At 45.7% G+C, this 72,089-nt stretch overlaps 1 protein-coding gene across 1 annotated transcript; it reads left to right on the top strand.

Annotated features, from left to right (window-relative positions):
• The first annotated feature begins 23,569 nt into the window (after window positions 1–23,569).
• LOC147984482 (uncharacterized) lies at window positions 23,570–47,132 on the top strand. Its single transcript, XM_087541119.1, has 2 exons — window positions 23,570–24,458; window positions 46,609–47,132. The coding sequence occupies exons 1-2, from the start codon at window positions 23,570–23,572 to the stop codon at window positions 47,130–47,132; spliced, it is 1,413 nt and encodes a 470-aa protein (XP_087397245.1).
• Window positions 47,133–72,089: the final 24,957 nt, after the last annotated feature.

Genomic DNA, 72,089 nt, shown 5'->3' on the forward strand with positions numbered 1-72,089 from the left:
GACATTGGTAGATGATTTGAAGGAAACCTTTGATAATCTCCAGGTTTATAAAATGATGCTTAACCCAGCCAAGTGTGTTTTTGGTGTACCAGCAGGCAAGCTCTTGGGTTTTTTGGTGTCTAACAGAGGCATTGAAGCTAATCCGGAGAATATCAAATCCATCACTTCGCTGGCTAAGCCGGCGTGTGTCAATGATGTGCAACGTCTGGCGGGTCGTATTGTGGCTTTAAGCCGGTTGATAAGTGGGTTAGGAGAGAAGGCCATCCCTCTGTATCAGATGATGAAAAAGACAGATAATTTTGTCTGGAGTGATGCCGCTAATGCAGCGTTTGAGGACTTAAAGAAACAGCTGGCTGAGCCGCCTGTGCTTGCTGCCCCTGTTGATAAGGAGCCTTTGTTGTTATATGTGGTTGCTAATAGCCGGGCTGTCACTGTAGCCATTGTGGTAGAAAGGAAGGAGTTAGGCAAGGAATATCCGGTTCAAATGTCGGTTTACTATATCAGTGAGGTGCTTATTGAGTCCAAGCAGAGATATCCGCACTGGCAGAAACTTGTATATGGGGTATTCTTGGCTAGCCGGAAGCTTAAACACTATTTTCTGGGTGATCCCATCACTGTGGTTAGCTCTGCTCCTTTGGGAGATATCATCCAAAACAGGGAAGCAACTAGCCGGGTTGCTAAGTGGGCTATTGAGCTTGGACCTCACGGGTTAAAATATGTGCCTCGCACGGCCATCAAGTCTCAGGCGCTGGTGGATTTCATCAATGATTGGACAAAGCTGCAGATGCCTGAGGAAGAGCCAGATAACACGTATTGGACTATTCACTTTGATGGGTCTAGGTAGTTGGAGGGCTCGGGGGCTGGAGTTGTGCTTGCTTCCCCTCGAGGTGATAAATTTTCTTATGTTCTCCGTTTGATGTTTCCTTGCACTAACAGTGTAGCTGAGTATGAGGCCTTGCTCAACGGTCTTCGGATGGCTAAGGAGATGAACTTAAGCCGGGTTAGGTGCTTCGGTGACTCAGACTTGGTGGCTCGGCAAGTCTCTGGTACTTGGGATTCTAAGGATCCACTCATGGCGGCTTATCGGCGAGAGGTGGACGTTATTGCTGGTCACTTCAAGGGTTATCAAGTTGAGCACGTTGATCAGAGGAAAAATGAAGCGGCGGATGCTTTAAGCCAGTTGGGTTCTCAACGTAAGCCGGTGCCGCCTAATATTTTTCTTGATGTTTTGCATATCCCGTCGGTCAAGTTACCTACAGAGGAGGATTTGGCTATCCATGACCCGGAGGCTCAGTTGGTGGCGGCTCTTCATGTAATTCCGGATTGGACAGTTCCTTATTTGTCTTATATGACCCGGGGTGAGTTACCTGAGGATGAAACCTTAGCCAGACAGATAACCCGGCGATCTAAGTCAATGACAATTGTTAATGGAGAGTTACATCATCACAGTGTCACAGGAGCATTTCAACATTGTGTTTCTCCAGAGGAGGGCTGTGAAATCCTGCGTGAGATTAATGAAGGAGACTGTGGTCATCATGCCGGTTCAAAATCTCTCTTGGGCTAAAGCTTTTCGTCATGGATTTTCTTGGCTAACAGCTCATGCTGATGCGGAGGACCTGGTCAGAAGGTGTGGTGGATGTCAGAAATTTTCACGACGAGCTCATGTGCCGGCTCAAGAATTGAGGATGATTCCAATTACTTGGCTATTTGCAGTTTGGGGGCTTGATATGGTTGGACCTTTCAAAAGATCCAAGGATAAGAAGACCCACCTTTTGGTGGCGGTTGACAAGTTCACTAAGTGGGTAGAGGCAGAGCCAGTCAGTAAGTGTGATGCACCAACGACGGTTCAATTCATGAAGAAGGTGATCTTTCGTTTTGGCTTTCCACACAGCATCATAACAGACAATGGCACTAATTTCTCTAAAGGTGCTATGGAATAATTTTGTCAACGTGAGTACATATGGCTTGATGTGTCGTCAATGGCTCACCCTCAATCTAATGGTCAAGCTGAGAGAGCCAATCAAGAGATCTTGAAAGGCATCAAGCCCCGGCTTATGGTTCCCCTGCAAAGAATGCCGGGTTGTTGGGTGGAGGAGTTACCTTCCGTGTTATGGAGCATCAATACCACCCCTAATAGATCTAAGGGATACACGCCTTTCTTCATGGTTTACGGAGCAGAGGCGGTTCTCCCTAGTGACATCCGTCATGACTCACCTCGTGTGGCGGCTTATGTTGAAGTTGACAATGAAAAAGCACGTCAGGAAGCACTTGACCTGTTGAATGAAGAGCGTGACATCGCGGCGGCTCGTTCAGCGATTTACCAGCAAGATCTGCGCCGTTACCACAGCCGCCGGGTTAAAAACAGAACACTCCAAGAAGGCGATCTGGTGCTCTGGCTTATCCAGGATCAGACTGATATGCAGAAGTTATCCCCACCTTGGGAAGGACCCTTTGTGGTCCGCAAGAATCTGAACAATGGGTCATATTACCTTATCGATGTTCGAGACCACAAGGACTCACGCACATCGAAGGAAGAGACCCGCCGACCGTGAAATATTGCTCATCTTCGGCCTTACTACACTTAAGCCACTGGCTCTTCCAATGTACATACTTTGACAATGTATATATTATGATCAATATAATAAAGCCGACATCCCTGTTAAAGTAGGGCATGTCTCGTTGTTTCTCTTTAAATAATGAGTTTTTGGTCACATGGGGGCTTCTGCTTTATACAACAAAGTTATTATTACCCTTGGATCCGGCTTATAGGCCACAAAAAAAACATGGGGGCCTGCTACCTAGGTTAAAAGGACCAAGAGAGTCTGTTGCAAAAGGACAACTCAAACATAGGTTCCCCTTGAGCACAGCTCAAAATATTGCTTGGGGGCTCTTTTGTTCTAAAGAACAAGAGTTGCTATAAACCTTGTAATAGGCTTAAAAGCCAGGCTTGGAAGCCAGGTGTATTCACCTAAAACCCCGGGTTATCCTGCCTTTTTAAGTAAGCCACTTCGCCCAAGTAATCCTGGAAAGACCCGTCGAACGTTTGACAAGTCAATCTTACGCAGACCCTGAACTTGTCAAAGTTAAAACGATGATTGGTTAATGTGAGGTCCATCTTATAAGGTTTGTAAAACTGTTTAACTCAGTGGCCTCGCAGCCCATGAAAAGCCTCATTTTGGGCCTGGCAGCCCATGAAAAGCCTCACTTCTCGTTTGTTTTCATTCAACGGATTCTTTCTTTTTGAGGTTTATTTGATAAGACTTATAAAGTTTGATTGTGAATCGCCGGTGTTTATTAACCCAACCTAGCTTTTGACTATAATTCGCTAGTATGGGATAACATCTGGTGTTTATTAACCCGGCCTGGTTTTTGACTATAAGTCGCCAGTATGAAATAAAGATAATATCCGATGTTTATTAACCCGGCCCGGCTTTGTTCATAAGCCGACAATCTCTGATAATTACCAATGTACGAAATCTTGGGTTATCGCCCTTATTGCACTGGCTTGGTAAACCAACAAGTGTGATCAAATATCACAGGTATGACATATTTTAATCATATATGATTATCATTCAGTTCAGGCTTGGTTATAAATTATGATAGTTTCTATTGGGGCATTATAATCCGTCCAGCGGTAAACCGCCATGACACTTTTCATCTGTTGTATGCAGGAACAGACTCAAAATTGATAATATCATAAAGCATATATGGTATATTTTCGCATAGCGGACAAATAGTATCATGAACAGCAAAATATGCACAATGGCATAGCAGAATAAAATTTTGAAGCTAGCCTATTACAAGGCGCTTGGTGCCCAAAAGGATGATTGTTTCTAAGTCTCGCAATCAGCAGATGATAAACCGGCCCTGGTTCATGAATCTTGGCATGGCTGACTCGACGGTTGCAATTTATCCCTTGCTGGTTCGTCTTCCTCCTCCACCGTCTGGAAGTGGGGTTTGGACCAGTCAAAGCCATAGAAGGCAATGAATTCCGCTTCGTCGTCAATCAGATCAGACGGATCAATATCGGGGGTGAAAGTGTGCTTACGAATGGGTGGAATTAAATCCATCACTTTATATGAAGGCGTCGACATCTTTTGGTTATCTACATCGTAACCCGGCTGGTACTTGGTGAGGTTGGTATCTTCGGCAATGATTGTTGCATGTGGGCGAATCTCTTTGACACAAGCAGCAAAGTCTTGTTGGTGAAAAGAAGTTCCATCTTCCTTGAGACTAGGATACCTGCTAGCTACATCTGCCGGGTCTAGTTCCGGTACCCAAGCTTTGGCATGACTTAAGGCTGTTACAGCTCCGGCTCTAGCACAAGACCATTTGATTTCTTGAAATTTGGTGGGTAAGATGGACAGCTTCTTCCAGACATCACTTAACAGATTTGGTCCTTGATTCGTTGAAGAAATAGTAGCAAGGGTCCGCTGAGCTCCAGTGTACAATTGCTCAACCAAAGTATAAACCGCCTTGAGTTTCACCAATGTGTCTCAGCTAAGGTTGCTGCTCCTGGGACCTGAAAGAAAAAAAGTGCAAAGATTGGTTAAGTGGCGACTTACAGTATGATGACAAATACTTACTCTGGATAAGTAACAAGGGGACTTACCAAAGATTGCAGAAATCATCTGAGACACACGGTTCTTTATACCAATGAGTTCAATGGTAACTTCTTCCAGAGCCGCTTCTGCTTTCTCAGCATGCTCAATCAGTGTAGTCTTTTCCGTAGCCCAAGCCTCTTTGTCCGCAGTAAAACCGATCTTCAATTTTTCGGCTTCAGACACACTAAACTGAAATTTTGATTCGGCCTTTTTGGTCTCAGATTCCTGAGCCGCCAGCCGGGTCTTGGCCTCGGACAATTGAGTTTCCAGTTCTATGGTCGTAGCCTGCATACAGCATAAGTTCGTTAAGTTTTATGGCGGATTACAAAATACAAGTCCCAAGTACTTTGCAAGCAATAACACTTGGCACTTGGGGGCTAATGTCTGTCAACGCAATTTTTCAAAGGAATCGGCTCTTTCTAAAAGTCCCAATTGCTTTGCAAGCAATAACACTTGGCACTTGGGGGCTAATGCATATTGCTTGTTTTCTTGCTAAGGATGAGCTGGGTGTGCTATTGACAGTCCCAGCCGACTCATGAGGGATATGCAGTTAAGTTCTATTCTTTTACAGAATGATTAATAGGACCGGCTCATTCATGTTGATTAAGCCGGCCCTTGGGGACTACAAATGCAAAGTTATGCTATCATCAGCATCCGGTTTAAGTTTGCAAATGAGACTCGGAGGGAGTCTAGGGCAGAAGCTCATCAATATTTTAAGTCTACAGATTATTCAAGTTTATCATAGTCAGAAGACTTGGGGGCTGGCAGGATATAGATATAAGCCGGATGACGTACCTCATACTTCTAGTGCATTTGCTTAACCATTTCAATCTCCAAGTCATGGCCGGAATGCACTTGATTGACATAGCCAGATAAAACTTCACTAATACTCAGGTGAGCATAGTGGGAGACATCAAACCTCACTTTCTGCCTTTCCATGACTTCTTGTTTGGTAGAGTGTCTCGCTAGTACAGTTGGATTCCCCAGTTCAACGAATCTGGTGCCAGTGATTAAAACGTCATCACCATGAGTCTCTGGCGGGTTAGCTGAGCTTGAAAGTTCAATACTAGACGGATCAATAGCGGTTTCGTCAACAGACGGCTCGGGTATTTCAGGTTGAGTATTGGGAGCAAGATTTTCTGGCTGGTCAGGATGTTCTGGTACAACGGTTGTTTGGTCCGGTTCAGTAGCTTTCGGACCCTCGGCCGGCTTTGACACCTTCATTTTATTGTTGGTCTTTGCTTGACCGCCAAAAAGAGTTTGGACACAATCAGCATAATGATAAAGATATAAGGGTACAGAAGAAAGATATTTATTATTACCCAGGGGCAGTCTTGAAAGCCGGTAGTTGAGTCTATGATGGATCGCCAGATGAGGAACGGGAAATCTCCTGCAAAGATGGAATCAAAATTGAGTGATTAATGAAAGTAATTCGCTGGTAAATACGAGAGTTAAGGTTAAAAAGAACCTCATTTTGGCGTTTCCGAGGAGTGTTTGGTAAACCGGAGGATAAATCTTCATCTCCGCCGGTCCGGGTCTGGCGGCGGCTCTCATGTTGTTGTTGTTTTAAGAGAAAATGAGGATCTAAATAAGCCAAGGAGTGCGAAAACCTTACTTTCCGGGTTACTCGCCGAAGTTTCTGCCTTGGTAAAGGTTCTGAGTCAGAGGAAATAGTAGTTACCTCTTCTTCGACTGTTTGCCTGGCTCCAGTGTCATCCTGGTAATAGTCAGTGTCAATAAGGTTGTTAAAAACAAGCCAAGAGAATCAAGGGCTACCTCCGACTCAGAGGCGTCATCCAGCTTCACCAATTCAGAGGCGCTTGGTTTCTTTCTAGACCTTCTGCTGGTCTTTTTGGCAGCTCTCGCAGCAACTTTAGCATTTTTGGTGGCCTCATGGTCATATTTGGCCTTCCAAAGTCAGATTTAGCCTGTGGAAGGATAACATATTTTGAGTTCATGTAATGTTTAAGTGCCGAAGGAAAAGAAATCAAAAGATTTACCTCTGGCATCGGGTTAAGCTTGCAGAAAGGATTCAAACCCACTTTGCTGCAGTCTTCATATTTGCTATTTACAAGCGTGGTTGCCATCTCAATGATGCCTTCTTCAGTCAGTCGAAGAGAGCTATGGCATAAGGGATCATCTGGTCCTTCGGTATATGTACACATCAAGCCGGATCAGCGGCTTAAGGGTATGATCTGCCATGCGACCCAGCAGCGGATTAAGTCGACTCCAATTAAGTCGTTTCCTAGCAAGGCTTGAACTTTTCTGATTGTAGGGACAAGTTTCTTGCGTTCGGCGGCAGTAAGTTTATCAGGGAGTTGGTACTTTGAGTCAAGACACTCAGGCCGATAACCCAACAACGGATTTCCATCAGACGGCGAGATATCTTTGCAGTAGAACCATGTCTGGTTCCAGTCTTTGGGATGGCTTGGCAGAGCTACTTGAGGGAATATGGCATCTCGTCTACCTTGAATTGAAATCCCGCCAAGATCCAAGCTGGGTCCATTTGTGAACTCGTTCTGCCGGTTCAAGTAGAAATACTCTCAGAAAAGGTCAACACTAGGTTCTTCTTGAAGGTATACCTCACAAAAGACTTGGAAGTTACAGATGTTTGATATGGAATTGGGTCCAATGTCTTGCGGATGGAGTTTGAAGAAGTGCAAGATATCTCTGAAGAATTTAGAGCCGGGTGGCGAGAAGCCCCGGTTCATATGATCAGTAAAAACGATAACTTCACTGTCCTTAGATTGAGGTTTCTCTTCGCCCGGGTCAGGAACACGGTAATGCATCACACTCTTATCTGGCAAATATCCAACGGTGACAAAATCCTTCAAGGTGCTCTTAGTGACTATGGAGGGAACCCAGTTGCAGGTCGTGATTGTTTTGGGCGGCATGGTGAAAGGACAACCTAAAAGACAAGAAAGAATTTGCCGGCTCAGGATGATTGATAAAATTGCAAGTTAACAAGTACAGTGCATGTTCAGAATGGTGGCTTAAGCAAGGGCTAATGATATATGAAGTAACAATAAACCGGCAGAATAAGTCGCCATGACTAAAGACATTCAAGATCTACCAAGGCTATAATTTGCTAAGTGTTAGGACAAACAGATTCCACGGGTTGAGGCTACAAATTCAGATCTACTGCTGTTCAGAAAAGAAAATAAACTCGAAACCTACAGAGGCGACAGTGGAAAGGTAGAGGTGCCCTAGAAGAGATCTGTTGCGATGAGGATATATTCTAGTATCAGAAACAGGTGCTAAAACTACAACCACACAAAGAGGCATGTGGTTCTTGAATCTAGTCCATGGATTAAAAGAAAGGGAAAGAAGGGCGGCGAAGAACATCGACGAACACCGAAGAAACATAATGGCAGATCTATGGTGAAAGAAGGAATGGCTTACTGATGCTGTCGGGGCAGCGGAGTGGCATCGCGGTTCTCTGATCTGATCAGGGTGATGCAGCGGCCAGAGTTGAGGTCGAGGACGAAGGTTGACGGCGGCGGAGCTCGTCCGAGTCGATGCGTCGTGAGGAGGAAGAAGGCGAGAGGGAAAAGGAGAAGAATGGAAGGTGACTCCGTGGCCCTATTTATAGGCCTAGAAGTACAAACGACAGGCACGGGAATCGAGGAACAATAAAATGGATATGTGTTGGCACAGGCGCCTCGATTTTCGGAGAATGAGTACAGAAAAAGATTTATTAAGATTTGGATTCTATATAACATTAATTGTAGGTGACGTCATGTTGGATTATCGCAACTTTCGGACGCGACGTCATGGCGGGTTACAATGCTTAACAATAAGAGGAGGAAGGATTTTTTCTAAGTGTTGAAGATTGACATGAACAAGTTCAAATCAACCTAGGGCCTAATGTTGGGGCTATAACTATTAGGTATGACCCGCCCAGGAGGGGCCGGGTCATCCCTGTGACGATTCATCTCAATGAAGCCCAAGAGCATATGGCAGTTCATAGATAAGCTTGATAGAGGGCCCAAACCCGAAGGCGGCTTAAAGCCCACAGATATAAACCGCCATGTATGTAGACTTGTTTTGTAAGTTAGGAAAGAAAGGTCACCGAGCCGCATACGTTGTATAAGCCGGCTGGGACTCTGTAGGCCGCAGGGCGTCAACCCGTGTATATAAGGGGAAAACCCAGCGGTGGCTTAGGGCAAGAAACAACAGATCGAGAGCCGGGTCAAGCGTATTCGCTCCCTGCTCATCGAAACCCTAGCAATACCACCTACAACTGGACTAGGCTTTTACCTTCACCGTAAGGGGCCGAACCAGTATAAACTCCTCATGTCCTTTTGTCCTAATTAACCCCTTTAAGCTAACCTCATCGCGATGGTTCCATGACTAAGTCCTCACACTAGGACATCTGCCGTGACAATTCCACGACAACTAGTTTCAAGAAAAAGGGCAAAGGGAAGAAGGGGAACTTCAAGAAGAATAGCAAGCAAGTTGATGCTCAAGGGAAGAAGCCCAAGTCTGGACCTAAGCCTGAAACTGGTGCTTCTGCTGCAAAGGGACTGGTCACTGGAAGCGGTACTGCCCCAAGTATTTGGCGGATAAGAAGGATGGCAAAGTGAAAGGTATATTTGATATACATGTTATTGATGTGTACCTTACTAATGCTTGTAGTAGCACTTGGGTATTTGATACTGGTTCTGTTGCTCATATTAGCAACTTGAAACAGGGGCTACGGATTAAACAAAGATTGGCTAAGGATGAGGTGATGATGCGCGTCGGCAATGGTTCCAAGGTCGATGTGATTGCCATCGGCACGCTACCTCTACATCTACCTTCGGGATTAGTTTTAGACCTGAGTAATTGTTATTTGGTGCCAACATTGAGCATGAACATTATATCTGGATCTTGTTTGATGCGAGACGGTTATTCATTTAAATCAGAGAATAATGGTTGTTCTATTTATATGAGTAATATCTTTTATGGTCATGCAGCCTTGATGAGTGGTCTATTTTTGTTGAATCTCGATAGTAGTGATACACATATTCATAATATTGAAGCCAAAAGATGCAAAGTTGATAATGATAGTGCAACTTATTTGTGGCACTGTCGTTTAGGTCATATTGGTGTAAAGCGCATGAAGAAACTCCATGCTGATGGGCTTTTGGAATCACTTCATTATGAATCATTTGATGCTTGCAAACCATGCCTCATGGGCAAGATGATTAAGACTCCATTCTCCGGAACAATGGAGCGAGCCACTGACTTACTGGAAATAATACATACTGATGCATGCGGTCCGATGAGTGTTGAGGCTCGCGGCGGGTATCGTTATTTTCTGACCTTCACAGATGATTTGAGCAGATATGGGTATATCTACTTAATGAAACATAAGTCTGAAACATTTGAAAAGTTCAAATAATTTCAGAGTGAAGTGGAAAATAATCGTAACAAGAAAATAAAGTTTCTACGATCTGATCATGGAGGTGAATATTTGAGTTACGAGTTTGGTATTCATTTGAAACAATGTGGAATAGTTTTGCAACCCAAACCACCTAGAACACCACAGTGTAATGGTGTGTCCGAATGTTGTAACCGTACTTTATTAGATATGGTGCGATCTATGATGTCTCTCACCGATTTACCACTATTGTTTTGGGGTTATGCTTTAGAGACGGCTGCATACACGTTAAATAGGGCACCATCTAAATCCGTTGAGACTACACCATATGAACTGTGGTTTGGCCAGAAACCTAAGCTGTTATTTCTTAAAGTTTGGGGCTGCGATGCTTATGTGAAAAAGCTTCAACCTGATAAGCTCGAACCCAAATCGAAGAAATGCGTCTTCATAGGATACCCAAAGGAAACTGTTGGGTACACCTTCTATCACAGATCCGAAGGTAAGATATTTGTTGCTAAGAATGGATCCTTTCTAGAGAAGGAGTTCTCTTGAAAGAAGTGTGGGGAGGAAAGTGGAACTAGATGAGGTAATTGTACCTTCTCCCGAATCGGAAAGTAGTTCATCACAAAAATCAGTTCCAGTGATTCCTACACCAATTAGTGAGGAAGCTAATGATGATGATCATGAAACTTAAGATCAAGTTACTAACGAACCTCGTATGTCAACTAGAGTATGGTCCGCACCAAAGTGGTACGGTAATCCTGTTCTGGATGTCATGTTACTAGACCATGACGAACCTACGAACTATGAGGAAGCGATGATGAGCCCAGATTCCGCCAAATGGCTTGAGGCCATGAAATCTGAGATGTGATCCATGTATGAGAACAAAGTGTGGACTTTGGTTGACTTGCCCGAGGATTGGCAAGCCATAGAGAATAAATGGATCTTCAAGAAGAAGACTGACGCTGACGGTAATGTTATTGTCTACAAAGCTCGACTTGTTGCGAAAAGTTTTTGACAAGTTCAGGGAGTTCACTACGATGAGACCTTCCCACCCGTAGCGATGCTTAAGTCTGCCCGAATCATGGTGGCAATTGCCACATTTTATGATTATGAAATTTGGCAAATGGATGTCAAAACTGCATTCCTTAATGGATTTCTTAAAGAAGAGTTGTATATAATGCAACCAGAAGGTTTTGTCGATCCTAAAGGTGCTAACAACGTGTGCAAGCTCCAGCGATCCATTTATGGACTGGTGCAAGCCTCTCGGAGTTGGAATATACGCTTTGATAGTGTGATCAAAGCAAATGGTTTTATACAAACTTTTGGAGAACCCTATATTTACAAGAAAGTGAGTGGGAGCTCTGTGGCATTTCTAATATTATATGTGGATGACATATTGTTGATTGGAAATAATATAGAATTTCTAGATAGCATAAAAGGATACTTGAATAAGAATTTTTCAATGAAAGACTTCAGTGAAGCTGCTTATATATTGGGCATCAAGATCTGTAGAGAAAGATCAAGACGCTTAATTGGACTTTCACAAAGCACATACCTTGATAAAGTTTTGAAGAAGTTCAAAATGGATCAGTCAAAGAAAGGGTTCTTGCCTGTGTTACAAGGTGTGAAGTTGAGTCAGACACAATGCCCAACCACTGCAGAAGATAGAGAGAAAATGAAAGTCATTCCCTATGCCTCAGCCATAGGTTATATCATGTATGCAATGCTGTGTACCAGACCTGATGTGTGCCTTGTTATAAGTTTAGCAAGGAGGTACCAAAGTAATCTAGGAGTGCATCACTGGACAGCGGTCAAGAACAATGATATGTTTCCCGTTTATGGATGTGACAAAGAGCTTGTCGTAAATGTTGGAAATATGCCCTAGAGGCAATAATAAAATGGTTATTATTATATTTCCTTGTTCATGATAATTGTCTATTGTTCATGCTATAATTGTGTTATCCGGAAATCGTAATACATGTGTGAATACATAGACCACAACATGTCCCTAGTGAGCCTCTAGTTGACTAGCTCGTTGATCAATAGATGGTTACGGTTTCCTGACCATGGACATTGGATGTCGTTGATAACGGGATCACATCATTAGGAGAATGATGTGATGGACAAGACCCAATCCTAAGCCTAGCACAAGATCGTGTAGTTCGTATGCTAAAGCTTTTCTAATGTCAAGTATCTTTTCCTTAGACCATGAGATTGTGCAACTCCCGGATACCATAGGAATGCTTTGGGTGCGCCAAACGTCACAACGTAACTGGGTGGCTATAAAGGTGCACTACGGGTATCTCCGAAAGTATCTGTTGGGTTGGCACGAATCGAGACTGGGATTTGTCACTCCGTATGACGGAGAGGTATCTCTGGGCCCACTTGTTAAGACATCAATGTAATGAGCTCAATGTGACTAAGGGGTTGGTCACGGGATGATGTGTTACGGAATGAGTAAAGAGACTTGCCGTAACGAGATTGAACAAGGTATCGGTATACTGACGATCGAATCTCGGGCAAGTGCTATACCGGTAGACAAAGGGAATCGTATACGGGATTGATTGAATCCTTGACATCGTGGTTCATCTGATGAGATCATCATGGAACATGTGGGAGCCAACATGGGTATCTAGATCCCGTTGTTGGTTATTGGCCAAAGAGATGTCTCGGTCATGTCTGCATAGTTCCCGAACCCGTAGGGTCTACACACTTAAGGTTCGATGACGCTAGGGTTATAGGGAATAGATGTACGTGGTTACCGAATGTTGTTCGGAGTCCCGGATGAGATCCCGGACATCCCGAGGAGTTCCGGAATGGTCCGGAGCTAAAGATTTATATATGGGAAGTCCAGTTTCAGTCACCGGAAAGGTTTCGAGGTTTATCGGTATTGTACCGGGACCACCGAAGGGGTTCCGGGGGTCAACCGGGACGGTCCACCTGCCTTGAAGGACCTAATGGGCTGTAGTTGGGTGGGAACTATCCCCTTAGTGGGCTGGTGCGCCCCCCATGGGCCCAAGGCGCCTAGGGTTGGAAACCCAAGGGGGCCGCTGAAGGAAATATGCCCTAGAGGCAATAATAAAGTTATTATTTATTTCCTTATAATCATGATAAATGTTTATTATTCATGCTAGAATTTTATTAACCGGAAACATAATACATGTGTGAATACATAGACAAACAAAGTGTCACTAGTATGCCTCTACTTGACTAGCTCGTTAATCAAAGATGGTTATGTTTCCTAACCATGAACAATGAGTTGTTATTTGATTAACGAGGTCACATCATTAGTTGAATGATCTGATTGACATGACCCATTCCATTAGCTTAGCACACGATCGTTTAGTATGTTGCTATTGCTTTCTTCATGACTTATACATGTTCCTATGACTATGAGATTATGCAACTCCCGTTTGCCGGAGGAACACTTTGGGTGCTACCAAACGTCACAACGTAAATGGGTGATTATAAAGGAGCATTACAGGTGTCTCCAATGGTAGATGTTGGGTTGGCGTATTTCGAGATTAGGATTTGTCACTCCGATTGTCGGAGAGGTATCTCTGGGCCCTCTCGGTAATGCACATCACATAAGCCTTGCAAGCACTGCAACTAATATGTTAGTTGTGAGATGATGTATTACGGAACGAGTAAAGAGACTTGCCGGTAACGAGATTGAACTAGGTATTGGATACCGACGATCGAATCTCGGGCAAGTAACATACCGATGACAAAGGGAACAACGTATGTTGTTATGCGGTCTGACCGATAAAGATCTTCGTAGAATATGTAGGAGCCAATATGGGCATCCAGGTCCCGCTATTGGTTATTGACCGGAGACATGTCTCGGTCATGTCTACATTGTTCTCGAACCCGTAGGGTCCGCACGCTTAAGGTTACGATGACAATTATATTATGAGTTTATGCATTTTGATGTACCGAAGGTTGTTCGGAGTCCCGGATGTGATCACGGACATGACGAGGAGTCTCGAAATGGTCGAGACGTAAAAATTGATATATTGGAAGCCTATGTTTGGACATCGGAAGTGTTCCGGGTGAAATCGGGATTTTACCGGAGTACTGGGAGGGTTACCGGAACCCCCCGGGAGCCATATGGGCCTTCATGGGCCTTAGTGGAAAGGTGAAAGGGCTGCCCACAAGGGCTGTGCGCCTCCCCCCCTTCCCCTAGTCCTATTAGGACTAGGAGAGGTGGCCGGCCACCCCTCTCTCCCTTCCCCTCCGAGGAATCCTAGTTGGACTAGGATTGGGGGGAGGAATCCTACTCCCAGAGGGAGTAGGACTCCCCTGCGCCTCCCCTCCTTGGCCGGCCAGCCCTCCCCCTTGGCTCCTTTATATACGGAGGCAGGGACACCTCTAGACACACAAGTTGATCCACGTGATCTATTCCTTAGCCGTGTGCGGTGCCCCCTGCCACCATATACCTCGATAATACTGTAGCGGAGTTTAGGCGAAGCCCTGCTGCTGTAGTGCATCAAGATCGTCACCACACCGTCGTGCTGACGAAACTCTTCCCCGACACTTTGCTGGATCGGAGTCCGGGGATCGTCATCGAGCTGAACGTGTGCTCGAACTCGGAGGTGCCGTAGTTTCGGTGCTTGATCGGTTGGATCGTGAAGACGTACGACTACTTCCTCTACGTCGTGTCAGCGCTTCCGCAGTCGGTCTGCGTTGGGTACGTAGACAACACTCTCCCCCTTGTTGCTATGCATCACATGATCTTGCGTGTGCGTAGGAAATTTTTTGAAATTACTACGAAACCCAACAGTGGCATCCGAGCCTAGGTTATCTATGTTGATGTTATATGCACGAGTAGAACACAAGTGAGTTGTGGACGATACAAGTCATACTGCCTACCAGCATGTCATACTTTGGTTCGGCGGTATTGTTGGACGAGACGACCCGGACCAACCTTACGCGTACGCTTACGCGAGACCGGTTCCCTCGACGTGCTTTGCACATAGATGGCTTGCGGGCGACTGTCTCTCCAACTTTAGTTGAACCGAGTATGGCTACGCCCGGTCCTTGTGAAGGTTAAAACGGAGTCTATTTGACAAACTATCATTGTGGTTTTGATGCGTAGGTGAGATTGGTTCTTACTTAAGCCCGTAGTAGCCACGTAAAACATGCAACAACAAAGTAGAGGACGTCTAACTTGTTTTTGCAGGGCATGTTGTGGTGTGATATGGTCAAGGCATGATGCTGAATTTTATTGTATGAGATGATCATGTTTTGTAACCGAGTTATCGGCAACTGGCAGGAGCCATATGGTTGTCGCTTTATTGTATGCAATGCAATCGCGATGTAATGCTTTACCTTATTACTAAACGGTAGTGATAGTCGTGGAAGCATAAGATTGGCGAGACGACAACGATGCTACGATGGAGATCAAGGTGTCGCGCCGGTGACGATGGTGATCATGACGGTGCTTCGGAGATGGAGATCACAGGCACAAGATGATGATGGCCATATCATATCACTTATATTGATTGCATGTGATGTTTATCTTTTATGCATCTTATCTTGCTTTGATTGACGGTAGCATTATAAGATGATCTCTCACTAAATTATCAAGAAGTGTTCTCCCTGAGTATGCACCGTTGCGAAAGTTCTTCGTGCTGAGACACCACGTGATGATCGGGTGTGATAGGCTCTACGTTCAAATACAACGGGTGCAAAACAGTTGCGCACGCAGAATACTCAGGTTATACTTGACGAGCCAAGCATATACAGATATGGCCTCGGAACACGGAGACCGAAAGGTCGAGCGTGAATCATAGAGTAGATATGATCAACATAATGATGTTCACCGATGAAACTACTCCATCTCACGTGATGATCGGACATGGTTTAGTTGATTTGGATCACGTAATCACTTAGAGGATTAGAGGGATGTCTATCTAACTGGGAGTTCTTAAGTAATATGATTAATTGAACTTAAATTTATCATGAACTTAGTACCTGATAGTATCTTGCTTGTTTATGTTGATTGTAGATAGATGGCTCGTGCTGTTGTTCCATTGAATTTTAATGCGTTCCTTGAGAAAGCAAAGTTGAAAGATGATGGTAGCAATTACACGGACTGGGTCCGTAACTTGAGGATTATCCTCATTGCTGCACAGAAGAATTACGTCCTGGAAGCACCGCTGGGTGCCAGGCCTGCTGCTGGAGCAACGCCAGATGTTATGAACGTCTGGCAGAGCAAAGCTGATGACTACTCGATAGTTCAGTGTGCCATGCTTTACGGCTAAGAATCGGGACTTCAACGACGTTTTGAACGTCATGGAGCATATGAGATGTTCCAGGAGTTGAAGTTAATATTTCAAGCAAATGCTCGGATTGAGAGATATGAAGTCTTCAATAAGTTCTATAGCTGCAAGATGGAGGAGAACAGTTCTGTCAGTGAGCATATACTCAAAATGTCTGGGTATAATAATCACTTGATTCAATTGGGAGTTAATCTTCCAGATGATTGCGTCATTGACAGAATTCTCCAATTACTGCCACCAAGCTACAAGAGCTTCGTGATGAACTATAATATGCAAGGGATGAACAAGACTATTCCCGAGCTCTTCGCAATGCTGAAAGCTGCGGAGGTAGAAATCAAAAATGAGCATCAAGTGTTGATGGTTAACAAAACCACTAGTTTCAAGAAAAAGGGCAAAGGGAAGAAGAAGGGGAACTTCAAGAAGAACGGCAAGCAAGTTGTTGCTCAGGAGAAGAAACCCAAGTCTGGACCTAAGCCTGAAACTGAGTGCTTCTACTGCAAGCAGACTGGTCACTGGAAGCGGAACTGCCCCAAGTATTTGGCGGATAAGAAGGATGGCAAAGTGAACAAAGGTATATGTGATATACATGTTATTGATGTCTACCTTACTAATGCTCGTAGTAGCACCTGGGTATTTGATACTGGTTCTGTTGCTAATATTTGCAACTCGAGACAGGGGCTACGGATTAAGCGAAGATTGGCTAAGGACGAGGTGACGATGCGCGTGGGAAACGGTTCCAAAGTCGATGTGATCGCGGTCGGCACGCTACCTCTACATCTACCTTCGGGATTAATATTAGACCTAAATAATTGTTATTTGGTGCCAGCGTTGAGCATGAACATTATATCTGGATCTTGTTTAATGCGAGACGGTTATTCATTTAAATCAGAGAATAATGGTTGTTCTATTTATATGAGTAATATCTTTTATGGTCATGCACCCTTGAAGAGTGGTCTATTTTTATTGAATCTCGATAGTAGTAATACACATATTCATAATGTTGAAGCCAAAAGATGCAGAGTTGATAATGAAAGTGCAACTTATTTGTGGCACTGTCGTTTAGGTCATATCGGTATAAAGCGTATGAAGAAACTCCATACTGATGGACTTTTGGAACCACTTGATTATGAATCACTTGGTACTTGCGAACCATGCCTCATGGGCAAGATGACTAAAACACCGTTCTCCGGTACTATGGAGAGAGCAACAGATTTGTTGGAAATCATACATACCGATGTATGTGGTCCGATGAATATTGAGGCTCATGGCGGATATCGTTATTTTCTCACCTTCACAGATGATTTAAGCAGATATGGGTATATTTACTTAATGAAACATAAATCTGAAACATTTGAAAAGTTCAAAGAATTTCAGAGTGAAGTTGAAAATCATCGTAACAAGAAAATAAAGTTTCTAAGATCTGATCGTGGAGGAGAATATTTGAGTTACCAGTTTGGTGTACATTTGAAAAACTGTGGAATAGTTTCGCAACTCACGCCACCCGGAACACCACAACGTAATGGTGTGTCCGAACGTCGTAATCGTACTTTACTAGATATGGTGTGATCTATGATGTCTCTTACTGATTACCGCTATCATTTTGGGGTTATGCTCTAGAGACGGCCGCATTCACGTTAAATAGGGCACCATCAAAATCCGTTGAGACGACGCCTTATGAATTGTGGTTTGGCAAGAAACCAAAGTTGTCGTTTCTTAAAGTTTGGGGCTGCGATGCTTATGTGAAAAAACTTCAACCAGATAAGCTCGAACCCAAATCGGAGAAATGTGTCTTCATAGGATATCCAAAGGAAACTATTGGATACACCTTCTATCACAGATCCGAAGGCAAGACTTTTGTTGCTAAATTCGGAAACTTTCTTGAGAAGGAGTTTCTCTCAAAAGAAGTGAGTGGGAGGAAAGTAGAGCTTGACGAGGTAACTGTACCTACTCCCTTGTTGGAAAGTAGCACATCACAGAAAACTGTTTCTGCGACACCTACACCAATAAGTGAGGAAGTTAATGATAATGATCATGAAACTTCAGAACAAGATACTACTGAACCTCGTAGATCAACCAGAGTAAGATCCGCACCAGAGTGGTACGGTAATCCAGTTCTGGAAGTCATGCTACTAGATCATGATGAACCTACGAACTATGAAGAAGCGATGGTGAGCCCAGATTCCGCAAAGTGGCTTGAAGCCATGAAATCTGAGATGGGATCCATGTATGAGAACAAAGTATGGACTTTGGTTGACTTGCCCGATGATCGGCAAGCAATTGAGAATAAATGGATCTTCAAGAAGAAGACTGACGCTGATGGTAATGTTACTGTCTACAAAGCTCGACTTGTCGCGAAAGGTTTTCGACAAGTTCAAGGGGTTGACTACGATGAGACTTTCTCACCCGTAGCGATGCTTAAGTCTGTCCGAATCATGTTAGCGATTGCCGCATTTTATGATTATGAAATTTGGCAGATGGATATCAAAACTGCATTCCTGAATGGATTTCTGGAAGAAGAGTTGTATATGATGCAACCGGAAGGTTTTGTCGATCCAAAGGGAGCTAACAAAGTGTGCAAGCTCCAGCGATCCATTTATGGACTGGTGCAAGCCTCTCGGAGTTGGAATAAACGTTTTGATAGTGTGATCAAAGCATTTGGTTTTATACAGACTTTCGGAGAAGCCTGTATTTACAAGAAAGTGAGTGGGAGCTCTGTAGCATTTCTGATATTATATGTGGATGACATATTGCTGATTGGAAATGATATAGAATTTCTGGATAGCATAAAGGGATACTTGAATAAAAGTTTTTCAATGAAAGACCTAGGTGAAGCTGCTTACATATTAGGCATTAAGATCTATAGAGATAGATCAAGACGCTTAATTGGACTTTCACAAAGCACATACCTTGACAAAATTTTGAAGAAGTTCAAAATGGATCAAGCAAAGAAAGGGTTCTTGCCTGTGTTACAAGGTGTGAAATTGAGTAAGACTCAATGCCCGACCACTGCAGAAGGTAGAGAGAATATGAAAGATGTTCCCTATGCATCAGCCATAGGATCTATCATGTATGCAATGCTGTGTACCAGACCTGATGTGTGCCTTGCTATAAGTTTAGCAGGAAGGTACCAAAGTAATCCAGGAATGGATCACTGGACAGCGGTCAAGAACATCCTGAAATACCTGAAAAGGACTAAGGATATGTTTCTCGTATATGGAGGTGACAAAGAGCTCATCGTAAAAGGTTATGTTGATGCAAGCTTTGACACTGATCCGGACAATTCTAAATCGCAAACCGGATACGTGTTTACATTAAACGGAGGAGCTGTCAGTTGGTGCAGTTCTAAACAAAGCGTCGTAGCAGGATCTACATGTGAAGCGGAGTACATAGCTGCTTCGGAAGCAGCGAACGAAGGAGTCTGGATGAAGGAGTTCATATCCGATCTAGGTGTCATACCTAATGCATCGGGTCCAATGAAAATCTTTTTTGACAATACTGGTGCAATTGCCTTGGCAAAGGAATCCAGATTTCACAAAAGGACCAAACACATCAAGAGACGCTTCAACTCCATCCGGGATCTAGTCCAGGTGGGAGACATAGAGATTTGCAAGATACATACGGATCTGAATGTTGCAGACCCGTTGACTAAGCCTCTTCCACGAGCAAAACATGATCAGCACCAAAGCTCCATAGGTGTTAGAATCATTACAGTGTAATCTAAATTATTGACTCTAGTGCAAGTGGGAGACTGAAGGAAATATGCCCTAGAGGCAATAATAAAGTTATTATTTATTTCCTTATAATCATGATAAATGTTTATTATTCATGCTAGAATTGTATTAACCGGAAACATAATACATGTGTGAATACATAGACAAACAAAGTGTCACTAGTATGCCTCTACTTGACTAGCTCGTTAATCAAAGATGGTTATGTTTCCTAACCATGAACAATGAGTTGTTATTTGATTAACGAGGTCACATCATTAGTTGAATGATCTGATTGACATGACCCATTCCATTAGCTTAGCACACGATCGTTTAGTATGTTGCTATTGCTTTCTTCATGACTTATACATGTTCCTATGACTATGATATTATACAACTCCCGTTTGCCGGAGGAACACTTTGGGTGCTACCAAACGTCACAACGTAAATGGGTGATTATAAAGGAGCATTACAGGTGTCTCCAATGGTAGATGTTGGGTTGGCGTATTTCGAGATTAGGATTTGTCACTCCGATTGTCGGAGAGGTATCTCTGGGCCCTCTCGGTAATGCACATCACATAAGCCTTGCAAGCACTGCAACTAATATGTTAGTTGTGAGATGATGTATTACGGAACGAGTAAAGAGACTTGCCGGTAAGGAGATTGAACTAGGTATTGGATACCGACGATCGAATCTCGGGCAAGTAACATACCGATGACAAAGGGAACAACGTATGTTGTTATGCGGTCTGACCGATAAAGATCTTCGTAGAATATGTAGGAGCCAATATGGGCATCCAGGTCCCGCTATTGGTTATTGACCGGAGACATGTCTCGGTCATGTCTACATTGTTCTCGAACCCGTAGGGTCCGCACGCTTAAGGTTACGATGACAATTATATTATGAGTTTATGCATTTTGATGTACCGAAGGTTGTTCGGAGTCCCGGATGTGATCACGGACATGACGAGGAGTCTCGAAATGGTCGAGACGTAAAAATTGATATATTGGAAGCCTATGTTTGGACATCGGAAGTGTTCCGGGTGAAATCGGGATTTTACCGGAGTACCGGGAGGGTTACCGGAACCCCACGGGAGCCATATGGGCCTTCATGGGCCTTAGTGGAAAGGTGAAAGGGCTGCCCACAAGGGCTGTGCGCCTCCCCCCTTCCCCTAGTCCTATTAGGACTAGGAGAGGTGGCCGGCCACCCCTCTCTCCCTTCCCCTCCGAGGAATCCTAGTTGGACTAGGATTGGGGGGAGGAATCCTACTCCCAGAGGGAGTAGGACTCCCCTGCGCCTCCCCTCCTTGGCCGGCCAGCCCTCCCCCTTGGCTCCTTTATATACGGAGGCAGGGACACCTCTAGACACACAAGTTGATCCACGTGATCTATTCCTTAGCCATGTGCGGTGCCCCCTGCCACCATATACCTCGATAATACTGTAGCGGAGTTTAGGCGAAGCCCTGCTGCTGTAGTGCATCAAGATCGTCACCACGCCGTCGTGCTGACGAAACTCTTCCCCGACACTTTGCTGGATCGGAGTCCGGGGATCGTCATCGAGCTGAACGTGTGCTCGAACTCGGAGGTGCCGTAGTTCCGGTGCTTGATCGGTTGGATCGTGAAGACGTACAACTACTTCCTCTACGTCGTGTCAGCGCTTCCGCAGTCGGTCTGCGTTGGGTACGTAGACAACACTCTCCCCCTCGTTGCTATGCATCACATGATCTTGCGTGTGCGTAGGAAATTTTTTGAAATTACTACGAAACCCAACAGCCGTTGCTCCCCCCCCCCCCGGGGGGGCGCCCCCCTAGTTGGAAACCCTAAGGGGGCCGCTGCCCCCCTCTAGATGGATCTAGGGGGCCGGCGCCCCCTCCCCTTCCCCTATATATATAGTGGGGGTTTTGGGACTACCAGAGACATGAGTCTCCCTCTCTCTTGGCGCAGCCCTACCCCTCTGCCTCCTCGTCTCTCGCAGTGCTTGGCGAAGCCCTGCTGGAGTGCCACGCTCCTCCACCACCACCACGCCGTCGTGCTGCTGCTGGACGGAGTCTTCCCCAACCTCTCCCTCTCTCCTTGCTGGATCAAGGCGCGGGAGACATCACCGGGCTGCATGTGTGTTGAACGCGGAGGCACCGTTGTTTGGTGCTTAGATCGGAATCGGCTGCGATCTGAATCGCTTCATGTACGAGTCCACCGACCGTGTTCTTGCAACGCTTCCGCATCGCGATCTTCAAAGGTATGAAGATGCACTCCCCTCTCGTTGCTAGTAAACTCCATAGATTGATCTTGGTGATGCGTACAATTTTTTTAATTTTTGCAACGATCCCCAACAGTGGCATCATGAGCTAGGTCTATGTGTCGTTTCTATGCACGAGTAGAACACAAATTGTTGTGGGCATTGATTTTGCCAATTTACTTGCCGTTGCTAGTCTTACCTTGATTTGGCGGCATCATGGGATGAAGCGGCCCGGACCGACCTTACACGTACGCTTACGTGAGACAGGTTCCACCTACTGACATGCACTAGTTGCATAAGGTGGCTAGCGGGTGTCTGTCTCTCCCACTTTAGTCGGATCGGAATCGATGAAAAGGGTCCTTATGAAGGGTAAATAGAAATTGGCATATCACGTTGTGGTTTTGGCGTAGGTAAGAAACGTTCTTGCTAGAAACCTATAGCAGCCACGTAAAAATTTGCAACAACAATTAGAGGACGTCTAACTTGGTTCTTGCAGCATATGCCGTGTGATGTGATATGGCCAAAAGGATGTGATGAATGATATATGTGATGTATGAGATTGATCATGTTCTTGTAATAGGAATCACGACTTGCATGTCGATGAGTATGAAAACCGGCAGGAGCCATAGGAGTTGTCTTAATTTATTGTATGGCCTGCGTGTCAATGAAAACTCCATGTAATTACTTTACTTTATTGCTAATCGTTAGCTATAGTAGTAGAAGTAATAGTTGGCGAGACAACTTCATGAAGACACGATGATGGAGATCATGGTGTCATGCCGGTGACGATGATGATCATGGCGCCCCGAAGATGGAGATCAAAATGAGCAAAATGATATTGGCCATATCATGTCACTATTTGATTGCATGTGATGTTTATCATGTTTTTACATCTTATTTGCTTAGAACGACGGTAGCATAACTAAGATGATCCCTCACTAAAATATCAAGAATTGTGTTCCCCCTAACTGTGCACCGTTGCTAAGGTCCGTTGTTCCGAAGCACCACGTGATGATCGGGTGTGATAGGTTCTAACGTTTGCATACAACGGGTGTAAGCCAGATTTACACACGCAATACACTTAGGTTGACTTGACGAGCCTAGCATGTACAGACATGGCCTCGGAACACAGAAGACCGAAAGGTCGAACATGAGTTGTATAGAAGATACGATCAACATGAAGATGTTCACCGATGATGACTAGTCAGTCTCACGTGATGATGGGGCACAGCCTAGTTGACTTGGATCATGTATCACTTAGATAACTAGAGGGATGTCTATCAAAGTGGGAGTTCATTAAATAATTTGATTAGATGAACTTAATTATCATGAACATAGTCTAAAACTTTGCAATACGTCTTGTAGATCAAATGTCCCACGCTAATCTTGCCCTCAACTTCAACACGTTCCTAGAGAAAACCAAGCTGAAAGACGATGGTAGCAACTACACGGACTGGGTCCGTAACCTAAGGATTATCCTCATAGCTGCCAAGAAAGCATATGTCCTTGAAGCACCGCTAGGTGATGCACCTGTTTTCCCAGCAACTCAAGACGTTATGAACGCCTGGCAGTCGTGTAGTGATGATTACTCCCTGGTTCAGTGTGGCATGCTTTACATCTTAGAACCGGGGCTCCAAAAGCGTTTTGAGCAGCACGGAGCATATGAGATGTTCCAAGAGTTGAAAATGGTTTTCCAAGCTCATGCCCGGGTCGAGAGATATGAAGTCTCCGACAAGTTCTACAGTTGTAAGATGGAGGAGAATAGTTTTGTCAGCGAGCACATACTCAAAATGTCTGGGTTGCACAACCGCTTATCTCAGTTGGGAGTTAATCTCCCAGATGATGCGGTCGTTGACAGAATCCTTCAGTCGCTCCCACCTAGCTACAAGAGCTTTGTGATGAACTTCAATATGCAGGGGATGGAAAATACCATTCCTGAGGTATATTCAATGCTGAAATCAGCAGAGGTGGAGATCAAAAAGGAACATCAATTGTTGATGGTGAATAAAACCACTAAGTTCAAGAAAGGCAAGGGTAAGAAGAACTTTAAGAAGGATGGCAAGGGAGTTGCCACGCCCGGTAAGCCAGTTGCCGGGAAAAAGCCAAAGCATAGACCCAAGCCTAAGACTGAGTGCTTTTATTGCAAGGGAAACGGTCACTGGAAGCGGAACTGCCCCAAGTACTTAGCGGATAAGAAGGCCGGCAATACCAAAGGTATATGTGATATACATGTTATTGATGTGTACCTAACCAGCGCTCGTAGTAGCTCCTGGGTATTTGATACCCGTGCGGTTGCTCATATTTGTAACTCAAAACAGGAGCTGCGGAATAAGCGGAGACTAGCGAAGGACGAGGTGACGATGCGCGTCGGGAATGGTTCCAAGGTCGATGTGATCGTCGTCGGCACGCTACCTCTACATTTACCTACGGGATTAGTTTTAAACCTCAATAATTGTTATTTAGTACCAGCTTTAAGCATGAACATTGTATCTGGACTCGCTTAATGCGAGATGGCTACTCATTTAAATCTGAGAATAATAGTTGTTCTATTTATATGAGAGATATATTTTATGGTCATGCCCCGCTGGTCAATGGTTTATTCTTATTGAATCTCGAACGTGATGTTACACATATTCATAGTGTGAATGCCAAAAGATGTAAGGTTGATAATGATAGTCCCACATACTTGTGCACTGCCGCCTTGGTCACATTGGTGTCAAACACATGAAGAAACTCCATGCAGATGGACTTTTGGAGTCTCTTGATTATGAATCATTTGACACGTGCGAACCATGCCTCATGGGCAAAATGACCAAGAATCCATTCTCCGGAACAATGGAGCGAGCAACCAACTTATTGGAAATCATACATACTAATGTGTGCGGTCCAATGAGCGTTGAGGCTCGCGGTGGTTATCGTTATGTTCTCACTCTCACTGATGACCTAAGTAGATATGGGTATGTCTACTTAATGAAACACAAGTCTGAGACCTTTGAAAAGTTCAAGGAATTTCAGAGTAAGGTTGAGAATCAACGTGATAGGAAAATCAAGTTCTTATGATCAGATCCTGGGGGAGAATATTTGAGTCACGAATTTAGCACGCACTTAAGGAAATGTGGAATTGTTTCACAACTCACGCTGCTTGGAACACCTCAGCGTAATGGTGCGTCCGAACGTCGAAATCGCACTCTATTGGATATGGTGCGATCCATGATGTCTCTTACCGACCTACCGCTATCATTTTGGGGTTATGCTTTAGAGAATGCCGCATTCACTTTAAATAGGGCTCCGTCGAAATCCGTTGAGACGACACCGTATGAATTATGGTTTGGAAAGAAACCTAAGCTGTCGTTTCTGAAAGTTTAGGGATGCGATGCTTATGTCAAGAAACTTCAACCTGGAAAGCTCGAACCCAAATCGTAAAAATGCGTCTTCATAGGATACCCTAAGGAAACTATTGGGTATACCTTCTACCTAAGATCCGTAGGCAAGATCTTTGTTGCCAAGAATGGATCCTTTCTAGAGAAAGAGTTTCTCTCGAAAGAAGTAAGTGGGAGGAAAGTAGAACTTGATGAAGTATTGCCTTTTGAACCGGAGAGTAGCGCAACTCAAGAAAATGTTTCTGTGGTGCCTGCACCGACTAGAGAGGAAGTTAATGATGATGATCATGAAACTTCAAATCAAGTTGCTACTGAACTTCATAGGTCCACAAGGACACATTCCGCACCAGAGTGGTACGGCAACCCTGTCCTGGAAATCATGTTGTTAGACAATGGTGAACCTTCGAACTATGAAGAAGCAATGGCAGGCCCAGATTCCGACAAATGGCTTGAAGCCATGAAATCCGAGATAGGATCCATGTATGAAAACAAAGTATGGACTTTGACAGACTTGCCCGATGATCGGCAAGCCATAGAAAATAAATGGATCTTTAAGAAGAAGACGAATGTGGATGGCAATGTGACCATCTATAATGCTCGGCTTGTCGCTAAGGGTTATCGACAAGTCCAAGGGGTTGACTACGATGAGACCTTCTCACTCGTAGCGAAGCTGAAGTCCGTCCGAATCATGTTAGCAATTGCTGCATTCTATGCTTATGAGATATGGCGAATGGACGTCAAAACGGCATTCCTTAATGGTTTCCTTAAGTAAGAATTGTATATGATGCAGCCAGAAGGTTTTGTCGATCCTAAGAATGCTGACAAGGTATGCAAGCTCCAGCGCTCAATCTATGGGCTGGTGCAAGCATCTCGGAGTTGGAACATTCGCTTTGATGAGATGATCAAAGCGTTTGGGTTTACACAGATTTATGGAGAAGCCTGTGTTTACAAGAAAGTGAGTGGGAGCTCTGTAGCATTTCTCATATTATATGTGGATGACATACTATTGGTGGGAAATGATATAGAACTCTTGGAAAGCATAAAGGCCTACTTGAATAAGTATTTTTCAATGAAGGACCTTGGAGAAGCTGCTTATATATTAGGCATCAAGATCTATAGAGATAGATCGAGACGCCTCATTGGTCTTTCACAAAGCATGTACCTTGACAAGATATTGAAAAATTTCAATATGGATCAGTCCAAGAAGGGGTTCTTGCCTGTATTGCAAGGTGTGAGATTGAGCACGGCTCAATGCCCGACCACGGCAAAATATAGAGAAAAGATGAGTGTCATCCCCTATGCCTCGGCCATAGGGTCTATTATGTATGCCATGCTGTGTACCAAACCTGATGTAAATATTGTCGTAAGTTAAGTAGGAAGGTACCAAAGTAATCCCGGCATGGAACACTGGACAATGGTCAAGAATATCCTGAAGTACCTGAAAAGGACTAAGGATATGTTTCTCGTTTATGGAGGTGACGAAGAGCTCGTCGTAAAGGGTTACGTCGATGCTAGCTTCGACACAGATCTGGATGACTCCAAGTCACAAACCGGATACATGTATATTTTGAATGGTGGGGTAGTCAACTGGTGTAGTTGCAAGAAAAGCATCGTGGCGGGATCTACATGTGAAGCGGAATACATGGCAGCCTCGGAGGCAGCACATGAAGCAATCTGTATGAAGGAGTTCATTACCGACCTAGGAGTTATTCCCAATGCGTCGGGCCCGATGACTCTCTTCTGTGACAACACTGGAGCCATTGCCCTTGCCAAGGAGCCCAAATTTCACAAGAAGACCAGGCATATCAAGCGTCGCTTCAACTCCATTCGTGAAAATGTTCAAAATGGAGACATATATATTTGTAAAGTGCATACGGACATGAATGTCACAGGTCTGTTGACTAAACCTCTTCCACGAGCAAAACATGATCAACACCAGAACTCTATGGGTGTTCGATTCATCACAATGTAACTAGATTATTGACTCTAGTGCAAGTGGGAGACTCTTGGAAATATGCCCTAGAGGCAATAATAAAATGGTTATTATTATATTTCCTTGCTCATGATAATTGTCTATTGTTCATGCTATAATTGTGTTATCCGGAAATCGCAATACATGTGTGAATACATAGACCACAACATGTCCCTAGTGAGCCTCTAGTTGACTAGCTCGTTGATCAATAGATGGTTACGGTTTCCTGACCATGGACATTGGATGTCGTTGATAACGGGATCACATCATTAGGAGAATAATGTGATGGACAAGACCCAATCCTAAGCCTAGCACAAGATCGTGTAGTTTGTATGCTAAAGCTTTTCTAATGTCAAGTATCTTTTCCTTAGACCATGAGATTGTGCAACTCCCAGATACCGTAGGAATGCTTTGGGTGTGCCAAACGTCACAACGTAACTGGGTGGCTATAAAGGTGCACTACGGGTATCTCCGAAAGTATCTGTTGGGTTGGCACGAATCGAGACTGGGATTTGTCACTCCGTATGACGGAGAGGTATCTCTAGGCCCACTCGGTAAGACATCATTGTAATGAGCTCAATGTGACTGAGGGGTTGGTCACGGGATGATGTGTTACGGAACGATTAAGAGACTTGTCGTAACGAGATTGAACAAGGTATCGGTATACCGATGATCGAATCTCGGGCAAGTGCTATACCGGTAGACAAAGGGAATCGTATACGGGATTGATTGAATCCTTGACATCGTGGTTCATCCGATGAGATCATCATGGAACATGTGGGAGCCAACATGGGTATCCAGATCCCGCTGTTGGTTATTGGCCAGAGAGATTTCTCGGTCATGTCTGCATAGTTCCCGAACCCGTAGGGTCTCACACTTAAGGTTCGATGACGCTAGGGTTATAGGGAATAGATGTGCGTGGTTAACGAATGTTGTTCGGAGTCCCGGATGAGATCCCGGACGTCACGAGGATTTCCGGAATGGTCAGGAGGTAAAGATTTATATATGGGAAGTCCAGTTTCAGTCACCGGAAAGGTTTCGGGGTTTATCGGTATTGTACCGGGACCACCGAAGGGGTTTCGGGGGTCCACCGGGAGGGTCCACCTGCCCCGAAGGACGTAATGGGCTGTAGTTGGGTGGGAACCAGCCCCTTAGTAGGCTGGTGCGCCTCCCCAAGGGCTCAAGGTGCCTAGGGTTGGAAACCCTAGGGGGCCGCTGCCTCCCGCCCCCCGAGGGGCCGCTATAAGTGCATCTAGTGCCACCCCTAGTTGGTTTTGGAGTATTGATGACAAACCAAGTTGAGAGACTAATGTGTTTGTGAGAATTGCAGGATAACACAGGTAGAAGTCCCTCATTGATTCGGTTTTCCTACCAGAGATGACCCCTGAAAATGTATGAAGACATTGAAGTCAGAGGTGGTATGTGAAGACATTCACATTGAAGTCTATGATAAGAGAAGACATCGCGTGAAGACTATGGAGTGCGAAGACTTAGCAGTTTCGTCATTCTATGTTTTTCTTTGTTGAGTCATAGGAACCACCGTACTGTTAAGTGGGGTCCAAGAGAACCAGTCAGAATGACTGAAGTGATGCTTAACCAAAATCCTATGTCTTCGAGCGAAGACTATGAGAGCAAATCTTGTCCAGAGTTGGATAAGTCAGCTTTGCTTGTAGTCCAAGTAAAGTTGCCGTGTGTGTTTGAAATCTTACTGTTGGAACACGTGTCAGTTCCTTAGTGACCAAGGGCCATTTTAGACAAACCAGGTCGGGTTGCCTAGTGGCTATAAATAGCCCACCCCCTACAACCATAAACGGTTGGCTGCTCAGAGTTAGAGTACGGCTTTTGTCTTTTGAGAGCAACCCACCTCGAAGCCTTTGAGAGAGAATTCCTTGCGAGGATAAAGCCCTAAACACCCAGAGCCAAAGAGTGTTAGGCATCACTTAAGTCTTCCTATCTGTGTGATCTGAAGACTTATTACACTTGAGGACTGTGAATCCTCCAGCCGGTTAGGCGTCGCGTTCTGAGCATCCAAGAGTCATTGTGGATCACCGGTGAACGAAGTCTATGAAGGTTTGGAAGTCTACCTTGAAGACTTACCAGAGTGATTGGGCGAGGACTGGGTGTCCTTAGCTCAAGGGGAATAAGGTGAAGTCGAGGTCTTCTGAGTTGAATCTCAGCCTCCCTAACCAGACCTATAGTTGTCACAGCAACTGGAACTGGTCCAACAAATCATTGTCTTCAACGAGTCACTGGTTTCATCCTTCCCTTCCCTTTACTTACTGTTGGTCCTTGTGAAGTCATTGTATGATTGCATTATCTTTTGTCTTCACTGAGTGCCTGCTCGTTCTGATTGGCTTCACAATATCTTCTTACCTGATCTTTACTGCCTAACTGCTATTAGTCATTGTGCTTTCACTTCATTGAATACTTGACTATGGTTTTCCTAGTGTAGTCTACCTTCCGCTGCATGGTAATAGGTTTATTTCTATCGTTTGTCTTCGAAACTTCCATGTTTTGAAGACTTTCATAAAAATCGCCTATTCACCCCCCCCTCTAGTCGATCACTAGCACTTTCAATTGGTATCAGAGCAAGGTACTCCCTTGTTCTGTGTGATTCGGTTTAACCACCTGGAGTTTTAGCTATGTCGACTGCAGGGATAATTAAAGTCTCCGCTGCATGCCCCGTCTTCGATGGAACTGAATATCCCTACTGGAAGAATAAGATGCACATGCATCTTGAAGCCATTGATGTTGACCTATGGTATGTCGTCAGGAATGGTGTTCCCAAGGCTGGTGAAGGTGTCACCGCTGCTGATGTCAAGAAGTTCATTCAACTGGACTCCACTGCCAAGAACATCATCTGTGGTCATCTGACCAAAGGACAGTGTGGCCGCATGAGTGATTTGGAAACATCTAAGCTAGTCTGGGACTGGCTCTCCAAGGTCAATGAAGGTGTCTCAACCCAGATAGATCATAGAATCAGTGTCCTTCGCAACCTCTTCAACCGCTTCAAGAGAAATGGCAATGAGAATGTCTAGCTCATGTTTGATTGACTCACTGACATCACAAATGAGCTTCAAGCTCTCGGCGCCACTGAGATAACCAAGCATGAAGTCGTCAAGACACTCCTGAGATCACTTGACAGCTCGTTTGACACCCTAGCCCTGATGATTCAAGAACGTCCTGACTTCAAGACACTCGATCCGTCTGACATACTTGAGAGGCTCAACAAACACGAGTTTCAGCTTTCTGAGAAAAGAGACATCTATGGTCCCAACTATGGGCGAACTCGTGCCTTGAAGGAAAAAGCTGTCTCCTCATCTTAAGAAGAATCTGACGGCAGTTCTGATGATCCTGAAGACATTGGAAAGGAGCTTGCTATGCTTGTGAAGAAGTTCCAAAAATTCACCAAGAAGAAAGGCTTCAGAAAGTCTTCACGATCAAGCTCAAGGAATGATGAAGCTTCTGGTCATGACTACAGGAAGAGAACATGCCACAAGTGCAAGAAACATGGCCACTACATCTCTGAGTGTCCGCAGTGGGACAATGAGAACAAGAAGAAGAAGAAGAAGAGCAAGGAGTATGACTCTGACGACAAGAAGAAGAAGAAATACTCAAAGTCTTCTTCCAAGTCTTCCTCAAAGTCTTCATCACACAAGAAGAGCTCATCTGGCAAGGCACGTGCGTTTGTTGGCAAGGAAATGGATTCAGAGGAGGAGTCCACTTCTGAGGAGGCGGAGGTGGAGTCTGAGGAGGAGTCCGATTCTGGCGTTGCGAGTCTGGCTACAGCATACATTGCCAAGTCCATCTTCAACACTGAAGACAATGACTTCATCACCGACACCGATGCAAATGACAAGGACTACTCCGCTCCTACCTACTGCTTCATGGCACGCGGTGCCAAGGTAAACACACGCACTACTCACTATCAAACATCTAGTGAAGATGACTCTGATTATGGTTCCAAACCCAGCTACAAAACACTTGCTAAAATTGCAACTGAACAACAGAGAGCTATGGAACATATTCAAAAACTGTTAGACAAAAGCGATGATCTGTTAGACGCTGAAATGACTCGATCTCAGTCCTTAATTGAGGACATAAAAAATCTTCACATTAAGTATGAGGAACTTGAAAGTCGTCATGAAACGCTATCAACAACTCATGAAAAGCTTTCCTATGATTATATTCAAAGGAAGCAAGATCTTGAGAAATTGAGAGCGGCTCATGAAGATCTTCAAAAGGAAAACGAGTCACTTCGCGCCGAACAGATCAGTTCAGCTCAGGAAGGATTTGAACCACCATGTCTTAAATGCATCGAGCGTGACAATGCTACTTCTGTTGCTGGGTGTTCTAATGCTGCTACTATTGCAATATCTTCAACTGTTGATGTGGTAACTAACCCCTCTGCTGAGGATACCACTGCTATTGCTGATGAGAATGCTAGGTTGAAGACATTGCTTGAAACAGGGATGTACAAATGTCTCAAAGGGCATCAGACACTATGTGATGTCCTCAAAAGGCAGATCCTGAACCGAAACCCTAGGAAAGAAGGTGTTGGGTTCGAAAGGAAAATGAATGCTGATGGATCTTACTGGAAACCTGAGCAGTACCCCAAAACCACATGGGTTGCTGCAAAGGAACCTTCAGTGGATCCATCCACCCTATCTGGCTTCACTTGTGCTAATCCCATTGTTATTGATGAATCCTTTGATGCAAACTATAAACTGTTTAAGAATCAGAATGGTGAAGTGTTTGCCAGGTATATTGGTAGTAACTGCAGGAATGGGACGCCTATGAAGAAAGTCTGGGTGCCGAAAAGGTGTTTGGAGAATCTTCCTGTGAATGTCGTCATGACACCACAAGTGAAGAAGACAAACCCCAGACCACAGGCTTCATATGGTCCAAAGGCTTCATACAGACAGAGGACTCACCTGAGTCGCACTAACGCAAATGTTTTGCAGGGAAACCTTACTCGGGCCTATGAATATGAGCGTGTTTCATCAAACCGCCATGTTCATAAGACCAAAAACTATTCTGCTTATCCTTATGAGTACTATTGTCCACCTGCAAGACTTTTTGCTAGGGCTCCAAAGCCAAAGTTCTCAAATGCTGCACTTAGACTCATTGCTTCGAAGCCACCCTTGAAGATGTGGGTGGCTAAGAAAGCTTAACTCTCTTTTGCAGGGAAAGGTCTCCAGCCGAAAACCAAAATCATCTGAAGCCATTGCTGGGGACCTTAAACATCTTGTAGGGCGCAAGATCAAATGCCCAAATGGTCTTATTATGTATTTTGTTCCTGAGTCGCTTGCCACTTGCCCTATCAGTCCTAACCTCGATCTAAGCTTTCATAATCCACTTGCTCGTCAAATGTTTATGCTTCACAATTCTCTTCGTGAAGCCTATCCCCCTAACTGCACTGTAGGGTACGACACCAGCTGCTTCAGAATGGATTATTGATAGTGGGTGTACTAATCACATGACTGGCAAGCGAAGCCTTCTCATGGACTCAACCTTACGTCCATCTGACAAAAGTCACATCACATTTGCTGACACTGGTAAAAGCAAGGTATTGGGTCTAGGTAGAGTTGCAATCTCAAAGGATCAACACATGGATAAAGTCATGCTTGTTGAATCCCTTGGTTTCAACTTAATGTCTGTCTCAATGCTTTGTGATTTAAACATGATTGTGATGTTTGGAAAATATCGTTGCCTTGCTCTAATGGAATCTGACAAGTCTCTAGTGTTTGAAGGGTATCGGAAAGATGATTTGTACGTGGTAGATTTCTCAGCAGGACCACAACTTGCCGTATGTCTTCTAGCAAAAGCTTCTGAATGCTGGCTCTGGCAACGGAGGCTAGGGCATGCTGGCATGAGGAACCTCCACACCCTTGCAAGGAAGAAGCATGTCACAGGCATCGAGGGCGTAAAGTTCAAGAAGGATCACTTATGCGGTGCCTGTGAAGCAGGAAAGATGACGAGGGCCAAGCATCCCTCGAAGACAATCATGACAACGACTCAATCCTTCGAACTGCTCCACATGGACCTTTTTGGTCCCACTCATTACTCAACTCTTACTACTACTGCTTGTCTCTATGGCTTTGTCATTGTTGATGATTATTCAAGATATACATGGGTGCATATAATCCTCTACAAGACTGAAGTGCAGGATGTCTTCAGACGCTTCACCAATCGAGCCATGAACAACTATGGCGTCAAGATCAAGCACATCAGAAGTGACAATGGCACTGAATTCAAGAACATTGGTCTAGACACTTATCTTGATACTTTGGGCATTACACATGAATTCTCAGCTCCGTACACACCGCAGCAGAATGGCGTCGTGGAACGCAAGAACAGAACACTTATTGAAATGGCCCGGACGATGCTTGATGAATACAAGACTCCAAGAAAGTTCTGGCCTGAAGCCACTGATACTGCATGCCATATCATCAACCGTGTTTATCTTCACAAGCTTCTCAACAAGACATCCTATGAACTCCTTACTGGCAAGAAGCCAAATGTCAGTTACTTCAGAGTATTTGGTGCCAGGTGCTGGATCAAGGATCCACATCACACTTCAAAATTTGCACCAAAAGCACATGAAGGTTTTATGCTTGGATATGGAAAGGATTCGCACTCCTACAGAGTCTTCAACCTTTTTCACTATAAAGTGTTTGAAACAGTGGATGTGCGGTTCGATGAGACTAACGGCTCACAAAGAGAGCACCTGCCAAACATGCTAGATGAAGTTCCATCTAGTGAATCAATCAAACTTATGGGAACTGGAGAAATCATACCATCTGAATCTCAGCCTGAAGAGGAACTTATCATCTCCGCACCTGATCAAACTGAAGACAATGCTCAGCCTGAAGACAATCCTTCTAACGATGACAATGATCAGCAAGAGCAAAATCTTCGTCCTGTACATCCTCGTGTTGCAAATGAAGTACAGATTGAGAGAATATTTGATAGCATCAATGCACTAGGTCCACTCACTCGTTCGAGGGCAACACAGCTAGCAAATTTCTGTGGGCACTTCGCATTCGTCTCAATATATGAACCCAAGAAAGTTGAAGAAGCCTTCATGGAACCTGAATGGATTCAAGCTATGCAAGAAGAGCTTCAACACTTTGAGTTGAATAATGCATGGGAACTGGTTAAGCGTCCTAATCCTCGCAAGCACAATATAATAGGCACCAAATGGATATATCGCAACAAGCAAGATGAGCATGGTCAAGTTGTCAGAAACAAAGCTCGTCTCGTTTCTCAAGGGTACACTCAAGTTGAAGGGATTGACTTCGATGAAACATTTGCTCCTGTGGCTAGACTTGAAGCCATACGCATACTACTGGCCTATGCAAATCATCATAACATTCTTCTATATCAAATGGATGTGAAGAGCGCTTTTCTCAATGGCAAGATTGAAGAAGAAGTGTATGTTGCACAACCGCTTGGCTTTGAAGATCCAAAACATCCTGACATGGTGTACAAGCTCAACAAGGCACTGTATGGCCTCAAACAAGCCCCTCGGGCTTGGTATGACACACTCAAAGACTTCCTGAAGAGCAAAGGCTTCAAACCTGGTTCCCTTGACCCCACTCTCTTCACGAGGACATATGATGGTGAACTGTTTGTGTGCCAAATATATGTGGATGACATTATCTTCGGCTGCACCAATCAGAAATACAGTGAAGAGTTTGGATATATGATGCAAGAGCAATATCAGATGTCCATGATGGGTGAGCTGAAGTTCTTCCTTGGTCTTCAAATACGTCAGCAACACAACAGCATCTTCATATCTCAAGAGAAGTACCTCAAAGATTTCCTGAAGAAATTTGGGATGCAAGACTACAAAGGCTTCACGACGCCAATGCCAGCCAAACATCATATGGGTCCCGACAACAATGGTAAAGAGTTCGATCAAAAGGTATACCACTCCATGATTGGTTCTTTACTTTATCTGTGTGCATCTAGGCCAGATATTATCCTTAGTGTTTGCATGTGTGCTCGATTCCAAGCGGCACCAAAGGAATCGCATCACTTAGCTGTGAAGCGAATTCTTCGATATTTGGCTTACACCCCAACATTAGGATTATGGTATCCAAAGGCTCAGAGTTTGATCTGGTTGGATTCTCGGATGCTCATTATGCTGGTGACAAGGTGGATCGCAAGTCTACATTAGGCACATGTCATTTTCTGGGATGATCACTTGTATGTTGGTCTTCAAAGAAGCAGAACTGTGTATCTCTCTCCACTGCTGAATCTGAATACATTGTTGCTGGATCTTGCTGTGCTCAGCTTCCATGGATGAAGCAAACACTCAAATACTATGGCATTCATCTGAAGCAAGTGCCACTCTACTGCGACAACGAAAGCGCCATCAAGATTGCCAACAACCCAGTTCAGCACTCGAAGACAAAGCACATTGAAATTCGTCATCACTTTCTCAGAGATCATGTTGTGAAGGAAGATATTGATATCATACACGTCAACACTGAAGAGCAATTGGCAGATATCTTCACCAAGCCCTTGGATGAGAAGAGGTTTTGCAAGTTACGGTGTGAGCTAAATATCTTGGAATCCTCAAATGTCATGTGATCAGGCACACATCCTAACACTTATGCATACTGATGACTTAGATGTGCAACACACGAAGTAAAGTATATCTTCAATCAATGAAGACTTACATTCTAAGTGTGAATACATTAATGTGGAATTTGACTTCGGAGCACCACGATAATTGTGCGTCGTGTCTGGGTCTAATACTTCCTATACGGTGGGTAACGCCACCACCAAATTCTTCTGTTTGAAGTGTTTTACCCATGGCGTTACATTTGCTATGTCTTCACATTTTGTTTGTCTTCATTTTCAACTTGTCTTCATGATTATCTTCACTATGTTGACTTGATTGTCTTCTGATATATACATACTAGTGTTCTGTCCTCTACAGCATTCACTTATAGCTACGTCTTCCTTGTAGAATCTTTTGAACTAAGTGAATGTGATCGGACCCTAATCTCTCTATGCTTTCTATCTCAAACTCTATCTGTCCAAATCATATGCATTCTATTGAAACTGTCGAATGTCTTCTCTGCGTCCTTGTCAGCAGAAGATACAGAGACAAACATTAAGTCCGTTTTCAATGCTAATTCCTTCACCTGAAACCCGGAGAAGTGGGAACGACCACCGACAATCCAGGCGTGCGTGGGAACGTGGAACAACCTCCGATATGTTGTCGTCCCTGTCCCTATAAATACACGCCTCACCACAGTCATTATCCTTTCTTCCACTCTCGCACAAACCCTAGCGCCACCGCTAGCCCTCGACGATGCCGGCGACAAAGCGCTTAGCTGCCGCGACCTCACCGACGCCGTCTTCACGCCGGCCGTGGACATCGTCTTCTCCGCCATCGCTGTAGGTGTCCTTCATCGCCAAGTTAGGGCACGGACGATCGAACTGCTCGACCTCCTCTCCCACTCCGTCTAGCAGTTCTTTGTGTGGTAAATAAAACTTCCTTTTTACGGCCCCTTTGATCCTATAGATTCATCACTTTCTACCACAAGAAGTTTCTATTCACACAAGTTGGATCTATTTCATACTGCATCTCATAATATGCCTAGTATGTTCACTTATGCTTCACATAGAAGTTAGATTCCTCACTTGTACTGATCCGTGGATTCGTACAAATCTGGAACCAACTCTCTATCTATGAGTGAATGTCTTCGCACTATGAGGTCAATGTCTTCTACACTGATTTATCTTCAAAATCTTCTGAGAATGCATATGACCTCTTCCCCTTCCCTCGCACCTTAATGCTATCACGGGTACATGTCCGTGGGAGAATCCCTTGGTTCTCATAGTCTGCATTCATTTGCAGAATTCTTACAGCATCATATAAATTCTCCCGAAGCCAGTTCCTGTTTGACCCGCAGGCGGAAGCCTTTGAAACCTTTGAACGTGTTGAAGCCATTCAGTTTGAAGTTCATGGCTACAGAGAAATCTACAAGGAAGGGAGGCAGACAGCGCCGTGGAAACACTGCTAAGGACCTGCCACCAGATCTCTATGAGCTATACAAGTCAGATCCAGAAGAAACCTATGGAGAACGCAAGAACCGAATCCAATGGATTCGAAGACATTGGGCAGAGGAATGGTTCAAGTACAGATTCGTCACCGACGAATATGCTGAGAAGAGTGCCATCAAGGGCCCATGGGGAGATATCATATACAAAGGTCTTCAGCCCAAATCACAGTCCAAAGCTATTGCTCAAGGCTTTTACCCCTGCATGCTTCGTGGACCTCAGCCTGCTAATGCCGACCCATCCTCTCTGTTATGGTGTCGCGAAGACAATCTCTTCAAGCGCAACTATCAGTTTGCACAGAACTCTGCCAAGGAAAATAAGAAGTCATTGGGATTAGACTTCAACCCAGGCCCCTCTGCACCACGTGTTGATGGCACATGAGAAGCTAGACCCAATCTGGTTGGGCCCTTCTACAACCTAGAAGGTCTCATCACTCTTATTATGGTTCAAGGGGCAGTCGTGGATCAACCTGCAGATGATGCTGAATCTGACGAAGCACCTGCACCACCGAAGCCAACGAAGCTGAAGAAGCCTAAAGCTTCAAAGTCTGCCTCAGCACCAAAAATCTTACGGGCGAAGCCACTGGCTACTGCACCTCCTGAAGACAGTGTGCAGTCTGAAGATCTATCACGTATCTCCAAGAAGACTGAGATGAGAAAGAATACTGATCAGGCACTGACTGCTGCTGCTATTCTGCGCAATGATGCCATTGATCTGTCCAGCGATGAAGATCTTGAAGATGACGCTCTTGAGCAACTGATTAAGAGCAAGGAAAAAGCAGAAATCTTCAATGATTTGCCTCTCTTTGACGTGGCAATCATCCAAAACTTCATTGATGAGTGGTTTGACACGCCCAACCTCAGCTTTGAAGATCTGCAACTTCCAATTGGCCTCAGTGTCGCCTTCACTGGCGCCATTACTTCTGAGCTAGCTCTAGCTCAGCGCATCATTGAACTGAAGCAAAAGATCGACTGTGAGAAAGCTCAGTTCAAGAAGCACATGGCCAAGCTCAGCGTGCAAGATGTGAAAAACTTCAAGATTATGCTGCACGAGCTCAAGGAAGCCTTTCTCAAGAAGCGTGAAGAAGCTAAAGGTTCTCGTGAGCGCATGAAGAGCCTGGCTGACAAGTGTGTGCAAGCCTACAATGAGGCTGAGAAGCGCAAGGCTCTTGGTCGTCCTAGCATCGACCCAAGAATGGCTGCAAAGAAGAAGAAGCCATCAACAGACCAATCTGCACCTTCAAGGCAGGAAGAACCCCGCATTGTCTTCCCAAGCAGCATGTCCGGCTCGAAGCCAAAGGTCACTTCCACCACTTCAGACCTGAAGAAGACAAGGGCTGCCGAGGCTGAAGCCAGAAAGAGGAAAAATCCTGACGCTTTTGATGTCGCTCCCTCCAAGAAGAAGCGCAAAACCAAGAAAGATCGGGCTGCTCCCACAGAGCCCCTTGTTGTAGAACCCATCTCTGTTGCTCGCCCTGATTCCTCGCATCAAGAACGACGGATAGTAGTTCATGAGCCTGCTTCCACAGAGGCTCCTGAAGCTAAAGACATTCCAGCAGTTGACCTCACCGCTGCTGAAGACATTGGTCACCATGACAATGTTGAAGATGATGAAGTCCTTCCTCAGATCGAGCACCAACTGGTATCATCGTCTGTGCTCACGCACAGCGAACTCATCAGCATTGGTCGTCCTCTGACGCCAACTGCTCAGGATGCATCATGGGCTGATCACCCACAGAGACAAGACACTCCAAGCTCTCCCCAACCACAAGCTACCCCAACAGTGCAAGATGATGATGACCATGAGGCCCAGCACACTCCTTCTCCACAAGCGTCGCCCGTATTACGCAGGCTTCGCAAAGGACCAAGGCCCCAAGTCACTCCCACAATGCACGTGTCTGAATCCGAAGCCAACATGGCTGAAGATGTTCCGGCTGCATCAGCTGATGAAGAAGAAGCCCCAAGAGTTGCTACACCCCCGTCTCACCAAGATGTTGTTCTCGAGGAGAACGTGACCGACCCTCTAGCTTCTGAAGTGGAGGTTGAGAATCGTGAGGCTGCCACCACTAACACCACTGAAGCCAATGACGTGGTCATGGCTGAAGACACTGTGGAGCCTACACCTAACACTGTGCCAGAGGCCAATGAAGCCAATGATGCACCTGCAACAGATGTGCAGCCTGACGCCTCTGTTGATGCCACTGCTCCTGTTCCGCCGCCAAGGCTACACACTATCGAGCAAGCATTCAACTATGGCCAACTTATCATTGTCAAATGGCCTTTTCTGACTCCTCCGCCTACTGCTGGTCCTCAGTTTGACTATCACGTTGAGCACAGGCCTCAGGTTCAGAAGCCAATGCCAAGGTTGCCTAGGTTTCCAGGTACTGCATCTGCACCCGGATCTTTTAATATCAATGGCTTCAAGGCACACAACACCTTCTTTAATAGCGCCAAGAACCCCTACACCAAGGCAAGAATATCTTCTGATCGGTTCTGGAGCTATCAGCAGCGCAGTTATTACTCATGCATTCTGTACAATCAAGGTCGCATTTTCCCACATATGCGTCTTGACACTGAAGCCATAACTGGTCTGCCTTGTTTGGAAGAAGCTCTGGATTGCTTCAGAGAGTCTGGATTGTTGTCGTTTGTCACTGGCAAGGAGCACTGGAACAAAGAATTGCTGCTCCAATTCTATGCCACTCTTCATATTCGTGGCTACAATAGAGATCCGAAGACTTGGGTCCTTGAGTGGATGACAGGCAATGTTCATCACGAAGCCAAAGCCTTTGATATCATTGAGCTCACTAGTCTGCCCACTCCAGGAGATCTTTATGAACCTGGTTGTCAGCTTCACAGTGCAGCTATGGAGAGCATTTTTCACAAGCCTGAACCAAACATGAGTCAGATGCTTAGTGTCGGTGTCAAAACCGGCGGATCTCGGGTAGGGGGTCCCGAACTGTGCGTCTAGGCCGGATGGTAATAGGAGGCAAGGGACATGAAGTTTTACCCAGGTTCGGGCCCTCTTGATGGAGGTAAAACCCTACGTCCTGCTTGATTAATATTGATGATATGGGTAGTACAAGAGTAGATCTACCACGACATCGGAGAGGCTAAACCCTAGAAGCTAGCCTATGGTATGATTGTTGTTCTGTATGTTGTCCTATGGACTAAAACCCTCCGGTTTATATAGACACCGGAGAGGGTTAGGGTTACACAAAGTCGGTTACAATGGTAGGATATCTACATATCCGTATCGCCAAGCTTGCCTTCCACGCCAAGGAAAGTCCCTTCCGAACACGGGACGAAGTCTTCAATATTGTATCTTCAAAGTCTAGGAGTCCGGCTGAAGGTATAGTCCGGCCATCCGGACACCCCCTAATCCAGGACTCCCTCAGTAGCCCCTGAACCAGGCTTCAATGACGACGAGTCCGGCGCGCAGTTTGTCTTCGGCATTGCAAGGCGGGTTCCTCCTCCAAATACTTCATAGAAGATTTTGAACACAAAGATAGTGTCCAGCTCTGCAAAATAAGTTTCCACATATTGCCATAGAGAGAATAATATTTACACAAATCTAATCTGCTGACGTATTTCGTAGTGTGACACACCACGGCCAAGCTTTTATCCGAATCATTTTATTATCCCACCTCAGCGCGTCATGCGAGGCGGTTTCCTTGGCACGTCTTGTTAAAGCAGAGATCGTGTCCCCTTATTCCGGGATTCTCATCAATACGGGCGTGGGTAACCCAACTGCGCCATTGATTACGGTGCTTGGAGATAAGCGAGTTTTACCAGGCTGGTGGGGACACGTAGTTGCGTCCACCCATATAAGGGGATAAGGATCCACCTTTTCACCTACGCCTTCTTCCTCCTTTGCCTATCCATTCTTGCGCACCCGAGCTCCAGCGCCCAAGTCCGCACTCCTCACCTCAACCTTCTCCAGTCATGTCCGGATCGGGAGGCAAGTGGATGGTCTCCTCCGTTACGGAGGGACACATCAAAAGACTAAGGAAGGTCGGATACTTGTCTAATGACATTGCGCACCGGCTTCCTGAAGAGGGGCAGCTCATCCCCACCCCTAGGCCCCATGAGAGGGTGGTGTTCCTCCCCCATTTCCTCCACGGACTGGGCTTCCCTCTCCACCCATTTGTCCGGGGGCTCATGTTCTACTATGGCCTGGATTTCCACGATCTGGCCCCGAACTTTGTCCTCAACATCTCGGCGTTTATCGTTGTGTGCGAGGCTTTCCTCCGCAACCGCCCCCATTTCGGCCTATGGCTCAAGACTTTCAATGTCAAGCCGAAGGTGGTGCGCGGCAACCAGGCGGAGTGCGGAGGTGCCATGGTGGGCAAGATGCCCAACGTCTTATGGCTCGAGGGATCCTTTGTGGAGACCCTGAAGGGGTGGCAATCGGGGTGGTTTTACATCACCGAGCCGCGCGACCCTGAATGGGTCGCAGCCCCCGAGTTCTGATCCGGACCCCCTACGCGGCTCACCTCCTGGAAGGAGACGGGCCTGTCGTGGGGTAAAAAAGGAGAGCTGACCGGACTCCAAACATGCGTCCAAACCCTGGTGGACAAGAAGCTCAAACTTGTCAACGTAGTCCAGGTTATGCTCATCCGCCGGATCCTCCCGTGTCAACAACGGGCTTTCAACCTGTCAGAGTTCGACCCGGCGCGGCACCGAACTCTGAGCAGGCTCTTCGACACGACGTACGAAGATGCCTGGAAGGTGCTTTTCAAGGGCGCCGAGGCCCCCGCATCCGCTACCGGGGATCGCAGATTCAGTACGCAGCGTCACGCTCACGCGGTGAGCTATTTTTACCTTTTACAGGGTATCAGTTTTTCATAGTTTGACTCCATGCGGGATCTAAGCTCCCTTACCTTTGACAGGATTGGCAGGAGATGTCCGGACAGATCAACTGTCCGGCTCCCTTGCCCGAAGGCCCAGCGGACGCTCGTTTGGCGAAGCTGCTGGTTCCGGCACCCCATGTGGTGCCAGAGAAGAAGGCCAAGAAGAAGGCCACGGGGACTCGAAAGAGTGCCCGGCGCCTGGAGGTGTCGGATCCCTCATCCGACGCCTCCAAGACGCACTCCTCCCATGAAGACGAGGAGGAGCAAGAAGAGTCCCCTCCCCCTCCAGCAGGGGAAGGGAAGAAAAGGAAGGCTGCCCCAACTGGGGAGGCCGAAGGGTCCAAGAAGGGGAAAATCCTTCCCCCAGACTACTCCACCGACGCCGACGACGACAGAGAGGAGTGGCCGCTCAGGGCCAAGCCCCTGGCTAAATCGTAAGTATCCGGATACCAGAGTAATTCATAGTATTCCCTTATTGCACAACTTTCCCTTATGTCTAATATGTTTATGCAGCCCACCCAAAGACCGGCTCGACGCGTCGTCGAGCGGTTCACTAGACTCGTCGGATGTGAATTCGCTTCCGACGGCTTCCTCCCCCCGCCCTACGGACGACACCGAAGTGTTGTCCCAACAGGTTCCAAGCCGGGAGGTGGTGGTCCTGGAGGCGCCGCAAGGCGACCTCCCGGACTCCAGGAGTAAAGGGGATGAAACCCCCCAGGGCTCCAAGTCCGGCCTTAGGCCGGATACCCCTCCAGAACCTTCAAAGGTTCCAGAGTCCGGCGGGCGACCTCCTTCCAAGAGGAGCAAGCCCACCGTGTCGGTGACCCCCGTCCAACCGGAGGCGCCGGACAATCTGTTGGAGGTGCTCAAAGGCGCCTCCATCGACGAGGAGCACCACACCATTATGAGTGCGGTGGTCCAGAAGGTTCAGTCCGCCAAGAGCGGACTGACTGAAGCTTGTACTAGCCTTTTAACAGGCTTTGAGGTAAGTAAAGAATGTGTAAATAATATTACCGCATAGACAGTAGCCCCTGATGCTCTGTTTGGCGTTCGGGAAGAAAAGCCGAATAGAGGATCAAAATGAAGTTCGCAGGAGTCTAACAAAAAGGAGTCAATATGCGCATGCAGGCTTCTCTGCTGGCGTCCGCTGTACTGACTGCGGAAGTGGATACGCTAAAGCAAAACCTCAATCAGTCCGAGCAAGAGCTCGGGAGTGCCAAGAAGCAGCTCGAGGAGAAGGAAGGTAATAAATACCTTGTTTTAAATATATATATATATATAAAGTGCAATTGCAAAAAATGACAGGATCATCGTGGCTATTGTAGGGGCCACGTCTGAGGTGGCGACCCTTAAGCAAGCGCTGGTCGAGGCCGAGAAGAGGGCGGCCATAGAGCGCATCGGGCGGGAGAAGTATGAGGCCGAGGTTGGCAAGGTGCGGCAAGAGCTCCAAGCTCTCATGAAAAAACATGAGAGTTTGGAGCTTGACTCAAAGACGCGATCGTCCGAGCTTGCGGTGGCTATTAAAGATGCCAAGTCTGCCAAGGCCGAATCCCAGAAGACCCTCCAGGAGTTGGATGCGGTGAAAAAGATAGCGGCGGGTAAGGCATTCTTTATGCAAAGTAGACATGTAAACGTGAGTTACTTGTTACTTACCTGAATCCGGAGTTCTCCAGGAGCCTTCACGGATCTTCCCCGTAGCGTGTCCGATGCTGCCGCCTTCTATCGAGCCGAAGAGGGCAGCTCGACAGAGAAGGTGTTCTGGTCTCAGTATGCTGAGGCCGGACACCCCGTGCCCCTGAGCGATCAGCTGAAGCAACTGGTCGAGCTCCACAAGGTGGCCAAACAGGCCATGAAGGGCCTCATAGTTCGGCTGTGGCCTGGAGAGGCTCTGCCTGGGAGCTATTTCAGGCTGGTGCGGCGGCTGGTGGGGGCCTGTCCAAGGCTCGAAGTCATCAAGCGCTCTGTCTGCATTGAAGGTGCCCGTAGGGCCCTTGCCCGTGCTAAGGTGCAGTGGGGCAAGCTGGATGCTGAGTAGCTTGTGAAGGACGGGCCACCGACGGGGAAAGAACATCGCAAGCCCGAGAATTATTATAAGGATGTTCTGAAGGGTGCCTGCCTTATGGCGGATGAATGTTCCAGGGATGTAATTTTTGAGTAAAACTCGCTCGTTTTGTCCTGTGCGCTAAAAAGTTGTTCATATGCGCTAAGCAATGCTGTTGGAATTTAAAATATTACCTTCTGTGCGACTGTTTATCAATTCTGAGAGATGGCGAGTCGTCGGCTTATGCCCCCGTGCCGCTAGTGCTGGGGTGTTCGGGGATAAACCTGAGCGCTCTTTTTCCCGTGTTTGGGTCCTTCGAGGGAGGCGCTCAGCACAACGAACAAGGCAATCTGACTATAATGCTTGAACACTCTCACTTAGCCATAGAATTCTATAATTTTAAATTTTGGTGAAGCCCCTGGTATTCGGAAGACCGAGTCCGGGGCGCTATCCACGCCTTGGCCGGACAGAGCCGACTCCTCGCTCTAAGCGGCATAAGTCTTTAAGGACTCGAAAAACCTCTCGAACAGCGACCAGCTCTCACTTCATCATGACAGTCAATTTTAGCTTTCTCTACTGAGGTGCTCGACCCAGCTCAACTGCGGCACAATCGCAGTAGTTCTCCTAGTGCTACCTTAGCCGATATAGCGAAACATAAGGCACCAAAACATAGGAGCCGGGCAAACCCAACTATTGACCCAAGACATGATTCGGAGCCGATGCATATAATGCTATAAGTTCGGGGTGCTGCACTTGTTAAAGTGTTCGGACTTCTCACACCATATTGAGGGGTACTAAAGCCCCTGGCGTATTTTGGCCGTACCAAAGTGTACGGGTGCAACATGTCATCAAGGAACATATATTTGTAAAAAAAAAGTAATGCAAAAATAGACAGAAGCTATGCATTGTTTATAAAAAGGGCTGCGATCAAAGCAGAACGATACAAATATTGTGATAAGCAAAAGGTTGGACTATTTTAACATGTCCGTTCCAGGGGCAGGCTGCGGAATGGTATGCGAAACAGGTATACTGCTCGTGATAGAGACCACCTGGGAGTTCCGTAATGCGACATGGCTTGTCTGCTTCCCTGGTTCTTGCATCGTTTGTGCGGCAATTGAACTGCCGAACAGGCCTTCCGAAGAGTGGAGTCCTGAAAGTAAGAGAAAATTAAAAAATCGGCAGCCCCTGGTGCAGTTTAAGCCGTGTTTCTGGCGTGCCGTGATGGTGCCCCTCCCCCTGTACCCATGGTATTTCTAGAGTGTAGTTATGTACGCGAAGTACTGGTGTCGCATTTTTGCGAGGGCTGGGATTGGGGCCGCATTGCTATGCATGCTCGAAACGTGCCAGGCGGTCTTGTTGTAGGTTACTCCGGGTGCGCTTGACGGTGTCCGGACGTTTAATGGCCGGACTAGAGAACTGCCTAGAGAGGCTGCTTTGTACTTCCGCTGCAAGTGCCGCCGTGTGCTCCTCCGTTCGGAGGGAGCATTCGGTGTTTCCATTGACCGTAATTACTCCTCGAGGGCCTGGCATCTTGTAACGCCCCGAGACAGATGTGCCAGGTGTCGTCCAGTTATTCGCTGTTGTTTCCTTGTCATTGCTTGCATTTCATGCTTTGCATGTCATGTCATCATGTGCATTTCATTTGCATACATGTTCGTCTCATGCATCCGAGCATTTTTCCCGTTGCCCGTTTTGCAATCCGGCGCTCCTATGTCACCCGGTGTCCCTTTCTACCTCTTTTCGTGTGTGGGGGTTAAACATTTCCGGATTGGACCGAGACTTGCCAAGCGGCCTTGGTTTACTACCGGTAGACCGCCTGTCAAGTTTCGTACCATTTGGACTTCGTTTGATGCTCCAACGGTTAACCGAGGGACCGAAAAGGCCTCGTGTGTGTTGCAGCCCAACACCCCTCCAAAGTGGCCCAAAACCCACCTAAACCTCCTCCATCATCTCGGTCGTTCGATCATGATCGCGTGGCCAAAAACCACACCTCATTTGGACTCTCCTAGCTCCCTCTACCTATATATAGGTGCTCCCCTCCCGAAAATCGCGGATGAAACCCTAACTTCTTCCTCCTCCCGTAGCCGGACATGTCCGTCCCGCCGCCAGACGTGTCCACCGCCGCCGCCACATCGCCCGGACCAATCAGGGGCTGACACCTCAACCGGTCGCCGCCCTCCACCAACCGGACAGCGCCACCTATCCAGCCGGCGCTCTCCCACCACGCGGCCCGGTGAAGCCCATCGCGGGCCCGCTCGGCCCATCCGGTCGCCGCCCCGCGCAGGGTCGTCCCCGCCGCCTGTGCTCCCGCACGCCGCCGCCCGCCGGCCGCCGAAAGCTGCCTCCGCCGCCGCCTCGTTCTTCCCCGCCTACGAACGCCTTCAAGCTCCGCCGCCATGTGCCTCGCCGGCCTTCCCCGAGAGCCCGCGGCTCCCCGCCGGAGCGCCTCCCCGCCTGCCTCGCCGGAGCGCGGCGCTGCGCAGCTGCCTCGCCGCACCGCCTCGCCTCGCCGTTCGTGCCTCGCCTCGGCTTCCGCGCCTCGCCGGAGGTTCGCCGGAGCTCATCCCGGCCAGATCTGCCCCGATGGATGAGATCCACCGGGAGATGAACCAAACGGCGCCATCCCGAACCGGATCCACCCCGTCCCGGATCTCCTCGTCCCGGGTTGACTTTTCCCGCGGGGTAAAATTCTACTAAGTCCCCGAGATTCCCATGTTTCAAATGCCCATGTTCATCATGTCGTGACTTTGCATCCGTAGCTCCGTTTCGCGCGTGTAGCATATCAAATTGTTCGTCTCAGAGAGTACATCATTTCATCTCATTGCATCATTTTCATTTGAGCTCATCTTGATGCCTGAAATGCTGTTGGAAGAGAGCTATTTGAGTTAATTGTCAGATCTGCTGCATCAAATAGCTATTTGTCATTTTTGCCATGATTAATGTGTGCATGATATGCTCCTGAGCTCTACATGTGTTTTGTTATGTGCCATGCCATATTTCCAGAGGTGCTATCCATGTATTTTTGTGATGTGTGTGGTGACTAGCACAAGCTTGCAAAGTAGTGCATTCGTTAATGCTGATTTCAGGGACTTAGCAATTCCACTAAGTCCTTGATCTGTTCTTATCAATATGCCATATGTTCATGTTGTTTCCTAGTGATCCGTGCCTCTTTTGAGGATGATCAGTAAGGATGATTTGTTAATCTTGTAGTGATATATCCATCCATGTCTTTTTTTGTAATTATGGAGCACTCTAGCTTGAGTCAATCGAGCTCTACTTTTGCTATTTCGTGAATCTGGGCAGATTGTCTACTTGTTAGCGATTTTGCCGAGGATGTTGTAGTTGATCCGTGCATGCTATGTTATTGTTCTTGCCATGCCTAGCTTGTATAATGTGTATTCTTGATGGGTGTGTGCTTAATTTGTCATGACTTTCTCTGTAGTGAGTGCATCGAGCTCGTAAACATGCCTACTTGATATCTGATTTGCATGCTCCAGTTTTTCACCAAGTCTGAGATCTGATTATGTTTTTGCCATGTTCACATGCTTGCAATTGTAGTTTCTAATCCCTTTTGGCTCAAGGTCACTAAGGGACTTTTGTTAAGCTCTTTGAGTAGCTCCATGCCATGCCTTTCTTTGCCATGTTAAGTTCCTGTAGCATATAGTTTTCATGCTCCAAAGTGTGCTACCTGATCTGAAATCCCAGGCTTGTGTTAATTTCACTAAGTCTGAAACCTGTTTACCATTTGCTCTTTTGCCATGCTTGTTTGAACCTGTTAATGAATGAATTGGTCGTAGCTCAATGTTCATGTTTTGTCAAGCATCATGAGTGGATCCCTGCCATGTATTATGTTGCCATGTTTGAGTGCTGTAGCTTAATTATCTTGATGCATTTAGATGGCTACTTGCTGTTTATCGCAGACCGGTGTCATATTTGTTTTGCTCGCCGTTTCCAAACCGTGCATCCGATTCTGGGGTTCTTTATATCGATTTCAACCGAAATCACCTCACCTTTCTAGTGGCACTCTTGGATTTCCAAGTTGAGGCCAGGTTCCATCATTCCTTTGCAAATCATGCATATGCATCGCATACCACATCCCGCATATCATACCATGTTCATGTGTTGGTTGTTTACTATGTTGTGTGCTTCTTTCCGGTGTTGCTTCTTCGGGTTGGTTCCGGTAACGTCGTGTTTGTGAGGACCCATTCTTCTACGTCTGATTGTCTTCTTCATGGACTCGTTCTTCTTCCTTGCGGGATTTCAGGTAAGATGATCATACCCTCGAAATCACTTCTATCTTTGCTTGCTTAGTTGCTCGCTCTTTTGCTATGCCTATGTTGCGATACCTACCACTTGCTTATCATGCCTCCCATATGGTTGAACCAAGCCTATAACCCACCTTGTCCTAGCAAACCGTTGTTTGGCTATGTTACCGCTTTGCTCAGCCCCTCTTATAGCGTTGTTAGTTGCAGGTGAAGATCGAAGTTTGTTCCTTGTTGGAACATGGAGATGTTGTTCCTTGTTGGAACCTGTTTACTTGTTGGGATATCACAATATCTCTTATTTAATTAATGCATCTATATACTTGGTAAAGGGTGGAAGGCTCGGCCTTATGCCTGGTGTTTTGTTCCACTCTTGCAGCCCTAGTTTCCGTCATATCGGTGTTATGTTCCCGGATTTTGCGTTCCTTACGCGGTTGGGCTATTATGGGAACCCCTTGACAGTTCGCCTTGAATAAAACTCCTCCAGCAATGCCCAACATTGGTTTTACCATTTGCCACCAAGCCTTTTCTTTTCCCTTGGGAGTCGCGCTCCTGAGGGTCATCATTATTTTACCCCCCACCCCCGGGCCAGTGCTCCTCTGACTGTTGGTCCAAACTAGAGTCCTATGCAGTGCCCCCTCGGGGAAACTCGAGGTTTGGTTTTAGTTGTATGGAGCGCTCATCTGAGTGTGCCCTGAGAACGAGATATGTGCAGCTCCTATCGGGATTTGTCGGAACATTCGGGCGGTGTTGCTGGTTTAGTTTTACCATTGTCAAAATGTCTTGTAACCGGGATTCCGAGTTTGATCGGGTCTTCCCGCTAGAAGGAATATCCTTCGTTGACCGTGAGAGCTTGTCATGGGCTAAGTTGGGACACCCCTGCAGGGATTTGAACTTTTGAAAGCCGTGCCCGCGGTTATGGGCAGATGGGAATTTTTTAACGTCCGGTTGTAGAAAACCTGAAGTTGACCTTAATTAAAATACATCAACCGCGTGTGTAACCGTGATGGTCTCTTTCCGGCGGAGTCCGGGAAGTGAACACGGTGTTGGAGTTATGCTTGACGTAGGTTGTTCTAGGATCACTTCTTGATCATACTTTTATCGACCGTGCTTTGCCTTCTCTTCTCGCTCTCATTTGTGTATGTTAGCCACCATATATGATAGTCGCTTGCTGCAGCTCCACCTCATACCTTTACCTTACCCATAAGCTTAAATAGTCTTGATCGTGAGGGTGCGAGATTGCTGAGTCCCCGTGGCTCACAGATACTTCCAAAACCAGCTTGCAGGTACCGATGAGCCCGTGCAGATGACGCAACCAAGCTCAAGGAGGAGCTCGATGAAGATCTTGTCCTTTGTGTTGTTTCGTTCTAGTTGATCAGTAGTGGAGCCCAGTTGGGGTCGATCGGGGGACCTTTGTCGCATTTGTGGTTCTTCTTTTATTTTGGTTCCGTAGTCGGACCTTGATTGTATTTGGATGTTGTAATGCTTTATTCATGTATTGTGTGAAGTGGCGAGTGTAAGCCAACTATGTATCTCTTTCCCTTATGTATTACATGGGTTGTGTGAAGATTGCCTCACTTGCGACATTGCTTTCAATGCGGTTATGCCTCTAAGTCATGCTTCGACATGTGGGAGATATAGCCGCATCGAGGGCGTTACACATCTTGAGCTTAAGGTATGCATAGTGCGGTACTGCATTGAACTTGGCGAATGCGATTCGTCCGAGCAGTGCGTGATAGCCACTATGGAATGGGACTATGTCTAAGATTAACTCCTCGCTTCGGAAATTATCCGGAGATCCGAAGACCACTTCAAGTGTGACTGAGCCTGTACAGTTGGCCTCTACACCTGGTATTATGCCTTTAAAGGTCGTTTTGGTGGGCTTAATCCTTGAGGGATCTATGCCCATTTTCCGCACTGTATCCTGGTAAAGTAGGTTCAGGCTACTGTCGTCGTCCATAAGGACTCTAGTGAGATGAAATCCGTCAATAATTGGGTCTAGAACCAGTGCGGTGAATCCGCCATGACGGGTGCTAGTGGGATGGTCCCTTCGATCAAAGGTGATCGGGCAGGAGGACCATGAGTTGAGCTTTGGGGCGACTGGCTCTACCACGTATACGTCCCTTAACGCGTGCTTCCGCTCCCTCTTGGGGATGTGGGTTGCGTATATCATGTTCACCGTCTGCACTTGTGGGGGAAAACCCTTCTGTCCACTGTTGTTCGGCGGCCGGGGCTCTTCGTCGTCATCGCTATGCAGCCCCTGGTCGGTATTTTCGGCATTTAACTTACCTGCCTGCTTGAACACCCAACAATCTCTGTTGGTGTGATTGGCCGGCTTTTCGGGGGTGCCATGTATCTGGCATAAGCAGTCGAGTATTTGGTCCAGACTGGATGGGCCCCTAGGATTTCTTTTGAATGGCTTTTTCCGCTGACCGGATTTATAGCCTATGAATCCGGCATTAACTGTCGTATCCTCAGCATTGTCGCTGTTAGTGCGGCACTTCTGCTTGTTGGGACGCGACCTGCCACTACTGTCCCTGGTATCCGAATTACCAGGGTTCTTGGTCATATTGTTGCTACGAGCAAGCCAGCTGTCTTCTCCCGCGCAAAAGTGGGTCATAAGTGTCGTGAGTGCTGCCATAGATTTCATCTTTTCCTGTCCAAGGTGCCGGGCAAGCCACTCGTCACGGATATTGTGTTTGAAGGCTGCTAGGGCCTCAGCATCCGGACAGTCGACTATTTGATTTTTCTTTGTTAGGAACCGTGTCCAGAATTGCCTGGCCGATTCCTCTGGCTGCTGAATTACGTGGCTTAGGTCATCGGCGTCTGGTGGTCGCACATAAGTGCCCTAGAAATTGTAGAGGAATGCGGCTTCCAGGTCCTCCCAACAACCGATTGATCCTGCTGGCAAGCTGTTAAGCCAATGCCGAGCTGGTCCTTTAAGCTTGAGTGGGGGGTATTTGATGGCGTGGAGATCATCGCCGCGGGCCATGTGGATATGAAAGAGATAATCCTCGATCCATACCGTAGGATCTGTTGTGCCATCATATGATTCGATGTTTATGGGTTTGAAACCCTCGGGGATTTGATGATCCATTACTTCTTCTGTGAAGCATAGTGGGTGTGCGGCGCCTTTGTACTGGGCTATATCACGATGTAGCTCCAATGAGCTTTGTCTACTGTGTTCGGCCCTACCGGATTTGTGTCCGGCATGACGGTTACCGTCTCGAGTCATGGGGCGCCCACGCGATCCGTAGATCGATCTTGTTTGCCTTGCCTTGTCCTCCAACATATCTCGCAGGTCTGGCGCATTTTCCCGTGCCTTGGTACGGGGTGCGGCTTGAGTGGAGGGCCAAGAGGCCTCTCTGTCACGGTCACGAGGTGGCCGGTCGGCCGTATCAAGTGCTGGTGATGTAGGTTTAAGTGCTTCCTCCTCTAATCGGGGTAGCAACCTGCGCTTTGGGTAACTCTTGGAGGGGCGTTCGAGTTTATGCTCTTCGGCCGCAAGGACTTCAGTCCATCTGTCGACTAGCAAATCTTGATCAGCTCTAAGTTGTTGCTGTTTTTTCTTGAGGCTTCTTGCCGTGGCCATAAGCCTGCATTGAAAACGCTCTTGTTCGGCGGGATCCTCTGGCACGAGGAATTCGTCGTCGTCGAGGCTTGCCTCGTCTTCGGAGGGAGGCGTATAATTATCATCCTCGACCTCTCTGTCTGCTGCTCTCTCATGAGGGTTGGCTTCTCCATCCTCCTGTGTTGAATCTTGCTGGAGGGGATTTTATTCGGCATTCTCTGGAGTATTATTATCTCCCATGCTGGAATCACCGTATTTGTTTTGGCGGGATTTTGAGCGGCGCCGCTGACGTCGGCACTTAGGCTGTTTCTTGGAGGGGTCATCCTCCGCTGTTCCATCGCCATCTCCTTTTTTTGGGGTGTCCACCATGTATATGTCATACAACGAGGTGGCTTTCCAGGGCCTAATAGGCGCTGGTTCTTCATCGTCTCCTGCATCGGTGTCCATACCGTCGATGTCTTCGGAGTCGAAGTCGAGCATGTCGGTTAAATCGTCGACAGTGGCTACAAAGTGGGTGGTGGGTGGGCTTTGAATTTCTTCATCGTCCGTATCCCAACCTTGCTGACCATAGTCCGGCCAGGGCTCTCCTGATAAAGAGAGAGACTTCAGTGTCTTCAGAATATTGCCGAAAGGCGAGTGCTGAAAGATGTCTGCGGCAGTAAACTCCATGATCGGCGCCCAATCGGATTCGATCGGCAGGGGCGCGGAGGGTTCGGAGTCCGGAGAGGAGTCCGGCTCCTTGGAGTCACGAGTCTCGAGGGGTGCGGGGCTGGTGTTCGGCTCGATCGCCGTTGGGATCGCAGCCCCCGAGGCGGCGTCCAACCGCCCATCCTCGATCGGCGCGGTTGGCTCTGAATTAAGGGTCGAAGCCGATGCTGAAAGCACAAGTGCTCCCTAGGTGGTTTTGGTAATTGATAACAACATATCTCTTGTTGGACTAATGTTTCTATCTAGTATGTTTCAGATAAGTTCAACAATGGAGTGGCATGGACTAAAGGCTGTGGGAACTCCTTCAAGATGCTAAGGACAAAGGATTGGCTAAAGCTTAAAGCTCAAGACTCTTCATTTTACATTTTAGTGATCCAAGATCACATTGAGTCCATAGGAAAAGCCAATACTATCAAGGAGGGATGAGGTGTTGCTTAATGAGCCTCTTGCTTCATGTGCTTAATGATATGCTCCAAAATCCTCAGCTACTTTCCCACTTCCACAAATGACCTAAACCCTAAGCCAAACTCGGTCATACCGATTCTTTCTATCCGGCGCCACCGAGTTTCACTTGTCATAAGCCACTGCCAAACCCTAGCAATTCGGTTCTACCGATAGGGATCTCGGTCTCACCAAGATGGGATTGCAAACTCTCTGTTTCCCTTTCGTAACTTTTCGGTCTCACCGAAAGAGCGAATCGGTCCCACCGAGATTGCAATGTAAACTCTCTGTTTCCCTTTTGTAACTTTTCGGTCTCATCGAAAGAGCAAATCGGTCCCACCGAGTTTGCCTGACCAACTCTCTGGTTAGCTTATTACCAAACTCGGTCTCACCGAGTTTGTGTAATCGGTCTCACCGAGATTACGTTATGCCCAAACCCTAACCATATCGGTCCTACCGAGTTGCATGTCAGTCCCACCGAAAATCTCTAATGGTCACTAGGTTTACCTTTTCGGTCCGACCGAGTTTGTTGATTCGGTCCCACCGAGAATCGAAAACTGTGTGTAACGGTTGGATTTTGTGTGGAGGCTATATATACCCGTCCACCTCCTCTTCATTCGTGGAGAGAGCCATCAGAACACATACACAATTCCAACTCATATGTTCTGAGAGAGAACCACCTACTCATGTGTTGAGACCAAGATATTCCATTCCTACCATATGAATCTTGATCTCTAGCCTTCCCCAAGTTGCTTTCCACTCAAATCTTCTTTCCACAAAATCCAAATCCTATGAGAGAGAGTTGAGTGTTGGGGAGACTATCATTTGAAGCACAAGAGCAAGGAGTTCATCATCAACACACCATTTGTTACTTCTTGGAGAGTGGTGTCTCCTAGATTGGCTAGGTGTCACTTGGGAGCCTCCGACAAGATTGTGGAGTTGAACCAAGGAGTTTGTAAGGGCAAGGAGATCGCCTACTTCGTGAAGATCTACCGCTAGTGAGGCAAGTCCTTCGTGGGCGATGGCCATGGTGGGATAGACAAGGTTGCTACTTCGTGGACCCTTCGTGGGTGGAGCCCTCCGTGGACTCGCGCGACCGTTACCCTTCGTGGGTTGAAGTCTCCATCAACGTGGATGTAGGATAGCACCACCTATCCGAACCACGGGAAAAACATCCGTGTCTCCAATTGCGTTTGAATTCTCCAAACCCTTCCCTTTACATTCTTGCAAGTTGCATGCTTTATTTTCCGCTGCCTATACACTCTTTGCATGCTTGCTTGATATGTATTGTGAATGTTGAAATTATGCCTAAACTCCACTTAAACCGAAAAAGCTTAAAAATTGCAACTTTAGCATTAAGTGTCTAATCACCCCCCCCCCCTCTAGACACATCTACTTCAAGATCCTACAAGTGGTATCAGAGCCTTGGTTTCCATTGCCTTGGTTTAATCACCATTGGAGGAAGATGGATGTCTCTACTTTAGGGAGTCTTAGACATAGAGTGCCTATTCTTGATGGAGAGTATTTTCACGAGTGGAAAAATGAGATGCTTGTAATCTTCAATCAATATCATTTGAACAAGTATATTGCTAGTCCTTGTGCACCTCATATTGATCCTTTGCATCCTACCCTAGATGAAGATATTGACATGATTCGCAATCTTAGAACTATTGAGCTCATCATTAGAGGATTGCCTAAAAATTTGATTGCTAATTTGCCTACTCTTAATTGTGCCTATACTATATGGAAATTTCTTGAGGAACGATTTCCCGATCATTCCTTGAAAAATTTGGATGAAATTCTCCATAAATCTATTGCCTTGAGTAAGATGAACTCTAGTGATCCTAGTTTTGGTGATTATCTATTGAGCTTGCCAATCTCAAGCGAGCTAAAGGAGATGTTGGAATCATTAGTGATATCATATTCGAAGCTATAAGAATTCATAAAGGTGACCACTTTGATGATCATTTATCTAATGAATTACCCTCTCTAGGAAATGATGAGTCACAAGATCATGGTGAACATGGATACTATGATGATGATGATGATGATGATGATGATAGTGACTTCGATCTTGATGATGCAATGAGACATTTTGGTCTTATGGCAAATCTTCGGGGATATGAGTCAGGAGGAAAGGAATGGGTTCTTGATAGTGGATGTACTGATCATATGACCGGAGATGAAGAGATGTTCCGTGAGCTTGCTGAAATGACGGCCCTCGAAAATATGTCACCTTTGGTGATAATTCAAGGGGTAAAGTGGTTGGCCTTGGTAAGGTGGCCATCTCACATGATAGTTCCATTCAAAATGTCATGCTCGTTGAATCTCTTGGCTACAACTTACTTTCAGTATCTAGACTTGCTGATTTCGGTTTGAATGTCCTATTTACTGAGGTAGAGTGCCAAGTATTTCGTCGAGACAATCATAAAATGGTCTTTACCGGTATGCGTAGAGGTGATCTTTACATTGTCGATTTCTCTAAAAAGGCACAACCTAAAACTTGCTTTATTGCTAAATCCTCAAAAGGTTGGTTGTGGCATAGACGACTAGGTCACGTTGGCATGAGAAACCTTGACAAGCTTATTAAAGGAAATCATATCCTTGGAGTTAACGATGCCATATTTGATAAGGATAGACTTTGCAATGCTTGTCAAGCAGGTAAACAGGTTGGAGGAAGACATCCCGTGAAGAACATCATGACCACAAGGAGGCCACTCGAGCTACTTCATATGGATCTTTTTGGTCCCAACGCCTACAAGAGTCTCGGTGGAAATTCTTTTGGTCTAGTTATAGTTGATGATTTTTAAAGATTTACGTGGGTGTTCTTTCTTAATGACAAGTCGCAGGTCCAGAAGATCTTCAGAAACTTCGCTATGAAGGCCCAAAATCAGTTTGACGTGAAGATCAAGAAGGTTCGGAGTGACAATGGAACGGAGTTCAAGAACGCAAATGTGGACACCTTTCTTGATGAAGAAGGGATTTCACACGAGTTCTCGGCTACGTACACACCTCAACAAAATGGAGTTGTTGAGAGGAAGAACCGGACGCTCATCGAAATGGCAAGAACGATGCTTGATGAATACAAGACGCCGAAGCACTTTTGAGCAGAAGCGGTTGAGACAGCTTGTCATGCAACAAATCGCTTGTATCTTCACAAGCTACTCGACAAGACGGCATACGAGCTCCTCACCGGTAACAAACCCCAAGTTGGATACTTTCGAGTATTCGGCTCAAAGTGCTACATTCTTGATAAGCATCGTCGTTCAAAGTTTTCTCCTAAATCTCATGAAGGTTTCCTACTTGGTTATGGCTCAAACTCTCACACTTACCGTGTCTACAACAATTTCACCCGAAAGGTTGAAGAGACGGTAGATGTGAAGTTTGATGAATCTAATGGCTCGCAAGTAGAGCAATTGCCAATTGATGTAGGAGAAAAAGACCCTTCAGAAGCAATCCAAGACTTGTCCATTGGCAAAATTCGTCCAACGGAGGTGAAGGAGAGTACTTCATCCGTCCAAGTGGAAGCTTCTACTTCACGACAAAGTGAACCAAGAATTGACACGGAAGCATCCGCAAGTGGGACACACCAAGATGAAGAAAACGAGGAAATACATCAACACGAACATCAACAACCTCCTTCTCCACCACGACAAGAGAACGACAACGTCAACAATGAAGAAGACCAAGAAGAAGAACAAGATGAAGAAGATGTTCAACAAAGACCCAAGCAAAAGCTCTCATGAGTTCGAGCAAGAATTGCCAAAGATCATCCCGTCGAGCAAATCTTAAATGATATACAAACCGGGAGAATCACTCGCTCAAAGACTCGTTTAGCTAACTTTTGTGAAAACTATTCATTCATCTCTAGCATTGAACCTATGAAGGTTGAAGAAGCATTGGAAGATCTGGATTGGATAAACGCTATGCATGAAGAGCTACACAACTTTGAGAGAAACCAAGTTTGGACATTAGTTGAGAAGCCCGACAACAACCACAACATCATTGGTACCAAATGGGTGTTTCGCAACAAGCAAGATGAAGATGGACAAGTGGTTCGCAACAAAGCACGTCTCGTCGCCCAAGGATACACACAAGTCGAAGGTATGGACTATGGTGAGACATATGCTCCCGTTGCTAGACTTGAGTCCATTCGCATCTTACTTGCCTATGCTAATCACCATAATATCACCTTGTACCAAATGGACATCAAAAGTGCCTTTCTAAATGGTGAAATAGAGGAGGAAGTTTATGTCAAACAACCTCCCGGTTTTATCAATCCTAAGAAACCAAATCATGTTTACAAACTTCACAAAGCTCTTTATGGTCTTAAACAAGCTCCTAGAGCTTGGTATAAATGCTTGACCAAGTTCCTTACTACAAGTGGTTTTGAAATTGGTAAAATTGATTCTACTCTTTTTACTAAAAGGGTTAATGGAGAACTATTTGTATGCCAAATTTATGTTGATGATATCATATTTGGTTCAACTAACCCTCTCTTTAGTGAAAAGTTTGGAAAGCTAATGTCAGAGAAGTTTGAGATGTCTATGATGAGTGAACTCAAATTCTTTCTCGGTTTGCAAATCAAGCAAACTAAGGAAGGTACATTTGTCTCTCAAACAAAGTACACCAAGGACTTATTCAAGAAGTTCAATATGCAGGAATGCAAAGGTATGTCTACACCCATGCCTACTAGTGGACATAATGATTTAACCAAAGATGGTGAACCGGTTGATCAAAAGGTTTATCGCTCTATGATTGGTTCATTGTTATACCTATGTGCTTCACGTCCCGATATTATGCTAAGTGTGTGCATGTGTGCACGATATCAAGCTGCTCCTAAAGAATGTCATCTTAAGGCTGTGAAAAGGATAGTGAGATACTTAATCCATACACCAAACTTTGGCATTTGGTATCCTAAGAGATCTTCTTTTGATCTCGTTGGCTATTCCGACTCGGATTATGCCGGAGACAAGGTTGATAGAAAGTCCACTTCGGGTACTTGTCAATTTCTTGGTAGATATCTTGTGTCTTGGTCTTCCAAGAAACAAAACTCAGTATCCTTATCCACCGCCGAAGCGGAATACATTGCCGCTGGTTCATATTGTGCTCAATTACTTTGGATGACCCAAACTCTTAAAGATTATGGGATCTATGTGAAACATGTTCCACTACTTTGTGACAATGAAAGTGCTATCAAAATTGGTCATAATCCTGTACAACATTCTCGAACTAAGCATATTGAAGTTCGTCATCATTTCATTCGAGATCATGTTGCTAAGGGTGACATTGATCTTAAGCATGTTCGCACCGATAAGCAATTAGCGGATATATTTACTAAACCTCTTGATGAGAAAGTGTTTTGCAGGTTGAGAGGAGAATTGAACATCATTGATGCTTCGAACTTGGAGTAGAAACTCCATTGGATACATGCAAGACATGAGCTTATGACTAATCCATGATATATCTCTTATGATAACTATCTTATGTCTTGGATATATTTGCACCTTGCATGTTGTCTAACCCATGTAGGTGCTTGGTTGAATCTAATTCCATGAGATTGCGACTCACTCACATCTTGAGCAATCTCTACATCACCAAGACTCTACACAATGGTGGTTGAAGACAAGGAAGCACAAAACCATTCAAACATATCCTTTAACAAATTCTATGTTGAGCTTCATGATTGTCATTTTTGGATACACAAGTGCTCTTCCTTGCAAGAACTAACCCATGTAGGTAGATGAACTCAAACTCCAAGTGGTGCTCCCAACTCTTGATGAGCTACATCAACCTTGAGCACCCACACAAGTTCAACTACATGAGCAAGAACCACACCACCACCCAAGGTATGTTATTCCATCTTAGAGAAGCTTTACTCCAAGACATGAGTCAAAGCAACTCAACAAGATGTGAATACATCAAGATGCTTAAACGAAAAATGGTAACCCCATTTTGAGCTTAAACGATGAGTATGACCTATGATCAAGTGTTCTCACTTGACTCCTAAGTCAATATACTCTAACATAGGTGACTATGTCACCGCCCAACTCTAGATGAAGTTCTCTTGTGTTATTTTCTGTGTTATTGCATTTGTCTCATGCATGTCTATTTTCTTTCTCTTTTTCAAAAAAAAAACTTCATCTAGATCTTTCAGTTTCTTCTCTTTTCTCTTTGTTTTTGTTCTGCATTTTCTGCATTCAATTCCTTGCAAATCCTTCAGGTAATTCATTGCAAATCTTTGTGAGATCCTACATGTCTAGTGAGCTGAGGTGACAAATGTTTTTCTCTGTGTAAACTCGGTTTCACCGACTTGTAATTTTTGGTCCAACCGAATCCTTTCGGCACCACCGAAACATTCCACTCGGTGCCACCGACTTCGCAACAGGAAAAACAATTTGCCACTTGTTCTATATTTCTTCTGATCCAGCTCTACTCAATGAATCTTGTCCTCTTCAAGCATCACAGTTTTATCCATTGCTTTGTGCTGAGTCTCAAGGACCAAACCTATACGACGGATTCCAGAAAGCCCTTCTTGGAAATTGATGTCAAAGGGGGAGAGAGAGATCACATCAAAGCTTGTAGGAGAGAGAGATCACATCAAGGGAGAGAAAAAGTCTCAAGAACTAAAGAACTAAACCTACAAGAGAGAAAGTATTAAGGGGGAGAAAGAGATTTCCAGGGGAGAGAATACTCAAGGATCCCAGATGCTTGATGTTCAAGAGGAGAGATGTCACATGCCTTTTTGGGGGAAAGACATGTATTTGCATTAAGTTCTATCCATTTGTATCTTTCAGCTCTGATTTTCTGTTCCCTATCTTCTCCCAATATCCCATGTAAGATTCAGGGGGAGCAAGACACCTAAGGGAAAGAAATCAGTCAAATTCATTGCATATCTTTACTCTTGGGGACATGTTGAATCCAATGTGGTACCTTGTACTCACTCTCTACATGTCATCCCAGTCTTGGCATTCTTGTGGTTTCTTTTGTGTGCTCTGGCTAGTGGATGTACCTGTGTTATCTAACTTTGTTTGAGCAGGTTCATTCCATCCTAAGCCAACTCAAAGACTACACGGTAAGTGTATGCATCAAAATCATGAGTATGAGGAGTTCTTGCTTATGTACATACTGTTTGCAAGAAGGACTCATGAGCATGAAGGTATTTTCCTTGATAATCTTTTACCCTGATGCATATGGCCACGATACATGTAACACTTTGCCTACTCTGTCATGATTATGCTCTCACATGCTTCTATATTTTATATTCATATGATTGCAATCATGTAAGGGGAGCCTATGCTTGTTGCATGTCCTTCCAAAGCTTTACTTGCTGTTCTTCATATCCTTATCTAAAGCTTTGGTGTATGTTTCCATCAATTACCAAAAAGGGGGAGATTGAAAGCACAAGTGCTCCCTAGGTGGTTTTGGTAATTGATGACAACATATCTCTTGTTGGACTAATGTTTCTATCTAGTATGTTTCAGATAAGTTCAACAATGGAGTGGCATGGACTAAAGGTTGTGGGAACTCCTTCAAGATGCTAAGGACAAAGGATTGGCTAAAGCTTAAAGCTCAAGACTCTTCATTTTACATTTTAGTGATCCAAGATCACATTGAGTCCATAGGAAAAGCCAATACTATCAAGGAGGGATGAGGTGTTGCTTAATGAGCCTCTTGCTTCATGTGCTTAATGATATGCTCCAAAATCCTCAGCTACTTTCCCACTTCCACAAATGACCTAAACCCTAAGCCAAACTCGGTCATACCGATTCTTTCTATCCGGCGCCACCGAGTTTCACTTGTCATAAGCCACTGCCAAACCCTAGCAATTCGGTTCTACCGATAGGGATCTCGGTCTCACCGAGATGGGATTGCAAACTCTCTGTTTCCCTTTCGTAACTTTTCGGTCTCACCGAAAGAGCGAATCGGTCCCACCGAGATTGCAATGTAAACTCTCTGTTTCCCTTTTGTAAATTTTCGGTCTCACTAAAAGAGCAAATCGGTCCCACCGAGTTTGCCTGACCAACTCTCTAGTTAGCTTATTACCAAACTCGGTGTCACCGAGTTTGTGTAATCGGTCTCACCGAGATTACGTTATGCCCAAACCCTAACCATATCGGTCCTACCGAGTTGCATGTCAGTCCCACCGAAAATCTCTAATGGTCACTAGGTTTACCTTTTCGGTCCGACCGAGTTTGTTGATTCGGTCCCACCGAGATTGGAAAACTGTGTGTAACGGTTGGATTTTGTGTGGAGGCTATATATACCCTTCCACCTCCTCTTCATTCGTGGAGAGAGCCATCAGAACACATACACAATTCCAACTCATATGTTCTGAGAGAGAACCACCTACTCATGTGTTGAGACCAAGATATTCCATTCCTACCATATGAATCTTGATCTCTAGCCTTCCCCAAGTTTCTTTCCACTCAAATCTTCTTTCCACAAAATCCAAATCCTATGAGAGAGAGTTGAGTGTTGGGGAGACTATCATTTGAAGCACAAGAGCAAGGAGTTCATCATCAACACACCATTTGTTACTTCTTGGAGAGTGGTGTCTCCTAGATTGGCTAGGTGTCACTTGGGAGCCTCCGACAAGATTGTGGAGTTGAACCAAGGAGTTTGTAAGGGCAAGGAGATCACCTACTTCGTGAAGATCTACCGCTAGTGAGGCAAGTCCTTCGTGGGCGATGGCCATGGTGGGATAGACAAGGTTGCTACTTCGTGGACCCTTCGTGGGTGGAGCCCTCCGTGGACTCGCGCGACCGTTACCCTTCGTGGGTTGAAGTCTCCATCAACGTGGATGTAGGATAGCACCACCTATCCGAACCACGGGAAAAACATCCGTGTCTCCAATTGCGTTTGAATTCTCCAAACCCTTCCCTTTACATTCTTGCAAGTTGCATGCTTTATTTTCCGCTGCCTATACACTCTTTGCATGCTTGCTTGATATGTATTGTGAATGTTGAAATTATGCCTAAACTCCACTTAAACCGAAAAAGCTTAAAAATTGCAACTTTAGCATTAAGTGTCTAATCACCCCCCCCTCTAGACACATCTACTTCAAGATCCTACAGATGCGGGTGCGGCCTCCAGGGCACTGTCCGGCGGCAGAGCTAGATCATGCTCGTCGTGACAGTGCGGCGCGCTCGGCAGTGGCTCGAATCCGTCGAAGATCAAGTCCCCGCGGATGTCAGCCGTGTAGTTTAAACTTCCAAATCTGACCTGACGGCCAGGGGCGTAGCTTTCGATCTACTCCAGATGGCCAAGTGAATTGGCCCGCAGTGCAAAGCCGCCGAAGACGAAGATCTGTCCGGGGAGGAAGGTCTCACCCTGGACTGCATCGCCATTGATGATCGTAGGAGCCATCAAGCCTGACGGCAACGACACAAAGGAACTCTCAATGAAAGCACCAATGTCGGTGTCAAAACCGGCGGATCTCGGGTAGGGGGTCCCGAACTGTGCGTCTAGACCGGATGGTAACAGGAGGCAAGGGACAGGAAGTTTTACCCAGGTTCGGGCCCTCTTGATGGAGGTAAAACCCTATGTCCTGCTTGATTAATATTGATGATATGGGTAGTACAAGAGTAGATCTACCACGAGATCGAGAGGCTAAACCCTAGAAGCTAGCCTATGGTATGATTGTTGTTCTGTATGTTGTCCTACGGACTAAAACAGTCCGGTTTATATAGACACCGGAGAGGGTTAGGGTTACACAAAGCCGGTTACAATGGTAGGAGATCTACATATCCGTATCACCAAGCTTGCCTTCCACGCCAAGGAAAGTCCCTTCCGGACACGGGACGAAGTCTTCAATCTTGTATCTTCATAGTCCAGGAGTCCGGCTGAAGGTATAGTCCGGCCATCCGGACACCCCCTAATCCAGGACTCCCTCACTTAGCATGATGAAGCCTTTTCCTCCAGATGCTGCATATCCTAAGGAGTTCTTTGTTGAAGACCTTGAGTATCTACCACGCACTATCTATCACATTATAAGGAGAACTCTCTGGCCCATCAAAGGACATTCTCCACATGCAAAGCTGGAAGGTGCAATGAAGACTTTGGTCTTCCATATTCTTCACGGCAAATTGTAGGATCGAAAGTATGTCTAGAGGGGGGTGATTAGACTACTTGACCAAATAAAAACTTAACCTTTTCCCAATTTTAGTTCTTGGTAGATTTTAGCTATTTTAGGACAAGTCAAGCAATCATCACACAATTCAAGCAAGCATGCAAAGAGTATATTGGCAGCAGAAAGTAAAGCATGCAACTTGCAAGAATGTAAAGGGAAGGGTTTGGAGAATTCAAACGCAATTGGAGACACGGATGTTTTTCCCGTGGTTCGGATAGGTGGTGCTATCCTACATCCACGTTGATGGACACTTCAACCCACAAGGGTAACGGTTGCGCGAGTCCACGGAGGGCTCCACCCACGAAGGGTAATGGTTGCGCGAGTCCACACAGGGCTCCACCCACGAAGGGTCCACGAAGAAGCAACCACCCACAAAGGGTCCACGAAGAAGCAACCTTGTCTATCCCACCATGGCCATCGCCCACACAGGACTTGCCTCACTAGCGGTAGATCTTCACGAAGTAGGCGATCTCCTTGCCCTTACAAACTCCTTGGTTCAACTCCACAATCTTGTCGGAGGCTCCCAAGTGACACCTAGCCAATCTAGGAGACACCACTCTCCAAGAAGTAACAAATGGTGTGTAGGTAATGAACTCCTTGCTCTTGTGCTTCAAATGATAGTCTCCCCAACACTCAACTCTCTCTCATAGGATTTGGATTTGGTGGAAAGAAGATTTGAGTGGAAAGCAACTTGGGAAAGGCTAGAGGTCAAGATTCATATGGTAGGAATGGAATATCCTGGTCTCAACACATGAGTAGGTGGTTCTCTCTCAGAACATACGAGTTGGAATGGTGTATGTGTTCTGATGGCTCTCTCTTCGAATGAAGAGGAGGTGGAGGGGTATATATAGCCTCCACACAAAATCCAACCGTTACACAGTTTTCCAATCTCGGTGGGACCGAATCAACAAACTCGGTTGGACCGAAAATGTAAACCTAGTGACCGTTAGAGATTTTCGGTGGGACGGACATGCAACTCGGTAGGACCGATATGGTTAGGGTTTGGGCATAACCTAATCTCGGTGGGACCGATTACACAGACTCGGTGAGACCGAATTTGGTAATTAGCTAACCAGAGAGTTGGTCAGGCAAACTCGGTGGGACCGATTTGCTCTTTCGGTGAGACCGAAAAGTTACAAAGGGGAAACACTGAATTTACATTGCAATCTCGGTGGGACCGATTCGCTGTTTCGGTGAGACCGAAAAGTTATGAAAGGGAAACAGAGAGTTTGCAATCCCATCTCGGTGAGACCGAGATCCCTATCGGTAGAACCGAATTGCTAGGGTTTGGCAGTGGCTAATGACAAGTGAAACTCGGTAGCGCCGGATAGGAAGAATCGGTAGGACCGAGTTTGGCTTAGGGTTTAGGTCATATGTGGATATGGGAAAGTAGTTGAGGGTTTTGGAGCATATCACTAAGCACATGAAGCAAGAGGCTCATTAAGCAACACCTCATCCCTCCTTGATAGTATTGGCTTTTCCTAAAGACTCAATGTGATCTTGGATCACTAAAATGTAAAATGAAGAGTCTTGAGCTTTTGAGCTTGAGCCAATCCTTTTTCCTTAGCATTTTGAGGGTTCCACTTTCACATCCATGCCATGCCAATCATTGAGCTTTCCTGAAATAATCATCTTGGAATAGCATTAGCTCAATGAGCTATATGTTGTTATGAATTACCAAAACCACCTAGGGATAGTTGCACTTTCAATCTCCCCCTTTTTGGTAATTGATGACAACATATAGATCAAAGCTTCGACAAATGATAATAAGCATGAAATATATCGTCGCTTTGAGAAGTATGTGATAAGTAAGAGCTCCCCCTAAATTTGTGCATATTTAAAATTTGCTTTGGACTGCAAATGCACAAGGAGTTAGAGTCATGGGTTACTCTTCCATGTCACATACATCTTGGTGGAGCGCTTAAAATGATAAGAATGAAATACATGCACTCATCACCAAGAATAGTGAAAGATCACATAAGATAGATAAGATAATAACATTAAGCAAGCATTAAGTGTAGCTTATGATCAAACACATGATCATCAATGTCTCACAAATAATGACGTAGTATCTCAAGCACTCAAAAGCAAACAAGTTTGAAAAACCACCAAATAAAGCAAGAGAGAAAAGCAACACTCTCTCTCTCTCTCGAAGCCTATGATCTATACATCTTCTCCCCCTTTGGCAACAAGTTACCAAAAAGTTCCTAGAAAATGCATAGTACTAGATCGACGCTCAGGCTTGATCTTCTGGTGGTGGTGGAGTCCGGATCACTCCAAGGATGAAGGCCTCCGTAGACGCTGAAGTAGACGCTGGAGTTGGAGCTGAGGTAGATGCTGGAGCTGATGGAGCTGAGGCTGGAGCTGGTGCTGAGGTGGTGGCTCTGGTGGCAGCAACTGGCATGACAGACGACCTCGGACCTCGTGGCATTCTGGCAAAGGCATCAGTGGTAGTCCTGCCTCTCCTCTCCTGCATATCATCTTGGAGCTGCTCCACTGCAGTCTGAATCTCCGTTACCTTGACATCCAAGTCACAGAACTTTTGTTCCATGATCCTCTCTAAGCTTGCCTGGTTTTGAGTCAGGGTGGCTAGTCCTTCCTCAATCCGCAGGGTGGATGCAATCAGATAACCAAGCTGCTCTTGTTTGGTCTTCAAGAAATACTCAGATGCCTCCTCTTGAGTTGGCATCTTGGCAGCTTTCTCCTTCCTTGCCTTCTCCTTCTTTGCGTATGCTTGGGCAGATGATGGCTCGTTCTCAGTCATGACAACTTGATTGTCCTCAAAATCTGGACGGATGGGCAGGTGTTCCTTGTCCAATAGATATATGCTCGTGCCCATCTTGGAGTTAATGAGCTCCTGGATCTGAGGGGCATATCCGCAACTCCTCTTCTGATCTGCTGCAGTCCTTTTGATAGTTTCCACTATGAGGCTCATCACCTTGAACTTCTGAGGCACATCAAACACATGTAGCAAGTTGATAGCATGGCCTCTGATCATCTTGTGATCTCCAGACTTGGGCAATAAGGTGTGCCTCAAGATCCAATTGATAGTTGGCAGCCCTGACAGAAGGTAATGCACAGACCCAAATTTGAAGGTGTCAAGGGCTTCATTGGGAATTTCCTTGTACATATTGGACATAGAGTTATGGTCCATCTTCTTCTTGGCATATATGTCCAAGTCATCATCATGCTCCTCTGGGGCATTAATGATCTGTGCCCACTCAGCAACTGTGGATTGGTACCTTGTACCCTCAGACATCCATGTGATCCTCCCATCTGAATAAAAATGTGCTGTGGAGTAGAACTGCATTATAAGCTCCTCATACCACTTTGTGAGCTTCTGCCCAACAAAGTCAGCTACTCCACAAGCTATGAAGCTGTCTTGCACGCCAGGATAGTGCTCCTCATTATCCTTGATGTACTGCCAGTCAAGCCATCTCATATCACAGACTATTGGCTTCTTATCAAGCAGCACTGTCTCATAGAAGTCTTGCTGCTCCTTGGTGTGAAACCTGTAGTCAACTGCAGTCCTTCTCCTTGAAGCATACGGGTCTGCTTCTCTCCACTTCCTCAGCCCTGAATCTCTCCTGAGCTTCATGTCCTCAGCCACAGGATGAGCATCGTTGTGGTCTGGGATCTTGGGCTTGAGCTTTCTCAGAACTTGCTCTTCATCCTCTTCTTCAGCAACAGTCTCAGGCACTGGGGCCTTGTTCTTCTCAGCTGCAGGAATGCTCCTTGTATTCCTCTTTGGTTTTGGCTTGGAGGCAGCTTTGGGCTTAGATGCAGTAGCCCCTGCTCTTATGGCATCACCCATCAGCTTGGGTGCCTTGGGTGCTGGTGTAGCTACCTCTTCTTCCTCTTCCTCTTCCATGATGGAAGCCTTTCCTAGCACTCTGGCTACGGTCTTCTTGACCCTTTCCTTCCTCTTTTTGCTTTCTGCAGCAACTGGCTCCTTGGGAGTGGGCTTCTCAGTTAGAACTCTTGCCTTTGACATGGGCTGCCTGCCTGCTGGCCTTTTGATTTTCAGCCCTGGCTTTGTGCCTTGAGCTGGCTCAACTCTCTTTGATGTGGCCTCTTCCTCTGCCACATAGTCTTCATCTTCGGAATCAGAAGTTCTCTTCTTCCTCTTTCTGGTGGCAGCTTTTGGCAAGTTGCTAGGAGTGCTCCTGCTGCCCTCATCTGAAGAGCTGGAGGGACTAGTGCCCTCACTCATGTGCACCTGCTGCTCTGACATGTTCTGGCTGTCACTTTGATCAGACATGCTGCAACTCTGACTGCTGACCCTGTGAACAGTTTATAGATGAGGTAGAAAGGATGAGCATCACAAAATGCAGAGATTTTTGCAAAAGAATGATCCAAAAACTTGGTTTTAGTTTCCCACTGAAATCATCTCGGATCTACCGATTTTCAAACTCGGTGATACCGAAGCAGTTTTGGAACCTAAACTAGTGAACTCGGTAGGACCGAGTCACAGTTCGGTGGCACCGAGACTGCTAGGGTTTCACAGAGTTCCAAAATCGGTCACACCGATAAGTAATTCTCGGTCAGACCGAGTCTCACTTGTGCAATGGCATAAGCCAAATCGGTGGGACCGAGTTTTTCAACTCGGTGGGTCCGAGATGGTTTCGTCGGAAACCTAACCCTAAAATTTTCGAATCAAAGCTAATCTACGGGCGTATTGACTGGATAGGAGTGTTTCAATCGTGGCAAGAATCATGAAGAACACAATGTGCTGAGAATTGGACGGGGAATAGCACTGTGATCGAGTCCATACCCTAGTTCGGCGGAGACTCGCTACGGCGGCAACGGCGGGGCAGAATTCCCGTTGACGGCGACGGAGACCAGCGACTGGAGGCGGCTGGCGGCGAGAAGACGATCTGGAGACCACTTTGGCAGAGCAGGCTATCGCGCGGGCGAAGGGGTTCGGAGAAATTTCCAAATTTTGCCCGTGACTATATATAGCCCGACCCTGTCGGTGTGACCGAGTGGAACAACTCGGTGGCACCGAGATTCATAACTGCAGGCAGTTACTGAAACTCGGTGTGACCGAAATGTTCAAATCGGTTGCACCGAGATCGAAAACCTAGATCAACTTAATGATCTCGGTAGGACCGAAAGTGGGGTATCGGTCAGACCGAGAATCATAAAGAGGTTTTGGAAGTTTAAGTCTATGACGAATCGGGGACTCCGAGCGCTCCTCACACAGTGGTTCGAATCTGACTTGATCAAATTTTGTGATGCAGCATGAATAGAGTTTGAGACGAGAAAAGCATAGATAGCTAGAGGAGGTACTTAGGCATTATTGTCCATCCACTTGGCAAAAGAAAATAAAACCAAACAATCAAAACAACAAGTGGATGTCCTCGAATGAGTAACATATGCAACCAGCATGCTCACACAATAAGATGGCAAATGAAATATGTGGCAAGGCATGCACAACCAATTCTAGCATCTATCAAGCAATTTGCGATGACAAGGTCATCTATATATGAGTATATTGACTTAGGAGTCAAGTGAGAGCACTTGATCATAGGTCATACTCATCGTTTAAGCTCAAGTGGGGTTACCACTTTTACATAAAGCATTGTTGTGTTCACATCTTTAGAGTTGCTTTAGCTCAAGTCTTAGAGTAAAGCTCCCCCTAGATGTGATATCCCCCCTAAGAGGGATGAACTAACCTTGGGTTTTGTCGATGATGACTTCATGTAGATGTTGAAGATGTGGATGCTCAATGTTGATGTAGATCACTTGGAGCTATCCATTTGAGTGAATTGCACTTTCAATACCTACATGGGTTAGTCCCACAAGGAACAAACAAGGATATCCATAGACATAGAGTGATGCTCACAAAAGATGATGTCCATTAAAACTTTTAGGTTACCTTGTCCCTTGTCTTACCAACAAGAGGGTTTGTGACTCCTTGAACTAGTGCAAGATGTGGAAGTTGATTGCACTTGTTCTTGCCAAAATGATAAGAGTGAAGTATGTTGGCGGAGTCACCCTCAAGAACTCTCTAGTTCTTCTTCTTTTGGATCCACATCATCTTGATGGGAACCCTTGGAGTTGTAGTCGTACTTGATGAAGTGGAACTTGGAGTAGTCTTGGGAATCCACTTGACTAAGGTCTTAGGAGCTTCTTCAAATGCGTCAATTTCCTCTTGAAGCTTGTCCTTGCCTTTTTGCTTGTAGTCTTGTGGTGGAAGATCATCTTGAGCTTGTGTCCCCTTGAAAGAAGTATCATACTTGTCTTGTTGAGGAACAAACTTTGTCTTGGGGTATTGATCTTCTTCCCACTCAACTCCATTGGCATTGAACTTTCGTTCAAAACCAACACCTTGATTCTTCCGGTGCATTCCTTGCTTGCGCACAATTTCCTCGAATTGCTTGCTCCCGGCAAGGCTTTTGTATACTCCTTTCTCTATAATTCCCTTCAATAAACTATTTTCTTGCTCAAGTGTAACTTGGCTAAGAGAATCATTAGTGGAATCAAGAGAACTACTAGAAGCAACAATATTGGATTTAGCATGATCATTGTTACTGCTAGAGGAAGAATCTTTCTTGTTCTTGTTACTAGACTTGACTTGAGGCATGTAAGTGGATAAGAGTAAACGCTTGGCAATGTAAGAAGAGCTTTTCTTGCGGAGATCATCATTGATTGCTTTTAAGAACTCATGCTCTTGCTCAAGATTGAGCTTTTCAAAGCGTAATTTCTCATGAGCTCTTAAAAGTTCTCGATGATCTTCGAAGACAGTTTCATGAGCTAACTTAAGAGTGTTTAGTTCTTTAGTTAGAGCCTCAATCTTCTCCTTATCATTGTCATTCGTTTTATCTTGATTAGCATGATTAATTGACGTTTCATCATAGTATTCATCACTAGAGTTGTCAACAAGCAAATCATCACCTAACAAGTCATCTTCATCACTATTGATATCAACATACTTGGGGTGTGTTACCTTAGGACCTTTGGCCATGAAGCATCTTCCAATTCCTTCATTTGGTGAGTCAAATATGTCGTAGGAGTTGGTTGACACAAGTGCTAGACAGGCAACACCTTCATCTTGAGTATCTTCGGAGTCGGAGTGATAACTTCTCTCGGAGTGGCTGTCGTAGTGGGAGCCGGATACCCATTCACCAACATGAGCTTGATGTCTTCGTCTTGTGTAGCTCCTTGATGATTTTTCCTTCCTTTCCGAATCCTTGCTTCTCCGTGAGTATCTTCGTTCATAACGATCATCTCTACTCCTTCTCTCTCTTGGTGGTGATTCTTTGCTTCTTCTTTTTGGGGAATCTTCTGTTCTCTTGTAGGGAGCCGTACACTCATTGGAATAGTGTCTGGGTCTTCCACAATTGTAGCAGTTTCGCTCTCGACTAGAAGATCTTTTGTCATTGTAGGACCTTGACTTGAAGCTTCTATCTTTGCTTCTACTCTTGTAGAACTTGTTGAAGTTCTTCACCATTAAGCTCAATTCTTCATTGAAGTCTTGTTTCTCACTTGATGATGTAGGGGCTTCACATGAGGCTTTATAGGCACCACTTGATTTGTTGTGAAGTTCCTCTTTATCCTTGAGTGACATCTCATGAGCAACAATTCTTCCAATCACCTCTGTTGGCTTGAGATCTTTGTAATTGGGCATCATTTGGATCAATGTGCACACGGTATCATATTTTCCATCCAAGGCTCTTAGAATCTTCTTGATGATGAATCTATCGGTCATCTCTTCACTTCCTAAGCCGGCAATCTCATTTGTGATGAGAGCAAGCCTAGAGTACATTTCAGCGACACCTTCACCATCCTTCATCTTGAACTTGTCAAGTTGGCTTTGAAGCACATCCAACTTGGATTCCTTGACGGAGTCGGTACCTTCATGCATATCAATCAAAGTGTCCCAAATTTCCTTCGCATTCTCAAGACGGCTGATTTTGTTGAATTCTTCGGGCACAATCCGTTGAAGAGAATGTCACAAGCTTGAGCATTGTATTGCAACATCTTCAACTCATCCGCGGTAGCTTCACGGTTTGGTTCTCTCCCATCAAAGAAGTCACCTTGCAAACCAACACACACAATAGCCCAAACGGCGGGGTTATGTCCAAGAATATGCATTTTCATTTTATGCTTCCAACTAGCAAAATTAGTACCATCAAAGTAGGGACCTCTACGGTGATAATTTCCCTCGCTAGACGCCATACTCTACTAGGTTGTGAAACCAAGGCTATGACCACCAAAGCTATGGAGATCAAAGCAAATGGAGACCAAAGCTCTGATACCACTTGTAGGATCGAAAGTATGTCTAGAGGGGGGTGATTAGACTACTTGACCAAATAAAAACTTAACCTTTTCCCAATTTTAGTTCTTGGCAGATTTTAGCTATTTTAGGACAAGTCAAGCAATCATCACACAATTCAAGCAAGCATGCAAAGAGTATATTGGCAGCGGAAAGTAAAGCATGCAACT

Source organism: Triticum urartu, chromosome 2A, assembly GCF_056163025.1.
Source record: "Triticum urartu cultivar PI428250 chromosome 2A, HENAU_Tu73, whole genome shotgun sequence".
Lineage (NCBI taxonomy): Eukaryota > Viridiplantae > Streptophyta > Magnoliopsida > Poales > Poaceae > Triticum > Triticum urartu.

Bases quoted from the DNA above. Each gene is read 5' to 3' on its own strand.
- LOC147984482 (XM_087541119.1), top strand. From the start codon at position 23,570: ATGTCCCACGCTAATCTTGCCCTCAACTTCAACACGTTCCTAGAGAAA. The intron at 24,459-46,608 runs GTAGTAGCTCCT...CTCCTCCCGTAG, and splicing joins TGTGTACCTAACCAGCGCTC to CCGGACATGTCCGTCCCGCC.